This window comes from Dermacentor albipictus, chromosome 1 (genome assembly GCF_038994185.2).
Source record: "Dermacentor albipictus isolate Rhodes 1998 colony chromosome 1, USDA_Dalb.pri_finalv2, whole genome shotgun sequence".
Lineage (NCBI taxonomy): Eukaryota > Metazoa > Arthropoda > Arachnida > Ixodida > Ixodidae > Dermacentor > Dermacentor albipictus.
In genome coordinates this window covers 474381141-474453229 of record NC_091821.1, presented here as the reverse complement: position 1 = coordinate 474453229, position 72089 = coordinate 474381141, and the positions used below count along the sequence as shown (strand labels likewise).

At 45.5% G+C, this 72089-nt stretch overlaps 1 protein-coding gene across 1 annotated transcript; it reads right to left on the bottom strand.

Moving 5' to 3' along the window:
• Positions 1-12284: 12284 nt before the first annotated feature.
• On the bottom strand, positions 12285-62465 carry LOC135908890 (cytochrome P450 4V2-like). Its single transcript, XM_065440729.2, has 11 exons — positions 62163-62465; positions 44311-44420; positions 42897-42985; positions 36024-36223; positions 35103-35172; positions 34611-34737; positions 33684-33872; positions 31996-32169; positions 30057-30123; positions 15302-15481; positions 12285-13182 (listed from the first exon to the last, which is right to left on the bottom strand). Exons 1-11 carry the CDS (start codon positions 62404-62406, stop codon positions 13016-13018), a joined length of 1617 nt encoding a protein of 538 aa, XP_065296801.1. The 5' UTR covers positions 62407-62465; the 3' UTR covers positions 12285-13015.
• Between the last annotated feature and the right edge of the window lie 9624 nt (positions 62466-72089).

Sequence of the window (72089 nt, the reverse complement as noted above, 5' to 3'; positions counted from 1 at the left end):
ATTGACAGGCGCTTGTTCCCGTCCGTCAGATTGTGGTCATTCGTTCGTTAATGAGCTGCGCATCAGTATTACTAAGGCAACTGAGCTGTGTCCTACTAATAGCATCTCTCTCATCGGAGATTTTAATTACCCTTCGATCAACTGGGCTCAACATCATCATCTTGTCATATTTCTACAGAATTCTGTAACTTGACATTTGATTACAACGTGACTCAAGCTATTAACCAACCCATCCGTGAGACCAATATATTAGATCTAGTAATTACGACAGCACCAGAAACGATAAAAGAGATAACACTTGGATGGATTCAGTGATCATTATTTACTCCAGCTAAATTTAGACATTCCAGTTCCATTTATGGGCTGTGTGACAAAGACAATTTACGAATACAATAAAGCTAATCTCACAGATATCAAGACAGAACTTGAAGCCTTCTTTTACCATGAATTCCTACCTTCATTTAATAGCCGAGGCATTGATGAAAACTGGACACTCTTTAAAGATAGGGTTTCATCTTTGGTCAGCCAGTACGTCCCTCTAATCACTATCACTAAAAATAAATCTAACCCTTGGTTTACTAGGAAGCTTAAGCAACTAAGGAACAAAAAAAAAGTGGTTATACCAGACTGCCAAGCGTGCGGGTACCCGTTCAGCTTGGGATAGATACACTGTCTGTCTAAAATCCAATTGCTCTGCCTTATCCGCTACGAAAGATAAACACTTTGCACATGATCCTCCACCCGTTATGAACACTAATCCTAAAAAGTTTTCGAAGCATATATGCCCTGACGTGACACTAATTTCCTTTGCCTACAAGGTAACAACAGCCCCATCCCAGAGAATGAGTGCCCCGAAATATTCGACACCTTCTACTTATCTGTGTTAACCTCAGGGGTTCAATCTAATATTCCAGAAGTTCCTGATCTTGATTACCACTACATGACACTCATTGAAACAAGTGAAGAAGGCATCAAGTGCCTCATAAATAACCTTAACATATCTACTTCAGCCGGTATGGATGGCATTAACTCTGAAATATAAAAAATAGCATTTCAATGTCTAGTAAGTTTTTATTTCACATTTTTTAGCAATAATTAACTACTGGAAGACTACCACCTGACTGGAAGATAGCTAAAGTAATACCCATACTTAAAACCGGAAACTGAACCTGAGCTGAAAATTACCGTCCTATATCTCTTAAGTACATTTACTGTAAAATTCTACTACATATAATCGCACTAATGTTTTCAGTCATCTTGAGCACAATACATTTTTTACCCTAATCAACATGGGTTTAGAAAGAATCATTCCTGCGAAACATAGTTATTCGAATTAACGACTGGCTTGCATTTAAATATTAACGATAACCTACAAACTGATTGTATATTTCGTGACTTCGCCAAAGTTTTCGACCGCGTTGCTCACTGCTGCATGATTTCAAAATTATCATCACCCCGTCTAGACTCATTAACTTTATCATGGCTTCGTAACTTCCTTACACATCGCACAGTTCATATTTGTTTATAATCGGTCCTCTAATCTTTCCCCAGTTACCTCCGGTGTACCGCACGGCAGCATAGGCAGTCCATTATTATTTGTTATTTATATAAACAATTTACCTAATCACATTTCTTCCTGTAATCGAATTTTCGCAGGTGATTGTATCATCTACCGCCCCATTAAACGTCCTAACGACCACCTGGCACTCCAATCCGATCTTCATCTTATCAAAGAGTGGTGCAAAGCATCGTTAATGACCCTTTACGTATCGAAATGTAAAGTCATCTCATTCAGCCGCAAAAAATAAATCCAGTTACACATATCATAGTCAAGATGACTTACTGTCTCACATCTCCCATTACAAGTATCTCTGTGCTAACCTTTCATCAGATCTTTCATGGTCATTTCATATCACATCCATATGCGCCGTCGTCTCTAAGACTTGAGGGTACCTACGCCGTAACCTCAGAAGTTCCCCTGCAAATATTCGCAAACTAGCCTACCTTACCTTTGTTTACCCACAATTTGAGTTTGTTTCATATATTTGGTCTCCTTATCGTAACAACATGGTCACCACTTTAGAATCCATCCAAAATAGGGCCTCACGATTCATCTCAACAAACTATAACTACCAATCAAGCGTCACTCATATTAAAACTGATCTTTTTCTCCACTCTTTAGGCACACGCCGTGACATCACTCTACTAACATTTTTCCGCATGTATATATATATATATATATATATATATATATATATATATATATATATATATATATATATATATATATATATATATATATATATATATATATATATATATATATATATATATATATATATATATATATATAAATATATATATATATATATGCGAAGGTTGTGGGTTCAGTTCCCACCTGCGGCAAGTTGTTTTTTCATACACTTTAATTTCCATTACTTTATCGTTTCTTTATTTCATTTATTAGGCACAAGTAATTTCCCCTATGTTGTCCTTGGTGTCAGTGTTTGTTGGCTTCTTATGATATGACTAAATATATATATATATATATATATATATATATATATATATATATATATATATATATATATATATATATATATATATATATATATATATATATATATATAACACACATCTGCACTCTGTAGAATATAGAATGCACTCTGTACAAGCGTTCTTTGCCTCCATCAAAGATTTTGCGTCTATGTTCTGTCGGTGTCGCTGTAATGCTACGGTCGTCATCATCAACCTATCGTTGTCGCCGCCGTTGTCGCCGTTGTAGTCCTCATGGGGTCCTCCCCTTGCCGTTGTCGTCGCATACGCGCTCACGTCGACAGAGACATTTGTTTCTCCTTGAGAGGAACCTTTTAGGAAGCTTAGGAACCTTGCACAACGAAAAGGCGGCTATGACTAGTACGTCGTCGCATATGCCAGCCGCACTTTAAAGAAAGTAGAAGCCCACTACTCTGTAATAAAAAAGGAGTGCTTGGCCATTATTTGGGTTCTCGTAAAATTTCGTCCATACCTATACGGTCGCCTTTTTGACTGACCACCACGCCCTTTGCTGGCTGTCCTCGTTGAAGGATCCATCAGGTCGCCTAGGCGGATGGGCACTTCGCTTACATGAATATGACATCCGCACTGTCTACCGGTCGGGCAGGAAGCAATCTGACGCCGGTACACTATCCCGATCACTGATACTTTCAGATGTGGCTTCGGTGTCTCTGCCCTTCACATCCATGTCACCCATCAACGTCGCTGATATGCAGGACGAGCAGCGTTGTCCATGCTTTCAACTATGCCTAAATTCCTCCACAATCCATCCGTCACACCCTCTTCTCTAACACTTCGTCGCCAAGCCACTCACTTTGGTGTACGCGACAACGTCCTTTACCGCAGAAGTTATTTGCCTGACAGTCGGAAATGGCTCCTTGTGATACAATGACGCATGCGTTCCGACGTATGCGCTTATTTTCATGCTGGTCTTCATAATGGTCACGCCGGCGTTCTGAATAGGTATACACGGCTAAGGCAGCGTTTCTACTAGCACAGCATGTATCACTTCGTGCGCCAGTACGTACGCGCTAGCAGGGCGTGCCAACGGCGTAAAATCCCCCAGCTACAGGTGATAAGCTATAGCCGCTGCCCTGTCCGTTTCGGCCCATCGATCGCGTCGGCATAGACCTACACGGACCACTTGCCTGCAAGTCCTGGGGTAACCGATGGATAATTGTCGGTGTTGACCACACGACGCACTACGCCGAGACTGCCGCACTCCCGACGGAATCGGCGCGCGAAGTTGCGTTTTTTTATCTTGCGGAACTTTGCTCTTCGACATGGCGCACCACACGAACTGCTCAGCGACAGGGAGCATGTCTTCCTGTTCGAAGTAATCCAAGCCCTTCTCGCTGCACGCAGCATCATTCACCGCAAGTCTACAGCCTACCACCCGCAAACGAATGGTTTGACAGAGAGGTCAAACCGCACACTTGTAACATGTTGACTATGTACTTACGTCGCCTCGGACCACAGTTACTGGGACACTGTTTTGCCATTCGTAACGTATGTCTATTATACGGCCATACAAGCTAGCACTGGCTTTTCCACTTTCTTTATGCTGTATAGACGAGAGCCCTCCTGCACTATGGACACACTGCTCCCATATACTAACACGACGCTTCTCAATGCACACCTGCGTCTGAAGCCGCCAAATACGCAGATGATTGTAGGCAGCGCTTTCAAACCCTTACGACCAGCGCTCAAGGACGTGAAAAGCTGTGACATGACAGTGAAGCGCTTACACGACGTTTTCCGACTGGTTCCCTTGTTTGGTTGTGGGTCCCACCTCACAGCTCTGGCCTTTCACATAAACTTCTTGCACGCTATGACGGCTCTTGCCGCGTCACAAACCGTACCTCCGCTCTCACCGACGTTGTCTAACCTGTGACGCCATCACCCGACTTTAGGCATCGTGGCCGTGACATGGTTCATGTTAACCGACTTAAGCCGTACCCTGATCCCCTGTAGTCCCTAATCCTACCTACGCCGTAAGTCGTCAGGATGGCTCATCTTCTCTCCCAGGTTCTATTGTAGTGAAAACGCTCTTGTGTCTTCAATGCGCCCGATCAGCGTTCGTGTACTGCCGGCGAGACCTCGATTGTGTCCAGTGTCAGAATAAATCGCTATACTACAATAAGATTCTGGTGTCTAGAGGAGTAGGTGTGCCGAAAGACCCATAGCGAAAGACATACATAACCGACCCGTCAGGAGCGCAGTTCGCCACTTCTCCGCATCACGAATCAAAAGTGACGCTGAGCTCAGTACAACAGTTCTCAGCGGCGCATGCCGTCTGGAACTTATGGCAGGCGGCACGCAGTAAATAAAGCGTGCAGTGTCAAGAGTTGTCATCTTTAGCTCAGTTTGTGCAATGCGGAGGTACAGGTCTCTGTTAAGGGGTGTTCGCAAGTTGCTAAAATGTGTTGAAGCTTCCAGGACGAAAAGGTGAGTGGCATGGTTAGTGGAAGCTTATCACCGATGGCGAATAAGCGGAGTCCGCACCAAATAGTGGCGGTATTTTGCTTCAGAGAAGATCAACAAGTACACTCATTGCTTCGCTCTGAAATATAAATCACGGGGGCATTGTTCTCAGCACCGACAAGAGAAGTAGCGGACGCCACTTGTAGGCGAAGGACGCTTTTAGGAATAGTTCCTCAAGCGCGATTTCACCCATGCTGTGGACTAAGAAATGTTTACCAAAGATTCGGTGATATGGCGCTCCCGCTCATGTATATAATATGATCCCCGAAAAATACGACAGAACATTTTTGGCGACAGTGGTCCCATAACTTCATTAAGACTGCAAACCCGGAGAGGTTAGAGCAACAAGGTGCGAATGAACCCTGTGCAAATTACAGCGTCAAGATTTCTGGGCAAACGCTTGCGCAGTTTGTCATCGCGTACGTGTTGCATCCTCCTTGGTCACTGTATCTGGACCACGGCTGCTGCATTTTTTCTTTGAGCGAAATTAGTTTTTAACATCATGCTCCATAGAGCTCCATAAAGCGTTAATGGGGAATACCTTAGTAACTTGCAATTCGCTGATGATAATGCCTTGCTTAGTAACTCAGGAGAGCAATTGCAATGCCTGCTCACTGACCTGGACAGGCAAAGCAGAAGGGTGGGTCTGAAAATCAATGTTTAGAAAACTAAAGTAATGCTTAACAGTCACGGAAGAGAACAGCAGTTTACGATAGGTAGCGAGGCACTGGAACTAGTAAGGAAATACATCTACATAGGGCAGGTAGTGAACACGGATCCGGATCTTGAGACGGAAATAATCGGAAGAATGAGAAAGGTCTGGGGTGCGTTTGGCAGGCATTCTCAGATCATGAACAGCAGGTTGCCATTATCCCTCAAGAGAAAAGTGTATAACATCTGTGTTTTACCAGTACTCACCTACGGGGCAGAAACCTGGAGGCTTACGAAAAGAGTTCTACTTAAATTGAGGACGACGCTACGAGCTATGGAAAGAAGAATGATTGGTGTAACATTAAGGGATAAGAAGAGAGATGATTGGGTGAGGGAACAAACGCGAGTTAATGACATCTTAGTTTAAATCAAGAAAACGAAATGGGCATGGGCAGGGCATGTAATGAGAAGGAAGGATAACCGATGGTCATTAAGGGTTACGGACTGGATTCCAAGAGAAGGGAAGCGTAGCAGGGGGCCGCAGAAAGTTAGGTGGGTGGAGGAGATTAGGAAGTTTGCAGAGACAACATGGCCACAATTAGCACGTGACTGGGGTTGTTGGAGAAGTATGGGAGAGGCCTTTGCCCGGCTGATGACGATGATGATGACGTTAAACTAGAAGTCTTGAAGGGACGCGCACCAAAACGTCCCGCAATGGTTCGTGTGTTTAATGTACTTGGTGCGACAAACGCTATTCCAAAACTGCCTAGACAACAAATATATGGGCACTTTGCTGAGGAAAACTGCGATGGGTGAAAGCCAATCTATGACTTCGTCTGTTGCTGTTGTCTGAACTGTTCTGAGAACGGAAGCCGCGGTGGCCGCGAGCATGGGATGCAAGCGCAGTGCGCGCGCTCTTCGGAGACATTCTACTAACTCGGATATATATTTTTTATTTCTTTTAGTTGCTTTTATTTATTTGTTCTTTCTTTTTCTATTTTGTATTTATCATGACGATCACCCATTGTCCACCTAGGCTCATCCATCAAGCGCTGTGACAGCTGTTACCGGCTGTGATTGATCACCGCTTTCCTGCGTCCTCCACAGACTGTGCACGGACACCCCTGATTCACTGAAGGCTTACGCCTTAATATCTGTGTTCTGTTGGCTGCTTCACAAGAAATGCGAAACGAAACCAAGGCGGAAATGTGAGCCGAGCGGACGCGCGCAGGCGCGTGTCTGGTAAGTTCAAACCGCCATTACTCGCGAGGTGTGGCAACCGCAAGGCCCGCGGGCGTGAGCTTTCACGTGTCGGCATGCATACGTGTTGTATGACCTTACGTTATCGTCTTGGCGCGCGCTGATGACAGAACAGCCTCGTGGGAAACGTCCAAGGAATGCTCATAGCCATATTGAGACGTAACAATGGCCGTGACATTGTGCTGCTTACCACGACGTCACAGGTTCGATTCCCAGACGCTGCGGACGCGTTTCGATGTGGGAGAAATGCAAGCATGCGCACGTAATTGGATCCAGCTGCACGTAGTTAAAAAAGTCCAGGTGGTCAAAATGACTCCGGAGTCCCCTTTGTGCGGCGTGCCTCATAATGAGATGGCGTTTTTTTTTTACTCCAGAATCTGATTTACTTAGATTTACACACACGTTAAAGAAACTGATATCATTTTAAAGCGCTTCGCCATGGCGTCTTTCATAGCCCCAGTATCGCGTTGCAGCCGTAGACCCCCTGAATCATCAGCGGTTCGCAGAAATTGTGAGCTGCCACTAGCTTCAGGCTTGTGGAGCTGCCCGTCTGCTGACGTCAGTGCATGACAACGCCGCCTGAGTGGCTTTATTGTTTCAATACCCTCATTCAGGAACATTGCGATGGAAGTAGTGCTAATATCAGAAATGAAGTTATAGAAGTAACGTCCACAGCCTTTGTTTGACGCTGTTGCCCCAAGTATCTGAAGCGCGCTCCAGCCGATCGTGAAGCGCAGTGGCCAGAGGCACATGGTTTGTTTATGCGCAACTAATTATGCTGATGTCACCGGGGTCGGATTCCACAGAAATGACAAAAACATTTAGCTACAGACTCACACCTGCATTAAAGCTTGTTTTGGACCAATATCTTAAACCCGGTCTATTCCACATGTGCGGTACAAGACATGTGCTCCCACGAGATGGCGTTGCCCAGTCTAGTCAGCCGCGGAATACTGTTGCCGTAGTTTTATTAGACAGTTTTAGTTACACATACGTAGAGGGTTCACGTACGCAAACGTGAAAAGCCTACGTACCTTACGTGCACGCCATCTGAGACGCTTTTAGCTACACGTACGCGACGCACGCCAAAAGGGACCCCGTAGCTCCAATCGGGAAATGTGAACACGGCGGTAGCCAATTCAATCCTGTCGCCGTGTTTCGATGCGAGCCGTCTGCGCACGCGCGGCCCGCTATCGATTGTTCGTGATTTGGTGGAACTCCCCCGCGAAGCTGTCTACGTGCGCAAGAAACGCACGCAAAGAAATGAATCTCACGTACGTCCGTGAGACCAGCACGCAGCCGCTGCGTTTTACGCATGCGCACTGCTGACACGTAGAAGCTTTACGTACGCAAAGCCTCTACGTACGTGTAACTAAAACTGTCTATTATGCTGCTTCTATTGCCTGAGGGACGTGTGAACAGGGGCTCTATAACATAAAACTATTCCGAACTCTTCTATTCCAATTCTGCGATCAGCCCTCCGCGATTGGTCAAAAAAATTTTTGAACCACACCCCCTTCATCTGCCTGTCAAGCGACTTCACTAAAACCGCAATACGTGCCCATCTGATATGACGTGTACACACTGACCGAACAAAAGAAACATATTTATTTCTGATTCGACGCCTTTTCGTCATTAGCCCTCGGCTGTTGGTCAAAAGTTTTCAGGCTGCACCCACTTCACCTGCCTGCCACGCGATGTCACAAAACCGCAAGAACTCACCGCGTCAGAGTGACATGTACGCGTTAAAGAAACATTATTATGCCGAACAAAGCTGAATTTTCTTCTGAATAGCCGCCGGCTGCTCCGTTCCGAAAGGAATAAAAGATGGCTGCGGCCAATTGCTTAGGCACTGGCTACTTGCACCTGCCGAAGAGCATGGTTTCATTTGCCTACAATAAAGCTTTTCCGTGGCATTGTAACGTTTTCGAGCACTTTCTGCACGTTTAAGATTTCGCTCTGCCGACACTTCTTTGCTGAGGATCCGTTTCAGTGACATTCTTAACCTTCTGTTGCATGCCGCAGTGATTTTCGACCAGACCGCAAGCTAGGTAAGGGAAAGCGGACCAATCGCAGACCCCGACATCACCCTCTTCATATACGGTTATCAATTTTCAGTGCACTGGGTCGGCCCCATCGAATCCCTCTCCACTTGAGCGTGCTCCTCACCTCTTGTCAACCAATTAGATGAGACAAGCCGCTCAGTGTAGGCAATGTTATTCGTTTTTCAAGCAAACAAAAGTGACGTCCTATGAACGAGGAGAGCGTTTGATTGGTCTGTTCAGACAACCCTGTGGGTAACCGCCCTATGTTTGTGTCGGCGTTTACGCAAATTTGACGTCAGGGTATTGGAATAAAAACATACTGGAATAGGTTTACGTTATAGCACCCCAGGATAAAAATGTGATCTGATACACTGTCACGCATGAAACGCTGTCAGTCATTTGTCTCTGTTTATTAGCCACTTATACAACTGTTTTTACAGCGAAGCTATATGTGGTTAGCCGATTCGTCCGCCCATCTGCCCGTCCGTCTGTCGATCACCTGTACGGCGAAAACTCCTCCAGCGCAACTCCATGCGCATGCGCGACAAAAAAAAATACATTAGAGAGGGAGCTCGCGATTGGCCTACACCACCTAGGTATAGCACAAGGCCTGTTTACTCCGATCCATAACGTCACGCTACCTGGCCCGAAATTTCGACTGACAAGGCTGGCGTGATGAAAGCGGTGATGTCGAAATCAATGTTGCCTACTCAAGAGCATCCCCACTAGATTCTATAGTAGTCTGGGCGGGTAACATGACGTCATGGAACGGAGTCAGAATGCCTTGTGCTATCTGCGTGGTGTTGGACTAGCTGCGCCAGTATTGACGTCGTTGCTCTCCGTCGCAGCCGCGCGCTCGCGCAACAGTTTCTCTCTGGCTCCGAAATGGGTGGGCCGCGCGTTCTGCATTCTCCTGAGGAGCGGGTAGCTTGCGATCAGCAACGCTGCGACCAGAACCGGGAATGAGCTCGTTTACTCCGTGCCGATGCTGCAGCCCGTGCACAAGAGCAGGTTCGTGCAGCCGAGCGCAAGCAGCAACTGAGTACCGAGTACCAAGCCGTCGTTTAATGAACTGTCGGTATCAACACAGTGATTAACACCGTGACCACACGTTTCAGCTTCGCTGGTAAACCATCTGTAGGGAGTGCTTGGGAGGTGATTTTTTTTTATTGTCGGAATAAACAATATACATCTGAAAACAAGCCGAACCGAAGAGTCTACTAGAATCGAAGAGCATCATTTTATGTTCTCCATGTTTCGATTTTCTACTCAATATCATTGTCAATAAGGCAGCAAGGAAGCACGCTTACTGCTACCTCTGTCCTTTTTTGAAGACCTTTAGCAAATTGCAGCGTCGTGCTAACACATTGCCCAAGTACACTGTGATGAAGGAACAGCTCTTTCCGAAAAAAAAAAGAAAATCCCGGTCCTCGCACGATCGTACCTGCCACCGCACTTCCCAGGCCGACAACATGCGATGTATGCGCGCTCACACATTGAGCGACAGGGCCAGCCACTTGGTGCGCCCTCTCAGCCGTTACCACACTGCAAGCAGAGTCAGCAGCATCGGGTGTAGCTTCCCATTTGGAAGTCAAATTCAGTGAGGGGTCGCTGCCTCCCTAGAAGGGACGAGGGAAAGAGCGCAGCACCGAAATCGCTCCATTCCCGGTGGGCTTCCCTGCAAAGCCGGGAAGCTCATTCATCCTGAGCCACACGCGCATGCTGCTGCGAAGGGAACCGAAGCGGCGAGGAAGCGAGGAGCAGCGGTGGGCCACGCCGGCCCCCCAGTCACCGGTTGTCTTGGTCGGCACTCTTCCCCGCGCACGCACACACAGCCGCCGCTTCTCAGCGGCGACTCGCGCGCTGCTGATGAATCGACCTCATATCGCCGCAGCGTGGGACTAGCCCGAGCTGCGCCCGCAACGGGGCGTTTGGAATTAGCCTGCCCGCATGCCCAGGGGCGGCGTGGCGTGTTTATGCGCGAGACCCGAGAAACGCCGAGCGAGCGAGCGAGCTCTTTCGCGGTGTAGTTGATAGGCGTGCTAGAGCCCGGGACGGTTTTCCGCAGCTCTATAACTGACTTGACAGGAGCGGAAGGAAGGAAGTGGCGGGAGAGAGAGAGAGGAAGGGGTGCAAGCAGGGAGAACGACTTCCGCGACATTTTAGGTGACGGTGGCGGCGGCTGGCTCGCTCACTCAGCCGCTCTTTTCGCGCGGGTACATGGCACATATGCGACGCTCCTCGTCGACCCCCAAGCTTTCTCATTGGGGCCAGCTTTCCCGCACGGCTTCTTATATCATGATAGCCGACAGAGCGAGGCAGCGTCATCGCCGTACGGCTAATCGGCACCCCGGGTGCTTATATCAAGTTTATAAAGACCGGCAAACGAAGAGGGGAAGAAAATGGGGGTGGGAAAGAGACGGAGTTGAGTGTGTGGCTGGCCGGGACGGAAGCAAACCGCTGCTTTGGCGAACAGATTGAGGGCACAGAAGGCCAAGCGTGAGGGAAGCCGGACGGCGAAGCGTTCTGTCGCTATCGCCGCCTGCGGAGCAGCTCAGGGTAGAGAAAACGAGCGGCCGCTCATCGACTCGCCAGCGCTGGCCGCATAAACCACACGCCACTGGAGCTTTCACTTCCTTTGAGCGTCGGCAAGGAAGAACAGCGACCGGGACAGAGAGGGAGAGAGCGTTTACGAGAAAGTGGAGCTAGAAACGGAGGCCGCGGCAAGGCCGTCGGGCGAGAAGCGACGCGCGCGCGAAACCTCATTTCACGCGCGCGCTTCCTCCACGCCGTTAATGTAAGCCCATGAATAACGCCCTGTTGATCCCCTAAAACGAGTAGCGCCCAATAATGCCTTCCTTGTACGCTGCAGATGCTCCCTGCCGCACTGTCTGTCTCTCTCTCTCTATATCTCTCTCTTTCTCTCTCTCTATCTCTCTCTCAATTTCTCGGCCTGCGCGCTTTCGTTTCTCCGTACGAGCATATGTATGTGGATTCTCGAAGATCCCACAAAACAACTTTATATACTTGCGTCTGTTGTGGTTCACCGTTCGACGTTCAGTCGGCGAAGCTGTTTTTTGCGTTTGTAACTGAGTGGCGAATGAAGTACGTTTGCCAAACCTAAATTAAATCGCTGTGTTTTCTTAATGCGTCTCATCACCGTTACATTTTGATTTTGCACCCGTCGGAAACGCGGCTAGCTACCCGGTGCCGGCGTAATTAAAGTTTGGGTCATTATTCGTGGTGGAATGATCCTTTAACCGTTCAGAGAATTTCAAAGTAGTGCCGTTGTTTACCCGTCAGAGCAGGTTGAGATACTTGGCTTTGAATCAACCCGGAAAAGATGGAATATTGCTGCATAAAAAAATTTTCAAAATCATAGTGCATCATAAGATACGCGCAGGACTTAACACTGCGATTTACGGTACGTCCCTTTATTTACTGCTGTAAATAATGGTAGCCAACTTGAACAACCACTAGACCGGTTTCTAGTTCTAAATAGGGTTAAATTCGTGAAATGCACAATTGCATATTTCTAATTGTAAATGCACAAACTTGTATAATTAGGAATAACTTGTAACGATAATTACCGCTTCGTCCTTATACGGGTAAAACTTAGGAGCTATGACTTTCTCTATGAATGAGCTTTCCATTCATCCAAGCACAATTTAATTTTCCATTGTATAAGAAAATGACACCAGGAGTTAAATTTTAATACAGAAGAAAAAAACGACAACAACGATTGATGGTGGTCGGCAATCAGTCCTGCCAGTATAAATAATAGATTTATATGCCGTTCTCTGCGTCTGTGAAGATAAACAAAGATTTTGTCATAGAGAATTTGGAAAACTTAGGGACAAACATAAAAACACATCAGTCCTTGGTATTCTGCATAGCATACCAGTAACGCGATGAGGTGGGGCATAAGGACATCTCTCGCTAGGGAACACATTCCGAGACATGAACACATTTGTTATGCAAAACGCTTTGATTTATGTACAAATATAATGGAAGTACAGCTATAGTTGCTGTCTTCTGCGGAACCACACAGGAAGTCCTCCCTTAGCCTTAAGGACAATCTCAAAGGTCATCTCAACTTCTTCGAGGGGGCGCGTAGACTCGATGGTGAACTTGGTGAGGATCTTCGCCAGCACAACCTTTATTTCCATCATAACAAACTTCTGACCTGCGAGTCGCAAGACATAATTAGAGGGTTAGATCCAGATATTTATTTAAACAAACTCAATAAAAGTAGTTCAATAAAAAAAGGAAGCAAACGTAAATAAAAACATTGCAGATAGAAGGAACATTCTATGTGTAGGTACTCCAAATCAGTTTTCTGTGTGAGGAGATGTATTTTATGCAGCGACACACAGAAGGATATATCTCGCATGGCGATCGGCGACGTTGGCATAGTCAGTGTTTGCATTCTCTCTGTGCAAAAGCGAGATAGGCATGATGACGCTAACTTGTAACACATGGGACAACACAACCGCGCTTAAACCTTCAAAAAGCTATAGTGTGCGAAAACGTTGAGCGAAATAAAATAATAGCAACTCACATACGTGAAGCCAGATGAAGCCGTTACTCGCTCGAGTAAATATTGACGTGATGTGGGACGCACCTGGTGTGCACGTATATACGGGAGGAGGAGGAGGTGGAAATAACTTTATTGTGCGCCCTGCGAGTTGGTGAATACGGGATGATTACTTCTAAGCTCAACTGAATTGTTAAAAATCCCCTGTTGCATATAACATGGTTCTACTCCCTGAACTCGATTAGTCAGAGACGCGGACATTAGAAATTGAACACATGTTCATTCAGAGACCGCATTAGAAATTGAAACACATGTTCATCAAATTAACAAATATTCACAAGTTAACTTCTTAGTTACTGACATTAGGGCACATATCGAAATTTAAGAACTGTAAGGCCTGTCCACTTGGTATGAATTTTCAGAATTACACCAGTTTTGATATATGAGCCACCAAATTTGCCCTAAGAATCCACTGTTGTTCAGCTCACATGTTTAACAAGAGGCTCTTTTATACATTGAATCACAAAGTAACTGCAACGCCCACGTACTTCGTCCCACAATTTGTGGAGTAATTTTTCGAAGCTAGTGTAATCCTGGAAATCAGTCTGAAGTAAATACCTCCTTCAGCCTCAACAGCTACGACTCGTAAATGGTAGTACGTTCCGTAACGTGATTAATCAAAAGTTGATTAATGATATTGTGTTACTTAGTTGAATATTGATTTGAAGTTGATTCCTCGTGCTAGTAATGTCCGCCTTTCTGAATGATCGAGCTCAAGGAGTAAAATTACGTTATCTGGAACAGGTGCTTCTCTTTTTTTTTTTTTGAAAATTCGGTAAAGCTTGAACATTATCCCCACCTTATGGTAGCCCGGCTGCAATAAAGGGGGCTACTTTCCCTTTGGCTTCTGCCCACGAACAAGCGTTCAAAGTGCCGCCGTTCTTGGGAGAAACGTCGCAACGTCCTTGCGTTCTACGCCCTTGCAGTTCACGGATACACCCACCGGATACAGCTGCCGAGTCGGCACGTGCGTCGACTGGACGCAGTGTGAACGACATGTCAGTTCTGCATGTACGCTTCTCGAGACAGAGCTCGTGTGCCTCTTGCGCGGAGCGTTTCGTCCGAGCGATTTTATCGGTGTGCCGCAGGCCTCGAACAAAACCATTGGTCGCGTGTTCTTGGCAGTGGAATTCGAAAAATAAAAAAATAATAAAAAAGCCACTTCATCCGAGAGCCCACGCCCGGGAGATATGATCTTTTGAATGCTTGCGAATAATAATTATAACAAAATCACGTCTATTGCCTGCAGCTTATGTGTGCAACATTCACATAGAATATTAAGGGGTGAAGTACATCCTTAAAACAGTGGTTTAACGCAGAGAAAACTTGAAGGATCATTTGAAGACGAGCGCACACGCACTAACACTCTTTTTCTTGCCTGCAAATACTAGCAAGCTACAACGTCGAGAGCACACTAATCAACTTGCCCAGCGACACGGTTTACGGAAAAATCGCTGCCGCGTCGCACTCCCTCTCAAGAATCGACGCAGTCCGATATATCAGCCGTTGATATGGTGTACGAAAATAGAAAACTGGGGAAAGTTGGTACTGGCTGGTGGTCCTAACCCCGCCGCGTCTTCGCCGCGCATATTTGTAACCATTGACGCGATAGTGATTTGATACTTTTTTATTTCATAGCCAGTGGGCGAATACCTTCGAGAAGATGGCACATTTAGTGCTTAAAAACGCAGATCGTCGCTTTACTTACCTATGCAGTTCTTGGGGCCTGCGGAGAAGGGGATGTAGCTGTACGGATGTCGCCGGCTGTTTTCTTCTGACATGAACCTCTCCGGTATGTACTCTTCTGGTTTGTCGAACTGGTTCGGATTTCTGTGCAGGCTGAATATGTTGAGGAAGCATGCCAGACCTTGCGGCAAGGTATAGCCATCTGCGAGAGGCAGAAAAGGAAGGCTATGCTTTGAGCCCATAGGTGGGCGGAATAAGCATGACACTGAGTCGCACTGACTCATCAATATGTTTTTTTTTTCTTTTTGAGGATACACACTCACGCTCATCGGCACCCACTCAGTCCACTCTCGCTCTTTGTCAATCACAGGTTGTCACACTCGCGATTGAGAAATCAGTGCGAATGAGTACTAGTGAACGCACTCCTGAGAGAGTATGCCGACGTATAGAACTGGTGAGGCGTTGTTCGACGCATGGTTTAGTGTCGAGAATTACACAATGCTAGAAAATGCAAACTGTTGGCGTATGCTCTGGCAAAGACAAAACATTGGGAAAACTCTTTATTACCGTGTCAGTACAACGAGGTGCCTTACTGTGCGAGTAATTGTAGTAGAGTTAACTGAAGCTTCAATTTCACGTTTTAGAAAATGTACAGTAACTAAAATGCTTCCTTTTCCGAAAGCCAGCGAGCATATTCTCCTGACAAGCAGCAGGGGCGGCGAATACAGGATGTCTTTATGAAAACTTCGCAGTACCGAATCTTCTGGCGACAAGCTATTCAGCCTAAGAGCGGCTGAAATCAAGCTGCATTGATGCGGCACAAAACTGCGCTACCAAATGTGCTCATGTAACCCAAGCTAACGCACCCTGCGAGCGTCACATTTTTGCAGCGGTGCGGGTCCTGCGACGACGTTGAGCCTTCCGGCAGTCTTATAGCTTGCCTCATGGTGCCGTCGCCTCGCAACATATAATTTGCATGTATCACGGCTGCTAGTAAACCCACTTTAAGCTGATCTTGTGGTAGAGGATGCTTGCTGCACTGCGTTTTACAACTTCTATCGTATAGCCAAAATTTCAGGCTGGACCTGGTGGGCCCTTCAAAAGAAAGGTTGACCTGAGCAACTGCTGTCTGAATGCATGGGAATGGCAGAACGACGAACGTGTAATGATCCAAACAAGAAAAATTGACCCGAGCGAAGCCCAGTGACAACCCGAGGTTGGAAGGCTCCTTAGTCCAGGAATTCTCCGGCTTCGACTGCTCCCTTGGCCCTGGCGACGAGTTGTCGTTGGTCTTCCAGGTCACCGAAGGCGAGTTTGACCTCCCAGGTTTCGACTGCGTGACCTTCGTTTGCTTGCTGTGCTCGGTTAGCGTCCGTTTCCGGTTACAGTTTGCTGTCTTCATGCCACGGGCATTCCAGCGACAAGTCTGCGAAGGTGTCGGGTATGTTGCAGAGTGGGCAAAGGTAGCCAGCTTCCATTGTCGGCTATGTCGCATTTAATTTCTGAAAATGTGCCTGCTCTAGGAAGTATATATGTATATGTAAATCGGGCCCCTCGGTTAACCCCCTTTGTTTTCGTTCATTACATAACGAGGGTCTCGAATTCAGCAACATTAACGCCTTTAGGTAGCGCGTGTGGGTTTATTGACCAGTTGCCTTCACCCAAAATCATCACGTACTCGTGGAGCTTGCAGCAGAAAGGATGTTGCACATCCGCCGCCAAAGTTAGTGAGTGGTGGCGCTGGCGCACACTCCCAGGGTTAGTTCTTGCAGTGACACATAAATAGCCCAGAATGTGGATGGTAAAACGGCGCCGCGGTCGTTCAATTGGTAAAGCATCGCACGTGTAATGCGAAGACGTGGGATCATTCCCCACCAGCAACAAGTTGTTTTTCTTTTCATGCACTTTCATGTTCATTAATTTACAATTTCTTTGATTCAGTTGTTAAGTACAAGTAATGTCCCTGTGTGGTTTGTGGTGTCTATTTGTTGGCTATATATATATATATATATATATATATATATATATATATATATATATATATATATGTGTGTGTGCCGCTGTGGTTGTTCAGTGGCTATGGTGTTGGGCTGCTGAGGGTCGCGGGATCGAATCCCGGCCACGGCGGCCGCATTTCGATGGGGGCGAAATGCGAAAACACCCGTGTGCTTAGATTTAGGATCACGTTAAAGAACCCCAGGTGGCCAAAATTTCCGGAATCCTCCACTACGGCGTGCCTCATATTCAGAAGGTGGTTTTGGCACGTAAAACCCCAAATATTACTATATATATATATATATATATATATATATATATATATATATATATATATATATATATATATATATATATATATATATATATATATATATATATATATATATATATATATATATATATATATATATATATATATATATATTAAGAGCATTTAAACTGCCATCTTTCTCGCCGAGCAAACGCTGGCTTGCATTCTGTCTACCGTTTGCATAGGCGCTTCACGCAAACAGCCAGGCAGTCAGGACTCGTGAAGAAAGGTGCGCTAGCCAAGATGCCAAGTTTTCCCTGCTTTTAAGCAGAAGCGATTTCTCTTGCGTTACTGGCGCACCAGGCGTCGTGCGCCTTTCCTCGCACAACTTGGAACCTGTGGAGCTGTCCATCCTAAACCGGGGAATGAAGTTCAACTTGGCCTCTGGTCCGAACACAAGAAAGCTGACCTGCGCTGTGGAGCAAGCTGTGCTCCAAGTTGAACCTCATCTTCGGGACGAAGCAAGAGCGCGAGCTATCGGCACGCTCTCGACGCTTTCACGAGTGAAAATGACGGACATCGCACAGCACGAGAAACATGCGGTAAAAAGACTTCAATGGAACGAGAAGATTGTTATCCTAACCGCCGATAAAGCTAGTGCAAAAGTTGTACTGGGCAAGGAAGACTACAGAATGAAAATTTCAATTCTGCTTCACGATACGGCCACCTACGCGAAGTTGAACAGGGACCCGACCAAGAAGGTACAGTCCCAGCTTCAAAAGATGCTTACTAAAGTTTTCGAGTTCATCCCCCCACCCCACCCCCCGAGAAAATGAGACTCTATTTTCACCTCTTGGATGCCACAATGGTTCTTCCCCAGCAATACACAGTGTGTCTAAGATACACATGCCCGACATACATTTACGCCCAATTGTTGACTTTACACGATCAACGCTTCATAAGTTATCAAACTATCTGCATCAGGTGCTGCGACCACTTGTCGGAAACACATCTTGTAATGTTAAAGGCTCGGCACATTTTGTTAACATTCTGAAGAAAAGTAACTTGGATGACGAAGACTGGTTGGTTTCCTTTGACGAGAAATCAATGTTCACATCAGTACCTATAGATTTCTCCGTGGAAAGCTGCAACCAAGTGCTTAGATTCGTCTCTACCCTCAAGAACCCCTTGTACCCCGTTCGAGGTACAAGGTCTCTTTCGCCTTCTACTCTTCTGCCTTAGCAGCACTTCGTGTTTTATAGGAACTACTACAAGCATGTTTTTGGCACAGCCATGGGGGGCTCCATTTCTGTGGCGTGTGAAAACCTGGCCTTGGAAGCCATCGAGAGCAAAGCTTTGGCTACCTTCGCGCGGCCTCCAAGAACGCTCCTTCGTTACGTAGACGACGGTTTCTGCGTGATCCACAAGTCAGAAGTGCAACCGTTTCTGGGCCACTTGAACTCTATTGAACGGTCTATCAAATTCAAGGTTGAATAAGAAAGCAACGGAAGAATTCCCTTCCTGGACGTCCTTGTACAACGCTCTTTCGGTGGCTTCTCTGTACAACTGTACGCAGGTTGTGCCACATCACTTGAGCCAAGAATTTAAAAATGAAGGGCGCATTGTTACATTCGAACGCATACTATTCGCAATAGCCCATAGTAACTCATACATTTGTTTCCCCATAACTCAATAATTAAGTTCAACTACACAAGTTTTTAATTATTGGCTCAGGACCCCACATATGATACGCAGATTTGTAGAACACCTTCAGAAACCACCGATTGAGCTGTTTCCTTTGAGATACATCTCACGTAGTCGTTTCTTCCGGATTGCAAAGAAAGCCCAAGAAATATGGAAAAAGTCACGTGACGGAGCGCTTGCGCAGTGGTACCGTGCTGCTCTCGAGTGTGCGTTCGGTGAACAAGGTCCGCTCCCATCGGATGACGGCGAAAATGCATGCTGCTGGCCGAGCGCTGCCAGTGAGATAAAGAGTGCCCTGCCTATTCCTCGTCGCCCATTATGATGCTCTCAAATTCTTAGGGACCACCAAGATGAGCCGGGGACCATCAGCTGCTTAATTCTTTTGTAGAACAGGCCATCTTGGATCATAAAGCCATTGTTGCGTGTCGGCGAAGCAGTTAGGGTGAAGAGAAAACATTTAAAAATTGCATTCTGGGGTTTTACGCGTCAAAACCACTTTCTGATTATGAGGCACGCCGTAGTGGAGGACTTCGAAAATGTCGACCATCTGGGGTTCTTTAACGAGCACCTAAATCTAAGTACACGGGTGTTTTCGCCCCCATCGAAATGCAGCCACCGTCGCCGGTATTCGATCCCGCGACCTCGTGCTCAGCAGCCCAATGCCATAGCCACTGAGCAACCACGGCGGGTTAAGGTAAAAAGGGAATCCAGGCTGCGGTCGTTGCACTACCCTTCCCGGCACGGTCTGAAACAAGAATATCGTCGATGGCGGCCAGAAACTCATCAAAACTGTCGACGTCACATGCAGTTGGTGGAGGGAACTTCGAAAGACAGTCGGCGTCCGGATGATGGCGGCCACTCTGGTAACGAGCTCTTGTAATGGTCAAATGTCTGCAAACGTTGCGCCCATGGAGCAAGGCGGCCAGATGGGTCGCGGAGACCAGCCAACCAACTTATTGAATGGTGATCAGTAACGACCGTAAAGCGGCGCCCATAGAGATATGGGCGGAACTTGTCAACAACGAGGACGACAGCGAGGTACTCGTGCTCATTGACGGTGTAATTCAGTTCAGTCTTGCTCGATGAACGGCTGGCGTAGGCAATGGCATGCTCGGCGCCACGAAAACACTGGACGAGGACGATTGCACTCGCGTCGATGTGCGATTCTGTCGTGGTAGAGGAGTCAAAATGACTAAGTATGGGTCCCGAAGAGAGCAGAAACTCCAGTTGACAAAACGAGGAATCGAAATCCGCTGTCCAGGTAAAAGGCGCAGCAGTGAAGTCAGAAGGTGGGCAGTAGCGGCAAAGTTGGGTACAAAACGTCGGAAGTACGAGCAAAGACCCAAGAAAGTTCTCAGCCTCTCTTGTGACTGCTGTTGATTAAAGGACCCCTCACCAGGACCCATACCAAATTTTGGTTATACGCTGGAAGTTGTCAGGTGTCCTCTAGGGGGCGTTGTGCGGCAAAAAAAAAAAGATTTCACATCGGCTGATCAATAGCAGAGATAGAAATATTTCAGTGCCTCGAACCCGTGATTTCAGAAGGTGAGCTCCACTGCACAGCCAGACGCTTTCTCCACTTCCCCGTCTAGCATCCGCAAGCGAAATTCCTTCCCTGCCTTCTACGATACCGAACCTCGAGGATCGCGTGACGCATACGTCACAGGCGCCACCTTCATTTTTTTTTCTCCCAACTTTCTTCTTTGCAACCCTGCGATCTTACGCTGACGTCGTTGCGCGAGGGCTGTTGTGATGTCTCGTTTCACGCAGCGCACGATTTTGCGCACTGTGCACAACGACACATGACTAATGGTATAATTCAGTGTCACACGAATACTGAGGCAGAACAAACGAATCGAAGAGCGTGATCCCTCACTGGAACACGGTAGAAAATGACATAGTTTCGGTACCTACGCACGTGACTGCACGACTGTGGGGACAAGCAGATGAAGCGGAAGTACATCTCTCTTGCTTCGGTGCAAAGTAAAACAAGAAACCCGCGCACCTTCCGTTTGTCTGTTTTATTATTTCTCTAAACTTCAATTCGTCCATTCAAGCCACAGATCACACAAATAACAGATGTTGTCTTGAATAATTCTCGAAGTCACGTGTCACCACTAGCGACGTCACACTGCGGACACGGCTACGCAGGCGCAGGGACACGACTGCGTCACCGTCCGGCTTGGAGCGTGGTCGCCGCGAAGGAAAGGGAAAACGGCTTTCGGATTGTAATTTCAGACCTTTCCGCGGCGCGTAGCGATGTAATACTTTGCAGATGCGATCGTTAGCGCGCATTGTATGTTCTGCGTTTGTGAGCTCAAAATGGCAAGACCGGGGGATAAGCCCTTTAGGGTAGCTAACTTCAGCGACCTTATGTGGGTCTGGTCGCGCACCGTGCTTAAATTGTCTACTAGATGTGCAAGCACAAGCGCCTCTCGTTGGCCAAAGTGTTTTTTTGAGTTGAGGGTAAAGGCAGCTGGTTCAAGGCACGGCAAAACAAGGCACAACAACGTCAAGTCAATGATTTTGCTCTGCAAAAGTCCGGCAAGAATTTGCAATGTCGTCAAGATAATATAAACAAATCGCCCATTTCATGCCACGCAGTACCATGTTCAAACACCTTTCAAATTTCGCGAGCGCGTTGCACAAACCGAACGGAATGATATTGAAGTCTGGAGCTACAAAAGCGGTTTCCTATGTGTCGGCTGAATGCATGGGTATCTGCCAGTAGCCCGATCGGAGGTTCACAGATGAAAAGTAGGATGCGGAATGAAGAGCGTTGATAATGTCATCCATCCGGGGAAGTGGATACATATCCTTTTTTGTCACAGAATTGAGATGCTGGTAGTCAACATACGAACTCCAGCATCCGTCTTTCTTTTTCGCGAGGATAACCGGCGCCGCCCAAGGGCCAGGTGAATCATGAATGACGTCATTGGCTCGTATGTCGTCGACCTCTTGAGCGATCAAAAGCGTGGCAGTTTGGGCGAATTGGTATGTCATGACTATTTTAGGCTTGTAGCGCATCTCGGAAAGAGCAAGAAGGAAAGTGGAAGGGATAATGAAAAGGAACGAAGAACAGAGTGAGCGCTAACTTCCAATTGATGGTTTATTTCGTCACACAGCAGGCTACTTATACACTCAGCGAACCATGTGACATGAAGAGATTACACAAAAAACCAAGCAACAAAACCGGAAGTAACCATGTGAAAATACATATTCAGGCAGCCTGTGGTGGCAGTCGGGGATACGCCAATTCATGGTTTGATAACGATAATGAAGGTGAGCTTACACATGCATGGCCCAGACCTATGATATCCTTTGCATCGGTGCTTTCTTTTGTGAGCTGATTATGGCTAAGACCTAGAATGACGCATTCCTCTAAAACAGGTTCGCATCCACACGTTTTGCAGTGCTGTGCGAGAAACCCCCCAGCTGTAATACAACTCTTAGCATTGTAACTGTGTTCGCGCAGCCTATCATTGAGACATAAGCCAGTTTGACCGATAAAACGTTTTCCGCACTTGAGTGAAAAACAATAAACAACACAATGTGTGCAATTAACGAACTTCTTTTTATTATTCTTATCACAGCTAGGAGGAGCCTCCTTATTCGGATTCGTGAGCTTGCAAATCCTCAGCTTGTTAGGGGCAGAAAACAACACACGAATATTCGCTCGCTTGGATATTAAGATTATGTGAGATAGTGTGAATATAAGGAATAATGCTTGTCCTACCCCGAGTAGTTGCAGAATTATCTTCGTGTTGATTGTCTTTTCTGAGCTCTCTTAGAATCCGTTCTGCTACTGACACTTGTAGGGACACGGGATAAGCAGCCTCCGAAAGCCGTTCGCACTGAGAGGCAAAGCTAGGCGAAACACTATGGTGGCCCGACTTTTCGAAAACATTATGTAGGCAAAGGTTAGCAATGCCTCTCTTGACCAACTTAGAATGAGCAGAATGAAACGGAAGAAGTGGTTTATTAGCACGAGGTTCATAGTATTGAAACGTATTGGTGGACGCAGGCTAATAATATAAATCCTGAAATTACTTTCTTCAAATTGCCGAAAATTGGTACAATAAAAAAGTTGAGCATCATATTTACGACTTCCAAGCCATGTGACAAATAGAGACATCAGATTTCACAAAAATGAATTTTTAAGATGATATAATGTGGGCAGAAAATGATGTATTAGTTCAGAGCATATATACGAAGTTATTACATTGTTTATGCGAATCACGCAAAAGTCCTTCTCACAGATTTTTCGTACATTTCAAAGCAATTTATATCAATTTTGCCTGCTTAAAACGTCCCGATAAGTGGAGCTTGCAGACTTTCGTTCCCAAGTAGCAGAGTAGCAATTCGGTGTGCCATTTCTTTTTAACCTTGACAATTTTGGCAATATTCTCGCGAAATAAATCCGAAATAAGCTCGCAGCTGTCCGCAGATTGACTCTATTTAGGAGAACAAAGCTAGTCGAAATTTATTAAGTCGATGCCGAGAATGACGATTCGTCCATTTTCATGTGTTCAAACACAAGCTACATTGGGTAACGTGGTACCATTAAGTGACCCGATCACTACTGACGTTTGAGTCCGGCTTGACATAGCCGACCAACACCTCGGAATCTCTAAACTAAAAGGGGGCCTTCACGTTTTAACCACCAGGAAAACCAACGAAGAGGTTCGGAACGAAGCTTCTTGGAGTTAAGAAGAGGGGGAAATAACATTTAATGCTGCCTATGAGTGAGGCGAGTCTAGCAGTGTTATTGGAGGAATTAGAGGGTAGTAAATGGGATATAATATGGCTCAGTGAGGTTAGGAGGACAAAAGAAGCATATACAGTGCTAAAAAGCGGGCACGTACTGTGCTACCGGGGCTTAGCGGAGAGACGAGAACTAGGAGTCGGATTCCTGATTAATAAGGAAATAGCTGGTAACATACAGGGATTCTATAGCATCAACGAGAGGGTGGCAGGTCTTGTGAAACTTAATAAGAGGTAAAAATTGAAGGTGGTACAAGTCTAGGCCCCTACATGCAGTCATGATGATCAGGAAGTCGAAAGCTTTTATGAAGACGTGGAATCGGCGATGGGTAAAGTCAAAACAAAATACACTATACTGATGGGCGACTTCAATGCCAGGGTAGGCAAGAAGCAGGCTGGAGACAAGTCCGTAGGGGAATATGGCATAGGCTCTAGGAATAGCAGAGGAGAGTTATTAATAGAGTTTGCAGAACAGAATAATATGCGGATTATGAATACCTTTTTTCGCAAGCGGGTTAGCCGAAAGTGGACGTGGAGGAGCCCGAATGGTGAGACTAGAAATTAAATCGACTTCATACTCTGCGCGAACCCTGGCATCATAGAAGATGTAGACGTGCTCGGCAAGGTACGCTGCAGTGACCATAGAATGGTAAGAACTCGAATTAGGCTAGACTTGAGGAAGGAACGGAAGAAACTGATACACAAGAAGCCAATCAATGAGTTAGCGGTAAGAGGGAAACTAGATGAATTCCAGATCAAGCTACAGAACGGGTATTCGGCTTTAACTCAGGAAGAGGACCTTAGTGTTGAAGCAATGAACGACAATCTAATGGGCATCATTAAGGAGTGCGCAATAGAAGTCGGTGGTAACGCCGTTAGACAGGAAACCAGTAAGCTATCGCAGGAGACGAAAGATCTGATGAAGAAACGCCAATGTATGAAAGCCTCTAACCCTACAGCTAGAATAGAACTGGCAGAACTAAGGTAATCAACAAGCGTAAGACAGCGGACATCAGGAGCTATAATATGGATAGAATTGAACAGGCTCTCAGGAACGGAGGAAGCGTAAAAACAGTGAAGAAACTAGGAATAGGCAAGAAGCAGATGTGTGCGTTAAGAGACAAAGCCGGGAATATCGTTACTAATATGGATGAGATAGTTCAAGTGGCTGAGGAGTTCTATAGAGATTTATACAGTACCAGTGGCACCCACGACGATAGTAGAAGAGAGAATAATCTGGAGGAATTCGAAATCCCACAGGTAACGCCACAAGAAGTAAAGAAAGCCTTAGGAGCTATGCAAAGGGGGAAGGCAGCTGGGGAGGATCAGGTAACAGCAGATTTGTTGAAGGATGGTGGTCAGATTGTTCTAGAGAAACTGGCCACCCTGCATACGCAATGCCTCATAACCTCGAGCGTACCGGAATCTTGGAAGAACGCTAACATAATCCTAATCCATAAGAAAGGGGACGCCAAAGACTTGAAAAATCATAGACCGATCAGCTTACTGTCCATTGCCTAAAAAGTATTTACTAAGGTAATCGCAAATACAATCAGGAACACCTTAGACTTCTGTCAACCAAAGGACCAGGCAGGATTCCGTAAAGGCTACTCAACAATAGACCATATTCACACCATCAATCAAGTGATAGAGAAATGTGCAGAATATAACCAACCCTTATATATAGCTTTCATTGACTACGAGAAAGCGTTTGATTTAGTCGAAACCTCAGCAGTCATGGAGGCATTACGGAATCAGGGTGTAGATGAGCCATATGTAAAAATACTGGAAGATATCTATAGCGGCTCCACAGCCACCGTAGTCCTCCACAAAGAAAGCAACAAAATCACAATAAAGAAAGGCGTCAGACAGGGAGATACGATCTCTCCAATGCTATTCACAGCATGTTTACAGGAGGTATTCGGAGACCTGGAGTGGGAAGAATCGGGGATAAAAGTTGATGGAGAATACCTTAGCAACTTGCGATTCGCTGATGATATTGCCTTGCTTAGTAACTCAGCAGACCAATTGCAATGCATGCTTACTGACCTGGAGAGGCAAAGCAGAAGGGTGGGTCTGAAAATTAATCTGCAGAAAACTAAAGTAATGTTTAACAGTCTCGGAAGAGAACAGCAATTTACAATAGGCAGTGAGGCACTGGAAGTCGTAAGAGGATACATCTACTTAGGGCAGGTAATGAGGGCGGATCCGGATCATGAGGCGGAAATAATCAGAAGAGTAAGAATAGGCTGGGGTGCGTTTGGCAGGCATTCTCAAATCATGAAGAGCAGGTTGCCACTATCCCTCAAAAGGAAAGTGTATAACAGCTGTGTGTTACCAGTACTCACCTACGGGGCAGAAGCCTGGAGGCTTACGAAAAGGGTTCTGCTGAAATTGAGGACGACGCAACGAGCTATGGAAAGAAGAATGATGGGTGTGACGTTAAGGAATAAGAAAAGAGCAGATTGGGTGAGGCAACAAACGCGGGTAAATGACATCTTAGTTGAAATGAAGAAAAAGAAATGGGCATGGGCCGGACATGTAATGAGGAGGGAAGATAACCGATGGTCATTAAGGGTTACGGACTGGATTCCAAGGAAAGGGAAGCGTAGCAGGGGGCGGCAGAAAGTTAGGTGGGCGGATGACATTAAGACGTTTGCAGGGACAACATCGCCACAATTAGTACATGACAGGGGTAGTTGGAGAAGTATGGGAGAGCCCTTTGGCCCATACGTGCGTTTAAAAATTTGATGTTCCCTTTTATAGTGTTGACGACTGTGCAGTCTTTTTTACAGCGAGACAGGCACCACACAAAGAAAACACATAGAAACCAGGCACCACACAAAGAACACGACACACGATCCGTTATTATCGGGTTCTCTTTGTGGTGTCTATTTTCGCCCCATTAGAAATATTGTGGAGTAAGCCGCACCAATATCAGCCCTGCAACAAGTCATTTTAGTCGTTTTGTATAATTGAGGCTTTCTGTCTTGAATGCGTGAAGGATGTTGTCTAGAGTAGCGAGGTTGCTGCCTGTGAGACATGAAACTTTGTTCTCAGAGCACACAATGGACATCTGTGTCGCGTACCCAGTCACTATATTGCTATTTCGCCGGCCCATGGACATCAAGCCAAATTTTTTAAAACTTGTTGCAACTCATCAAGGCTGTGTTCCGTCGGGCTTTAGACCAGTTGCAAGACCACTGTTACCTCTGTCGGGCCTGCAACAGCCACAAGTACACCTCACAATTCCGAGAACAAGGAAGAAGTACCGCCATTCGGCAGTTACGCACGCTACAAACAGAACGCACATAACACCGAGAAATCGGTTTCAGCCAGCAGCTCCACAGGTGCTGTTATCATCCGGCCTTACCAGTCACAATGAAGTTTAATGTGTCTCACATAACAGCCTCTGCGGCAACACAACCTCAACAGAAAGTAAAACCTCGAAAGGGGGTCGTTTTTTGAAATTCCAAGAAAGCCCTTCAGAGCTTGCAGTCAGACTTACGGCGTAAGTCCCAAGAGCAACTGGTGTTTGAGACCAGAGATGCTCGCCATTAAGTCCTCCTAACCGGACATGACATCATCTTCGAATGCCTTCTAGGAAACTGTGGCATCGTCGGTACTGACCTTGCTGGTGATGCCACCCGATCAGCCCATAAAGTGCGCATTTCAGCCAACTAGCCCAACTATCTGCTTTCCTAGCCATAAAGAAACCCTGACAGTTCCTATACCCATATCAGAAGCGGACAATGCGAGGGGTGTTTGTTTACTTGTTTACTTGCTCAAACCAAGACTGAAACTTCGTGGGACACCCCGATTTTCTCGAACTGTCGTCTCCCCAGCTGAATCCTACACTGCAGCTGCAGACTGCATCGCACCTTTTCCGTCATGATTTAACTTTACTGTGCTACCTCGGGTTAGGGCTGGCTTTTGCGAAAGCCTACTCATTCCTTATTGGAATGTCTGATGCACCTGTTTGCGACTCATGCAACTGTGAAGAGAAGATCGAGCACGTGCTGTGTTTTTGTTATCTCTATGACATCGAACGCGACGTTCTTAGGAGTGTGTTAAACCGACTAGACAGCAGGCCATCTTCAGGTACAAACATTCTTGGACCATGCCCCCACGCGTCGCAGGCTTACAAAGCGACGCCGGCATTGCTACGATTCATGGAATCGACTGGCCTCAGTGACAGATTGTAGACGCGAAATGATGGATAACGGCACGAGTTTACACTGACAGTACCTTTTCTCCCCCTGTCGTTCTTTTTTTCCATCCCTTAAACCCCTTCTCCCGTGTACGGTAACAAACCGAATATGCGTCTGGTTGACCTCCCTGTAGACCTTTCTTTCCTTCTTTTCCTCCTGCCTCCTCTTGTCTCACGAAAGAATGCGCATGTTAATCCTGCTTTGGTTGCAGTTACAAAAAATATAATAAGTGTTTGAGGAGGCTGCATACTTGCTCTGGTCACAAAAAATGTTCTAAACGGAAACTAAAATCGCATAGTGCCTGGTTTCTGCGTCATCGACTAGACATAGTCTTATTAACGTTTTCAGTTTAGTTTACTAACGTTAACAAGCTTAGCACGCCACAAAAGACGCGATGACAAAAGGCTGGTCGCGCTGCTGTGCTAACATTCCAGCAATAAATCCTCGTGGGGCCTTGGATATAGGTAGGGCCTGTCCGGAACGAGTTAATTGTGACGTTGCATTCAAACGCAAATGTGATGGAAGCAAATTTCGGAAAGTTTCTGTGCACTGAAATGGTCTGAAGAGGCGAAAATACCGCAAAATATTGACCTCGTGCGTGCGGGCATCCTTGACAAAGCGGGTTAGGCACAGACCCAAAAAATTGCAGTTATCACAAGACTTTCTTTCATTATCAGGGAACGCTATTACGCGTTCATATTCTCCACCAATATTTGACTCTATGACGCCAAGGAGGTCAGTGTAATGTTTAGAAATAAAATTCCATCAGACTAAAGTGATCTATTGTTCCTGTTCAAAGAGCCCCTTTAATGCTGCCTTCACAAAGACGCGATAGCAACGAAATGCTGACAGTATTTTGGCCGGCCGTTTCCTGCTGGCCTTAATTGAAGGTCTTTTCAAACAAACCGGCGTAGGCTGTGCATACCAGGTCAAGTGCGTTCTCTGCGCAATGTCTGCCGTCTCTCAAGACACCTTATCCCATTCACGCGTTATGCCTGCTTGTCACTCACGCGGTGCGCACGTCATCTGCCGTAAGTGAGCAGCTCGAGTACAGAGGAACACTGGTCCTTGAGCTTATTTCAGTCTCGAAGACGCCGGCATGTGGAAAGGGGAAGTGCGCCGGCCCGCTCGGTTGCTCCCTCGTCACGTCAAAAAGCTGCTGTGAGAGGCGTACGCATCGGCCACAGCTGCCACTAATCTGCAACATCTGTGGCATTTGAGCTTCTCTAACTGCTTCGTGCTAGAGAACTTACGGCGGAAGGAAGTATAGCGAAAAATACGTCGACGAGGAACGCTGTCACATAACCGTCTGCATTTGTCGCGTGGCTGTAGTCACTTACGCTAGCACACGCTTCAAAACAGCACATACCACAACTGCTTTGGTTGTGATTCCGGCTACACTCACTCGTAACAATTCCTTCAAACATATTAGGCATGAGTAAACTTCTTTCCGCTTAAATCCCTCCTCTACTTCGACACACTTCTTTTCCTTTCCGTTTTCCTATGTAAGAATACATTTCCTATTATATCGTAGCTTATTTAAAGACATGTCTTGAATTATAGCCGCGACCTATATCTCGTTCTGTGCTACTTACCGAAAATACTGGATGACAGAAATATAAAACGCAGAGCCATGGCATACCCGCCCAGGAGACCAGCATGGATCTATCTACCTATAGCGACGTTTGCTGTTATCATAATGGGCTAAGATTTCTTAGTGCAATAGTGTCATACGTAAACCGTAATATGTGAGCAGTTATACAATTGCTATCAGGGGCTGCGCTGACGAGAAGAAATGGTTACGTCGGCTTTCAACTGGAGTGTGCGCGGGTAAAGAATAAAGGGCTTACCAATGACTAGGTCTTCATCAAGAACTTTTCCGATGAAGGGGAACGGCGGGCACAGGCGTAGTGTCTCCTGTAATTCGCAGAAATCACTATTAAGGTCTTTTCGTAGCATACCAAAGGTCACTAAAGTTTTTTTTTTTTTATATTTGGACACTTGCTGCGCATGACTTTTAAGCAACCTCCTGACTTTTTCAGTCTTAGCGGCGCTCACTAAAATGAATATTCGTAATGCTTTAGGCACCATAGTTCAACGAAGTATTTGTCACTGAACATTCATCTCGCAAAATTAGCAACACAACCATCAGCACTTATCTGCAAGTAGAAAGTAAATCAGGAACAATGATCAATATGCGCCCCAAATAAAAGTGATTCATTCATTTGTTGCCCGTTATTCGATGGGTTAGCAAGTTTGCATACGCAAGTTGAAATCAGCTAGTGTAAGCCAAGGGTACTTGTAGGTCGCTGGAAGAGGCCTTCCTCTTGCCGGGGACACAAAGATAACTAGATGATGATGATGATCTAACGCATATAGTGCTCTCAAGCACCAAGTTCAGTCTGGCCTCTTTAAGCACCTGGTGCCTAACATACTGAGTAATGTGAAAACAATATGTTCGGGACCAATTTACAGCTACAATTCGCATGAAAACCATGCATTTCGAGTTCTTAACTTAACCCTTTACTGCACAATTTTTCTTTACTCAAAATATTATTCATGGCGTTGTAGGGAAGCATAATAGTACCTGTACTCCCATGGAAACTTACTTTAGCGAATGTCTGTGGTTTCAATTTGCAGAAAAAGGGTATGTTGCATATTTGCAACAATGTGCAAATAAAGAAGAAGTTGAAAGTAAAAGATAGATTTAGTGCGATTCATACTCAGATGCTTATTTGCACAAGACAATCATTGGTGCACCTATGATTTAGTGTGGAACAAAAAGAAGCACTTGTACATGTTTGTGCAGCACAGGTGGTTCCCACACTTCATGCAGTACGTCATGCAGATCCCCGTCCAGCGAGGAAACAATGCAGTGTTTACGGGTTATTGACAAAATGTAGAACATCGAAGCACAGACGTAAAGCTGTGCCCGTGACGACGTGACACGGCAACGTGCGGAGGCACAGCGTACTTTTGAAAAGAAAAAAGAAAATTTGACCAGAGGACATCTTGTCCACATATTGAATCGAAACGGACTTACACTCGTGGCTGTCGTGACTAATTGAATAGTCACTGCCTTCACTATCAGGAGGAATTGCTGGGCCATACCAGCGTTTCGGAGCAATTTCACTTTTCCGAAGAAAATAAACCATGTACACGTTGTTGCATTTGTGCAACATAGCAACGTTCTGTCGCCAGGAGCAAACTATTCCGAAATTACAATGTTTTTTTTGAACCTACAGAGTGAGAAGGATGTGGAGCATAGCGTAACAATTTTTTTTGCTCTTTGTCTTTTATACATTTACAATTTGTAAAACTTACCTATATCACTGCTCCTGGGCGCGCGCAGCCTCCGCCACGTTTGTTTTGGTAGAAGATGCAAAGAATCAGCACAGATTCCAGCACAAGGTGCCGCATTTTACAGACCAATGTTGCGGATATGCAACAACATGTACAGGAAGCTCGAAACTGACTTTGCTTCAGTTTTTAACACCGTTCATCAGAATGTTGCGTAAATGCAACAAGGTGCAGTAAAGGGTTAAGCTAGTCTTGCACTTTCTGTACTGCTTATGAGTGTCTAGACTTTTCCTGAAATCGCTTCATCTTAGCACCCTGCATGTCGGGAAAGCAACGCGAAAGACATGTGCACGCTCTAGTGGCCGCTGATGAAATCTAGTAAATCTAGATGGCGTTCTTTTTATAGCAGTTCCTTGGCAAGTGAAAATTCATTCACCGGCAATTCTCACAGCATGTGGCGAAATGAGCTAGATGAAGAGCGGCTACTACCTTTACACAGCACTCCATGTATTCCAAGCGCTTCAGGTCATCCATCGTGTAGAACCTGTTCGTGTCGTGGCCCAGGACATCGTCCAATTCCTGTTGCACTTTCCGCTGCTTCTCCGGGTGCAGACCGAGAAGGTAGAGGCTCCAGCTAATGGCACACGAACTGGAGTCACTGCCCTGCAATTATTTCAGTACGGAATAATTGCAGAAACAGAATACAAACAAACAGCAAAAACAACAACTACTGTGACAAATGCAAAAACCCTAACCAGGCTAATAAGTGCTGCCTATCGTTCCAAACGCAATCCTAAGTAGACGCTGAAGTCTCCAGAGTGACCAAGCTCGTTCACAATAGGCTTCACGTCAATGGCGATGTCCGCACGTGGGATTGAATTTCGAGATCTACAGGATAAAACTGCGCGGTCGTTCAGACGCTGATTCTCGTCATAATGATTGACATGATAGCAGCTGCGAAATTCGACTACTAAATGTGAACGGCCGAAGCGTTGTAAACAAGTGGGAACAGTTGGGAGTTCTATCTTTACTACGTTATCCGCACATAACTGCTATTACTGAAACATACTTGCACCAAGAAATTACAGATGACGAAATTTTTCTTGGCTCGTAATCTGGATCTCGGGAGCGACGGACTGACGGCAGGCGGTGGTGTGGCATCGTTAAGGAAAAAAGTATTGGCCCCTGCGTCTTTGAGTAGATAGGAAAATGGGTGGTATAATTTGTTTTTTGCCAGCACGATAATACTAATCGAAGTTGTACATCGCCCTCCGAGCAGTCCGGTCCAGTTTGTGGAAGATGTCGACGCTTACTTCGCAGCCGTTGCCAACGACCGAAGTAGAATCATAATCACCGGAGATTTCAACTTACCTTGTGCAGGTTGTAAGCCACGAATACCGGGCCTAGTGGACAAACTGAACGAAGAATGTTCGAAACAATGATAAAACATGGTCTGATACAAGTGGTTAACGAACCGACATAATTAGAGTGATCAGTCCACGCGGTTCTCGATTTGTTGTTTCTATGTCGAAGCGCGATTATTTGCCGAGGACAGCCTGCTGTTCTGTCGTGTGCAAAGCGTCAGCAATAAAGTTTTAATTAATTAATCCTCGCAGATAATATTTGTTTGGTGCTCCAGATGGGACATGAAGAACAACTTTGATAGGTTCATTTACATGACGTTCTCAAATAATACGTTTTACTTAAATTTTAGATACGGTGTAAGCGGCAAAGAAATTAAACACTAAAGAAAACAAAAGACACGCACCTCGGTGTGAAAATCGCAGGCAAGCTAAATTGGAAAAACCACATCTATAGTATCTGCGGAGTGGCCCAACGCGAACTAGGCTTTCTGAAAACTATCACCTGCTACCCCAAGCGTGGAACTTAAAGCATGTAAGACTATGATACGCCTAGCCTTCAAATACGCTAATGTAATTTGGCATCCTCACTAGCAATACATACCCAATCAATAAACTTGAACGTGTTCAGTAATTGGCAGAAAAATTTGTTTACCAGAAGAACTGTATAGTAACTACAAGGAAAAAAAAGTCCTTGTATGCAGCCCGCAATAAAGCATATCGCATGAAATTATGCGGGCTCGACTGTATGCGTTTTGTGTTTACAAAGTAAGGCGCCCTTGTAAAGTGTTGTATGAAAGCCAAAGGCTGACTCACTGCGAACATCATGAAGTCTGCGTCTTTTCTGGCTTCATCCAGTGTGTACGACGGGTTCTTTATGTGGGCCAGCAGAAGACTGTCTAGGAACAAAGAACTGTCGCCGTCGCTGTTCGGCAAAGCTTGTTCTTCGTGGTCCTGTGTCTCATCATGGAGCTTTTGGAGCACGTTCTTGCGGTTCTTCATTACCTTTATTAAAAAGAAAAGAAAAATAGAGATGCACATAAATAAAAAGAGCAAAGTTTATTGGAATAGTTAGGCATGGGTGGGAAATGTTTGTAACATTGCATTTATTTTCTTGTCATGATTTCATTCTTCTTGTTGCCTTTTATTTTTTGTTATTCTACAAAGGACTCAACGTACCATGAAATGGCTGGCCGCGTGTGGGGGCTGCGCTAGGCCCGTGGCCATAGCCTTCTGCTTTAGCCAAACAAAGCCTTACACTTATTTCTGCCCATGTAGAATACCATTGGTATGCAAAAGCGCAGCGAAATGATAATCGAGTAAACATTTATTAACGACCAAATGCTTATTTAGTATTCGATTTGCTGAACTATCCATAACTGTAAATTCCTTCCCGTCTATCAAAAACGCTGGTAGGGGCTTTATATTAGGTTTCCAGCACTTAGATCAGAGCCTTTAGGCTTGAAATTCAGCGCATCAAAAGTGATAGGCTAGGCTTTGTGGAGTTAAATATCTTCATTGTTGCACTTTTCGTGTTGTCGCTCTACAGTGTGATGACAGATAATGTAACACTAATTTCAGTTTATGCCAGCTCGTTATGCGATTTACAGTGCTTTATGACTTGCATTCGTTGTAAGCGCTGTTGCGTCTAAGCCAGCTACGACGGTCCAACTTAGTGCTGCGAAATGCAGTGCCTAACGGACGTGCCATGCAGCTTTATGTGGCAAGTAAGCGATTTCTTACGCCTGTGACGATTGCTTCTATTCTTCGCAGTGTTTCCTGGAAGAGTCTTCCACTGGGGGTAATGTTGTAGACTGTGTCCAGCCAGTTCCAGGGTTGAAATGTCCGTGAGCTTATGAGCACTGTCAACCTGTACGTAAAGAGAAAAAAAAACAAAGAATATAATCACGTTTGAAGCTTGACACTGCGCATTCAGGTTCAAGGCCAAACACGCGTCATGGGACAAATGTATACACTTGTTTTGTCAAGGAAATAAATCAGACAAGCATGCAAGAGTAATCAGCTTAGGGAAGAAGCTAGAATTTACTTTACCTTCGCGGAATTTCACAAAATATGCACAAGAAACATCTTGCCACCAATAACCTTCGCTATAATTTACTTACTACCAACTTTATTGTTGACTATTTAAGGTTTCTATGCATGTACTGAATAGGCGAAAAGCGTAAAATATGAAAAAAAGATTAGCAAGGCTTGTGAATTCATCACGCTACCCACATGTGAAAGTAGGTGCCATAGTTTCCATGTTTCTCCCTTTGAACACCGAGCTCTTCACCCAAGGCAAAGCCTGAAATGAAAATGTAAAATGGGTTGATGGCGCCCCGTTTGGTAGCATACGGTTTCATGCATGTGAGCCGCTCAAAGGTGTATTATGAAGTGTCTAGTTCTTACATTAATTTTTATTTACTGAATTGACAAGAGCAATTGGTACAGCGTTCATTGGTTACTCACTACCTCTCTGCCTATAGCGCAGACCATAATTATATGCGACAGGTCTATACAACACGCCGTATATGTGCTGTTCACGTATGAATTTGTTAAAATTACGTTTCTCGGAAGTTGAACCACAATAAGTATAGTACTAATGTTTATAGCTCGTAAATGTACTTCGGTATAGGAGCTCATCACTTGACCAGGAAATACGTCAGTAGGACACGTATCTCACTGAACTGATGGCACTGGTGGCATATTGCCGTCCCAATACGGACAGAAACACCGTTCACGGCCTAGACGGGATCGTACAGGGTTCCTGTCTACATACGGAGCAGCAGTCCTGTAAAAGCTGCTTCTTTTCGACTCCATCAAAGTTTCTATTTCTGTTTCAACGTCTTTGTGGACATAAAGATGCTGACTAACAAGGAGGTGCAACCGCAATAAGCCAGCAAAGTAGCAGTTGACAGCTGATCAGCAGGCATAATCATCGTGACATTTAATCATCCTTTGATCAGCGTTAGTTGTATCCCCATTGTTACCGACAGGAAATAATGCCTGCCTGATAGTCCTTGGACGAACTCAAAATTTGAATGAGATTAAAAAGGAACCATAAAACAAAAGCGTGTCTGCAGTCAGTCTATCTAGCAGGTCATGCAATTCTTGGGCGATTACGATACCTCTGCAGCCAGCAGCACACGCACTCACGTCCGATTATGTCCAGGGCGCACTTCTGCACGTTTGGGAGACACGCGACGGGCTCGCCCGGCGATTCCTTCAGAAGCTGGTCGACCCTCGCCACGAGGCACTCGGCGTTTTCCTGCATGAAGCCCAAGTAGCCGTCCATGGCGCTTGCGTGGAAGGCCTGCATGAAGATCCTCCGCTTGGTCTTCCACGCGTCGCCCCCGCTGCACGGCAAGAGACTGGTCAAACACTGGATGAATCAAGTGAAGAGGCAGAATTTTAACCAGAGAGAGGGAAAGCAATGATAGGAGAGGCAGGGAGGCGAACTAGACGAGCGTCCGGCTTGCTACCCTACTCTGGGAGTAAGCAAAAGGGGGAAGAGAAAGAGGAGAAGAGAGAGAGCTCTGCGCGCACACAGTACGACGAAAAGCAGTCCTACAGCGGGCTTAAATTTTGCGCCGAAGCTTGAGGGCCGTTAACCCATAGGGACGTCAAGGATTTCAGAAATGCACTATGTTGGTATGCGCATGTCGCGATCGAAACAGAATATGACATTTATGATACTTATGAAAATCACTTCAAGATCATACTACAGCCACTTCAAAATCGTTTAACACAGAACTCAGCTTACCAAAAGTGCACGGAATCCGCAAGAAATTAAAGTGTCCAGAACTGTCGCAATTTTTTTTGTCGGAAGTGTCCAGAACTGTCGTGTGGATCGGCCTTAAACGCCGATCCACACGACGGACCAAGTCCGCGGGCCAATTGGTCACGTGATGCGACATCACGGCCCGCCGAGGTCCGCTCCGGCACAGAGCTCATCCACACGGCGGCCCGCCATAGCAGACGGCAGAGCAGACAACACTCTCGGCCAGAGTGTTATCATTGTTATCATTCCGCCTCGAGTCCCACAAAGCCGGAAACTGCTCAACGAGGGATACAAAATAAAAGACCTCCTCGTCACTGCATGAGGACACGGTGTTTAAAAAAAATGGCTGTGGCTTAGGTAAGGTTAAGTCCAGGATGCGAAGCATACTAGCCTTTATTTTAGTTGTTGAACCACTGTTTAGCCTGGTGAACTGCTGTTGCTTGGCTATATTTGGTTCGGCTAGACGAAGAAACAACTCATGCATTACTGCTTCGCCTTCAAGAGTGGAACGCGACAGCGTTCCCGTCGACCCGCCAAGGGGTGTAAGACAGTGGGCTACAGGGCAGCGACTACGCGCCCCGCATTGGACGCGGTGAGCGTCGAGCAAAGCAGCGTTCGGCGCGGCAACGAAATGTGCGCCTGAGCAAGAGACGCACGCCTTAGAAACAGCTCGTTTCCAAGGCAACACCGCATTCACTAGAGGCGCTTTTGTACCGCTTTGAAGCATCGTACTCGTGGCTCAGTGGTAGCGTCTCCGTCCCACACTCCGGAGACCCTGGTTCGATTCCCACCCAGCCCGTCTTGCAAGAGTTGAGCCAAAGCCACTTCTCCTCTGTCGTGACGTCACGGTGTCACGTGGTTTCAAGGCGACACCGCCGCGCCTGAGGAGGTGGGTTGAGCTCTCGTAATATGCTTCGCATAAAAATATATCTGCTGCGCGCACGTGTAGGCGGAACGGCGGACATGGAATGACTGGCTTGACTGGGTTTTGCTGAGCCAAAAACTAGATTGGATTTGGCTGAAGACACTCTGTTGCCGGACAACATTCGCTGGCTACGCCAAAATCGCTGCGGTTTGCATGCGGTCCGCAGTCAAAACTGAAGCGGGAAAAGCCTCGACGATTTCTTGGACCGCAAGGGCCGCTGTCTTGCGCGGGCCAACGGCGGTACGCACGAACTGGTGACGTCCTATCACATGATGCGCGGACCGCGGTCCAAAAGAGCAATTCGGTCCGTCGTGTGAATCGGCCTTAAGCGACAGGCTCGGCGCACGGTTGAGAGCGCTGCAATACAAAAGCGCATGAGCGCAGTCGCGCAGCTTTAATTGATATTTCGCGGGCTTTGTTTAAACGAAAGAAAGATCGCCACGCAGCATGTCCGTTAGCACAAAAATTAGATCGGTCGTTTCTGAATACCCCCTACAACGCAGCAGAACACATCTGGCCCTAGAGGGAATATTAAATATTTTGCATAATTGGTCTTAGTTGATTGACTAATTAGGCAGGATATTAAAGAAATACTGTAAGGAGCACCACATGACAGCAAACCATATGCTTTTAAATTCTTGGTTCAAGTTAGGTGAAACACCCTGTATATGGCAATTTTCGCGCAAGGGACGCCAACGTCGGCAGCGGGGCCGACGCCGACACCGAATTTTCTGCGACACTGGGCCCATAGCGTTATCGCATTAAAAATTGGGGCGACGCCTACTGCGCCTGTCTCTCACGCGAATTCACTAAAACTGCAAAAACACCCCATCTGATACGGAGCATGCACACTGATTATGCATGATCAGGCAAAACAAATGTGAAGTTAATATTTCATATTCTAACGCCTGTCTAAGATTAGCTCATCGACACTGGTAAAAATTTTGCAGGCTGCGCCCAATTCCCCTGTCAATCACTGGATGTCAGAAAACCGCGAAAGCTTGCCAAGTCAAAGTGACATGTGCTCACTAAAGACGCATTAATAGGATGAGCAAAAGTAATGTTTCCGGAGTAGCCGCAGACTGCTGGTTCCGAAAGAAACAGAAGTCTGCCCGCCGGTCACTCTGTCACTGGCTACTCGGAGCTGCCGGGGAGAGTGGATTTCTTTGCGTATAATTAAAATTCTTGCGTGGCAGTGAAGCGTCATCACGGCCTTTCGGGAAAAATACGACGTTGCTCTGCCAACTATTCTTCGCTGATGATCCGTTCTAGCGGCATTTTTCCCTCACCGTTGCAGGCCGCCGCGATTTTCGACTCACCACCACAAGCTAAGCAAGGGCAAGCGGACCATTCGTGACGCCCCAACAGCACTCTCCTCTCCCGATTATCTACTTTCACTGCGCTAGCTTGGCCCCAGTCCACTTATGCAAAGATTTTCCAAGGCTCAGGTATTCATTCATTCATTCATTTTCAATTCCGCATGGGAAGTTGAGTGCGGATGATCCATGGTGTCGTCAAGGATTTCAGATTAGTTTTCGTAGGTAGCCCCTTTTCAAGAAAACTTTTCTTAAAGCTTACTGTGTTTAGTTTCCCATTCCGTTAGAATACAATGTAGTGCATTTTTAGTGATAAGCAATTCACTACACCAAAAACAGGGGGCTGCCAAAATTCATGGCCTCATGGCGAACTGTTGCACGAAAAAATTTGAGGACGAATACCCTCACACCCGTTAAGCCCCCCCCCCCCCCCCCCCGCCTTCTGGTTGTTCGATTTTTGGTCATTTCCTATATTAACGAACCACGTCTCACAAAAATAGAAGCTATATTTTATTTTTACTGTTGCAAAAACGCATTTTATTATTGCACGGTACCTTACTAAATATAGTCAAGTGTTCGACGAAAACGCGTATGGCGAGGAAACATATTGGTGCCAAAAAACGTGCACTCACCAAGAATAAGAGAAAGAAAAGAAAAGAAGATTCTTATTTTTATTTCATTCTTGGCGAGAGCTCGTTTCTTGGCACCACCTTACTAAATAGCGCTCCTTCAAAGCGAGACAATCCGTTAACGACTTCGGAGACCATGCTCTCTGGAGGTACGCGAATCTTAACGTGGCCAACGTGCCACCTCTCGTGGGCCGAGTTGGCACCTAGTTTCGCATGCACGCACAGCACCTTTCCCGGTGCGCGTTTCACCGCAGCGACATACGGGCCACGCGAGTGTGCGCTAGATGATCGTGCCGGACGGCGCGTCCCGGTGTTTGCAGATGCCAGCGATGCACGCGCTGAGTCGCTAAAGATGTCGCCGCACGTTTCTCCACTCACACTTCGTCCACAAAGGCTAGAATTCGCTGACCTGTTTGATCGGAAAGCTCTGTGCGCGGTAACAACTCCGTGAACAAAGAGAAGACCATAACTCATAGAGAAGTCTCATCGCATATTCTCCCCGCCCTTTCCAATGCCCTGGCTGCAGCTGGGAGTGGCATTTGCGAACGCTGACCGTTGCCGTATTGAAGCGACCGATAAGCCAAACGTGTGGCCGAGGTGGACCTGGATAGCGCGTGCGCACACCGCATCTTTTTATGGACCGCCACTAAGCAGGCCAGACTACAGAACATTTTTTGAGACGAAACTCCTTGGACCGTGACCGCATCCTTCGCCGGCGCAGAAAGCTATTCGTGCGCTAGTGCAGTTTTTGGGGGCGCACTGGACTCGGTGGCCGTTTCTGGTCGTGTGCATAGTACTGCGTGCACACGACGTTCACTTCTCTGCCATTGTTTTCTATCCCCCTTTCCCACACTTGCCGCACGCTGCTTTTTAGGAGGAAAAAAATGTATTCTTCATCACGCAAGCACACATGACGCTGGGGGCTCGGGAAAAAATATAGGCAATGCTTATCTTGACAATGACCGCCCCCCTTCATCAGTCATCAGTTGCAGAGTGTGAATGCAGAAATGCACGTGATTCATTCGTAAAGGTTAAACATGCATCCGCATAATGCAAATACAAATGTGTAGAATATACACACTCGATCACTTACATATTAAATATTTATCCGTGAAATAGAGCTAATAGCGCTCAGGAAAGGAACCGAGGATGTATTAGTTCATTTCTTCTATGTATCCCTCTTCTCATTGAACCCACCTATCAACTACTAGCGCTTTGTAAGTGTCTGCTTTGCGCTGTCGTTCGAGCATGGCCCCATAGGATTGCGCGGTTTTCAACGTTCTTGGCAACACACGTACAAGGACAGATGTCAGAAATAAAGGCGCTTGCTACACGTGGGTCAAGGCTCTTTCGCCACCTTCAGTTTGCATTAATCTTTCAACCGCTCCCTCTCAGAGTGAGGTAGTCTAAAAACATGGCAGTTTTGTTAAAGAGAGTATGGCCAGTGTCCAGAGATGAGCCTGTTAGGCTAGCCTTACCTATTCGTTTTACTCCATTAAAAAGTGAAAACAATAGAAAAGCCAAAAAAGATGAAGTACGTGAAGCGACGCGTAATTCAGTTTCTTGACATTTCCTTGATCTTCGAACAAAATCATGTTTGTTGGCAGTACTCCCCAAGATCTTCGAAGCCGTTGCTAAACTTTCAATCCAAGCATTCTAAATTAGTAAAAAACGGAATCGCCATGTCGTGCCTTAAGTCTTCCCTCACAAGATCCTGCATGCACCAAATGAGCGCCAGTTTTAATGCGCAGGTCCGGCGCCTATTAGAAGCAGGTTATCCTAATGTAGCGGTGGCCACTGTAGCTGAGCGCCTAAAGAAGTCGGTTTCCAGGGGGACGGACGTAATCACAGAAAGCAGTAATCGCAAAAAAAGAGTAGTGGCTATTCCGTATATTCATTCAGTGTCACACAGGCTTAAAAAAGTTGCTAGTAGATATGATGTTAATGTTGCTTTCACTGCTCCCAATAAGCTAGGTAAGATATGCGCTGCCGTAAAGAATAAAAAGGAGCGGGTTAAAGGCAAAAAACGAACAGATATTTGTCCAGTGAAGCACAATAAGAACAACAGTTTTACAGAATGTCGTATGGGTGTGGTATATCAAATTCCCCTTAGCTGTGGCCAGTTCTACGTAGGGCAAACGGGACGGTGTATCAATCAGAGGCTAATGGAGCATAAAAGGTCGTTAACCGGTGGATCGCCTTCTAATCTTTCGATACATTGCCGAGATTGTAACTGCAAGCCAAAGTTAGATGAATGCGCGATACTGTACAGGCATAAGAATGAAGATACGCGTCTTATGGTAGAGGCATGGCATATCTATAATGGTGGAAGTGCGTGCGTGAGTCAGCCTTCGATTACTTTACATAAGGAAGAGATTAAGTGTCTTAACAGTTATCTCTCACGTAGACCAGCACGTGTACCCGATTGACACGTGGTGTTACCATTCCTGAGCATGCGCAGATGAGTTTTGTGTCTTCTTTCATTTTTCGCCTCAGTGCTCCCTTCAGTTGATAGTCGGCGTTCGTGTTGTCCACTTCTCTACTCTTGTGTCCTGTCTGCACGCCTCACTTCTAGTTTGCATAATGAATACGTATACAGACAGGGTTGCAACGAACCGCTTGTGTATATTTGAAAGGCAAAAATATCCAATAAACGTACACAATGAAGTAAAAAAAATGGTCAGGACGTTCAGTGTATTGCAGAATATCTTTGGTAAAAGGGTATTCGCCTATGCATTCTCGCATCTAATGGAATAAATACCTACTCAGTAAATTAAAACGCGGTTGGTGTTTCTTTCATACTGAAGTGATAAAATGTTCGCAATTCTGTATAAGGTGCCATAGCTAACTCTATCCAAGCTGTACAACGAAAAAAAAAAATTAAGAAAACACGATGCAAGATACGATCTTAAAACCTGCGATGTTTTGTCGTCATACCTCTGGCAACCGAATACCGTAGGTTTTATAAGTGGATCTGGAACAGTGTCTTTGTTCATCTTTCTTCGTTTTTCGTTGAACAGTTCGACTAATGTAAGCTGGGAAACATGTTATACATGTGGCGACAAGGACAAGGACTTAACTGAAGTGCGCGATCACGTGATTTGTGTGTAAAGACGCTAATGATGCCTATGAGCCGGTTGGTCGAGGAAATCTAGCCCTATTGTTCACGCCGTCGTGCGTGTCATCAGCACGCTCGTTCTCAGTCAATGTAAGCTGCTGACGTGGACAGGCACTGTAAAGTTGCGCATGATATCGCGGTTTGTAAGGTCTGCAGTTTACAAAATCGCGTATGTTCGACGCGATGCATTATTCGCTATATTTGAATACGTCCGAATGTATTTTTACTGTGCATGAAAAAAGGAGGCGTGATTCACTCACATCATCAAAAGGCTTTTGTGCCCGAGCCATGGTTTCAGGAACCTGTAGAGAACAGGCTTGTCCGACTTCACTTTGCCCATGAGGAGTGCCTGGAGGATGCAGGAACATTCCGCACGTTAATGAGGCGCAATCAAGGAGCCTTCATTTATTGCACGGGCTGTCTCAACTAAATGTATCCAAAAAAAAGGGGGTAACACAAGGCTTTAGACGAATGGTTTACGGAACGAAATGGTTTACGTTTCAGACCACTGATATTGCTACCGCGCGGACGCGTAAGGAAGTGGTAATACTCACGCTTCAGGTGATTTCTCTTTCTTTTAGCAAAGAGATGCAAACGCACACACACACACACACGCGCACGCACATGCACGCACAAAAGATATAGATTGTTTTAAACGCTGTTATCCGTCATTTCTCGATATTTTTGCATTGATAGCATATCGAGTGGGTAAGTTAACTGAATATTGGCTAATAAATTCAAATAAACAATTGTATGCACACAAGGGAAAAAAACACGAATACTAATGATCGGCATAAACGATGAACAACGCCCATGAATCTACAGTGGGCGCTGTTCGTGTAAAGCCCTCCGTTACTTTGATTCCTTAGCGACATTTAGGTGGAATAGCAGGTATAGAAGCGTGCACAGGAGCCATACATCGATATTTCCTGACGTGTGTCACTGAGATATCTACGTAACTTTTCTTCTTGCTTTTTTCATACACTGCAGAGAGAGAAAGAGAGAGAGTGCTCGGTGCATTTTACCGGTGATATAAATATATATTTTCTGTTTCACCTGTACATTCCTTTCTCCCTCACTTCAATGTAGGATAGCAAACAAGACGTTAGCCTGTTTGACTTTAGCGCCTGTCCTCCGTTTGCTGCTTTCTCTCGCAATCTTCGATCTATCACAATATAACAGGATGTGCAGTCGATCTACAATCGGGCTTAACCTTCCTTTAGAATAAACTTGAGATAGTATTAGAACACTTAAACAAATTAGTCATTTGATGTGCGTTATCGCAAGACTTTTTTTCTGGGATAGCCGTTCTATCCCGAACATTAGGCACGAATCACTGTGGTCTTTCTTTCATTTTCATTTTTTTTTATCTCAAGCTAATCAGTGAAAAAAGAAAAATATGAACCATCCTACCATACTGATTCCTAACGGCGCTTAATGCATAGTTCATAGTGCTGTTCAATCGTGCTAGGCAGATTTTTCAGAACACTTTCTGTTAATGGACATGATTGGCGATAATTCTCGGTGACTCTACGACGAAGATGGAACACTGTTGTATATTCCGCTAGAACTCTGCATTGTGGAATTGTGCGATTTACGCTTTGTGTTCCCACATTGCACATCCAGTCATGCAACAAGCTCCTGGGAGCAGCGTAAGATTGCAATGGAAGTCACCTGTGCCGCTTCAGGCGTGTGAATGCCCACGATGGGCGTCAGGAACAGGTATCCCTTCAATGACTTCCCTTCGTACGCCTTGCACAGTTCGCGAACGGCGCTGAACACGGCTACGGAGAAAGGAGGGACGCCACAGGTTACAACGTACACTTCTGCGCGTTTGCAATCTATACGAACTTCAATATTTGTACCAATTCGTGTTGTCATGATATAGCACGCATTGCTGTGTCCAGCACTAGAATTCCCGACGACTCGTTGCGTGATGTTTGTCTAAGCCAACAAGGAAAAAGGGAGAGTCCTCAACTGAAGGTGGACATCACGGCCGTAGGTATAGCGCAGAACTGAGGGAAACACCCTGGCGGTGCCGTCTGTTTTCCGCTCTACCCACGGCCGTCGATTTCACCATTCGTTCAAGTCTTTCTTACTGCTCGCTCACAATCAGAATCTGTTCCAACTCGATGTAGAGCCCTTTGCCTGGCTCTGCACGTATTGGATGCTAGTCCAAATGAGAAGGGGGACGCTGTCGAACAGCTGTGTAACGAGGTGTTTCGGGCCTACGAAATTACTCGTTACACCTGTCAATTCGTTGTAACGTTCGTGCGCCGCACAGCTCACAATAGAACCGGGACAGAATTATTCATTCGTTATACAGGTGATTTCGTTGGGGAAGCGCTCGGCATTACATTAAATGAATCGTTCAGACAAAGTATACATGCGCACGCAGCGTACAGAAGCGCACACTGTAACAGGTAATTAAATTGACAAGCTCACAGCCAGTGTTCCGTAACAAGGCTAAGATCACCTTCGCCGTGCAAGTACTTCTAGTGCTGCTGCAAGGCCCAAGTATAGGTGGCGCAGTTCAAAGGAGCTACCGCGAAACTTAATAGCCGCCTTACAAATTACGTTAAGACGACGCGAAGCACGTGTAAACGCATAAAACATAATGTTATCCGTACAAAACCATTTAAAATATATTTACGAAGAGCGAAAGTTCGCGGAGACGGAACAGAGCCCACCCATGCTGTGTCCACTTTTCATCGTCTTCAGAAGCGTCGTCGTTCTCTTCGCCTCTTCGTAACAATATTGTACAATTGCGCAACTTGTAATTTTGGAACATGTCGCAAGTGTCTGGCTCCTGCGTCTACGACAAACATTTATCATCTTCTGTGGTTGTGCTCTGGTACACCGGATATCCGGCACAAGATTAGGCGCAAGAAACAGTAGTTCGTGCCTGTAATTTTGATATTGAAATGTATGCTGTCTTGTTTTTAACGCGTCTTGTGCTCACATTATGTTTGAAATGTTAGGAGTATCACTGGTTTATCCTACTGTTTGACTTGTAAAGGGGGTCCGAACCTCTGTCAAGTGAATTAACTTTCACTTTTTAGTTCAGACATTCCTCCATTCAGTATCGAAAAAAACTCAATTCAATTCAAAGATCCTCAGGTAGGCTAAACATAGCTCTGATGCTCCAGAGGACTATACCCAGGGGATAATAGAAAAATGCTCAAAGTCTTTACTGCAGTATCTGCATCCCCATGCCAAGGAGAATTTGACGTTGTCCCTTCAGCAGTCTGTTGAGCTTCCTGATAATACATCAGCGTAGCCGAAAGAGCAGCATCTAAAAAAAGAAGCCAATAATGAAGCGAATTTCGACAATCGTCAAATAGCAACGTCGATAGTGGCACCTCCTTTTAGTAACATGTGCATTTATGGTACCTCGTCGGCACTTAGTGGAGCGTTATGTCATGTGTTTTGACGCTGAATAAAATACAGCAATAACGCAGCACCAAGTGTCGACTAAGTGTTGTAAATGCGTGTGGTAATAGAAATAAGCACCCTCTTGACGATTCTAACACAGATTTGTTAAAACTGGAGCGATCTACCGAACTGTAATATTTAAACACTCTCAATTGACTTAGGCTCGTTTATAACGGTGAAGCTCAAGAAATTGCCAAAGGGACAATGTTCTAAATTCCTGGTCTTGATAGGGCTGCATGCGTCTATTTAATGTTGGTTTTCTTTGATGTTTTATTATGGACGCCTCGTGGCAATTCTCCTCAATTAAAGCAACAGGTAATCACGCATACTTCATAACGGTGGTCGTATCAATACGACGTAAAGACCGCCTGACTGTCACACCTTGCAAGGCTACTCGACATGTGAAGACTTCCTGCAACACTAATGTGAACTGCTGAAAACCTCACCAAATATTTTTTTTGTGGCCTAATAACAGTTAGAAATTTTGGTACTGTGCTTTCAAAGTACAGTATTTTGCCTAACTGAGGAAATTGTTGTCGCCTTTGGCAATGAATCGTCCAACTTTGTCTATGCAATATACTAACGAAGTACTGAGTAATATTACCAGAGTACTGACGCATATTTTTCAAGTTATAGAAACTCTACTACACGTTTCTCGCCCGTTACTTAGCTAATATGAATGAAGGAAAACACGTAAAAGATGTTTCGCTTTAATTTTGAATTCGATATTAAAGTAAGTCTCAAAGCACTTGAGATGGTGTAATCGGCATTATCATCAAGTCGTGGCACATAGCAGCATTTTCTGGTGTCTTGTAGAAAGGTAACGTCAGTGACGACGTTGCACATAAAAAGAGAGAGAGAGAGAGAACAGCTTGCGTTTCTTCTTGGGGCGTCTCCGAGTGGGAACAGCAGCTATCGCAGGAATGGAAGCCAGACAATATATCATGACGTCATGACGGTCTGCATCTCGTGGTGCAATTCTGAAGGATAGCACCATTGCCATCGTGTCCAAAGCAATATTTAGTACGCTGCTTGAAAAAAACGCCAATTAACCGATATTATGAAATATGTTTGCGCCATTTAGCAAGGCCGCAAACCAGGCAATACACGTAAATATGTTACGTCGATTGAAGAAGGACTTCAAAAAATTGACTGTCACGTTTCCGTTTGCTAGCAACACCTGCAGCGCAACCCGCTTAAATCCTTGGACTGCGGAAATCGCGAAGGAAGAAAATATGGTCGCAGGCTGAGCTCCTCACAAACAATTGAGATTCCAGATCGCGTGCACACCGGACATTTACGCGTTTTCGACATACGCGGTTCATTTATTAATATCAGACAGCGCGTCCAGATGCTTGAATGATTTGACGTGCTTTGAGGCATTCCTCGAGCTGAACTTTATGCCTGTGTGTACGTGGTAATCAACTTATATAGGCAAGGCTTTCAGTGGCATTTAGGTCCGTACAATTTGAACATATCTGTTTGTGTTGAAGATTGACCGATACAGCTTTTCCAACAGATTTCTGTCTATTAGAGGTTGGTCTGTGGGCTATCCTATTTATTTTGAGCTCTAGTTAGTGCTTGAATAATAATAATGAAGGGTTTTTCTCAGCTGCAAAAAACCTTGGACAAGCCCTGCCACAAAAAGGTCTGAATATTGCTTGCAAAATGGGCCTCTGGACCATGCCAGGCTAATGTTACCCTGTTGATCATTATTCCAATAAGCCACTTCTATTCAAAAATAAAGAAATTCTGCCATGAAGGTTAAATTAAGCCGTGACCTGTGAGCTGTGCTACATAACTTCAAGTGCATGAAATTGTGCGAAGGCCTCTTAATGACTGCTTCCTGTATAATGTCTTTTGTAGTTATGTCAGTTCTAGTTCAAGTATTCACGTCTGCTTCTGTGCATTTCCTTATGAATACAGGGTGTACCAGCTAAAGGTATCCAAGGTTTTATGATAAAGAGAAAGATTTGAGAAACACGCTGCGAGGTACGATTTTAGGACTTACGCTCTTCGGTTGTCAGAGCTTTTACGAGAGAACATCGTAGGTCTTAGAGTCGTGTCTTGCACCGTGATTGTTTATTCCTTCTCTTTCTTAAATAGATTGGCTAACGTTAACTGACACACGCGGTATGTATTTCGCCATGGAAATCCGTCCATGCCGCAGTCAAATATGCAACGTCAGCCCTTGTGAAACAACCGATGGTTTGTTCTTTCAGATCAAGTCATATGACTAGTTCTATCTTGGAATAGGCGTTACGCCTAACCAAGCGAAATCGTTCGCTTCATACAGCTCTGATATAATTGCCGCTGCCTTCTATATTATGTGCGATTGATTGATTGATCGATTGATTGATTGATTGATTGATTGATTGATTGATTGATTGATTGATTGATTGATTGATTGATTGATTGATTGATTGATTGATTGATTGATTGATTGATTGATTGATTGATTGATTGATTTAATGTATGGTATTGTAAATAGTGGCAGTAAATATTTCATTCCGTTCTCTACAATTTTGTGTCTTCTCAAGCAAAGAACTATGTGAGGTCAATTGAATGCTTACATCTATCCAACAGCTAGCTACTACATTCTGAGCAATGATTTGCAATATTTAGACGTTTCAGTGACGGCGAGCAACACAGTAGCAATACTGGGAATCACGAAACTAGTTCCTTCTTAGGCGAACCTGTGCACCAAAAACTGGTTACACTCAAAGTTCAATGATAGCGGCGAGCATAGTCGGATATCATCGAAATCTGATCTGTGGGTCAAGCGCATCGGATTTTATACAGGACTCGTCGAAGGTTTCGGCGCAATCGCTGGCGTCCGCGTGCCTTCCAGAAGGGAGTACAGAATCAGTGTCGCGCATACAATCAGACTAAACAAAATTCGGTGAGAACAGGCAACGAATAGGACCATCGGTAACCTTCCAGAAACTTCCGATTCATGCAGGCGCGTCCTGCGCCGAACGAGAGCGTATAATATTTGTTAACCGGTGAAACGTGGTCACCGGTGAAAGATAAACAAGTACAGGTGTCCATATTATTTTAACGAAGAAGAAAAACAAGAACTAATAATTACACTCTTTGGAAGGGCTCTTAGGTGTCTATCTATGTTTGAGTTTTGTTCGTGTATTATCTTGCAGGTTGTTCTTTCTACGTCATTATATATCCGAATTTGTGTGCGCATTTGACTTTGGTGATGCTTCAGGCCTGTTTGTACGATGTCGCAGTACCGTACGGAGCCATTTTCCCCCTTCCTTTTATGGCTGAAAATGACCGTCTGTGACTGCAAAAATGTCAATACCGCTTTCTTAGATCATTATGTCACATACTGTGCGGTAAGTATTATATTTATGGACGGAAAAAAAAGAAAAAAAGGCAGAAGAGAGGAAAGTTGTGAAGACTGAGAGCGGGGTCAACAGCAGTGCAAACAAACGGTACGCAGAAAGTCACGCAATGACGGGAGGAGCGCTGAACACCCAAGAGGCACTTTATTCGAAGAACTCGAGAATCTATGTGTGCGTCATCTCTTTTCGCCACCGACCAGCGTCCACGACGAATCAGCGCGCCGACTTCAACAAGAAGCATCGCTGCGAAAAGGACAACCACGATTGCGGTTGCTTTTCGCGAGGATATGGTAAAACCCACACCAAGAAGGAAGGCACTAAGCTTGCTTCTTTATGTATTTTCTCTACAGCAAACTGCCGGCCCACACGAGAAAACCACAGCGCGATAAGAGATGGTCAAGAAAGCACGGTATCCTGTCACTTCGGCAATGATTTGCTTTATGGCGCGCATATGCTGCATACATGCATGCGGGTATACGCACGCGCGTACTTGCGGGAATAGATAGATAGATAGATAGATAGATAGATAGATAGATAGATAGATAGATAGATAGATAGATAGATAGATAGATAGATAGATAGATAGATAGATAGATAGATAGATAGATAGATAGATAGATAGATAGATAGATAGATAGATAGATAGATAGATAGATAGATAGATAGATAGATAGATAGATAGATAGATAGATAGATAGATAGATAGATAGATAGATAGATAGATAGATAGATAGATAGATAGATAGATAGATAGATAGATAGATAGATAGATAGATAGATAGATAGATAGATAGATAGATAGATAGATAGATAGATAGATAGATAGATAGATAGATAGATAGATAGATAGATAGATAGATAGATAGATAGATAGATAGATAGATAGATAGATAGATAGATAGATAGATAGATAGATGCTCCAACGCAACACTGGCACTATGATAGGCGCCGTAGTGAAGGGCTGCACAACAATTTCAACCACTTGCAGCACCTTAATGCGCAACTAAATCTAAGTACAGGATGTCTTTTGCAATTTGCGGCCATGGAAATGCGGCAATCGAGCCCCTGACCTTGTGCTCAGCGGCTGTACACTATGGCCGCGGAGCCGTGGCTACACGCGTCGCTCACACGGGTTTATGAGACCGCTTATAGTGTCCCTGTGCATACTCCCACGTGCACTCAGTGCTCACTGTCTCCTTCTTTTCCTCTCCATATTCCTTTTTCCCTTACCTCCAGTGGAGGGTAGCAAACAGGGCCCTCGATCGTCTGGTGGTTGGAAAGCGCTTCACCAACCTTGAAGTGGCCACAAAGGAAAAGCAGGAACGCAGGGGTCAATGTCTCTTGTCAAGTCCAAATCACGCGGAATAGGGTGACAAAGGGAAGCAGGGAGAGGTCTCGGCAGTAGGAGCGAGTGAAAAGTAGATTATTGCCGGCGTCTCAAACCTGGATAGGTGCTCAGAGGCAATTGCGGAGAGGGTGAAAAGGGAGAAAGGAGTGGCAGTAGGAACATATCAAGGGCGGACATTAGGCGCTGTCATGGAGCGGGCAAAAGAAAAGCTCGCGGAAAATAGCCGAGGACGCAACCTTGTAGTAGTAGCAGGCGGGCTAGATAACGTGTTAAACAGAAAAGTGGCAGGGCTAGCACAGCGTTTAGCGAAAGGGGTAAACTTCTTGCGCGAGATGCCCCTAAGGTGCGGATTGTGGTATGCCCAGTGCCGGAGGTAGCTTTACGTAACATTAACGTACAAAGAGCTGTTATGGCTGCAAATGAAGCTATATGGATCTCGAGCCGAGAGAAACGTTTCGTGGTTGTAGAAGTAAACAGGGAACTGAGAAAGTACGGGGGTTCTCAACGAGACAGGATCCACTTCAATCACAGGCTTGGACAAGAAGTAGGCTAGCGACTTGCTGGTCGCGCAGTTGCTCATTTGGGGGGCGCATGGGTGCTCAGGAGGCCAGGGTAGGTAATAATGAAGAAGGTCCCCTATGGGAAGCTCAGAACAGTTGTCGTCAATATGAGAAAAAGGAGGAAAATAACAAAGAGAGTTCGCCATGCAATAGGCTACATAAACATGCATGGCAGCAGAAGAAAGGAAAGGTGGGTAAAGGTTGAGGAGCAGCTAAATATAGAACAAATAGGGGCGTATGCGGCTACAGAAACATACCTTAGAGACTAAGAAGAGCCGCCTGGGATTGAGAATTATGTTCGGGAATGGCGCAACAGAAGAAATTCGGAAAGAAGGGGGGGGGGGGGGGGGAGGCGAGTCAGAATGCTTATCCATCAGGGAGCCAAATGGAAAAGAGTAAATTCGAAATGTCAAGAGCATGTTTGGTTATTATGTACAATGAGTGGAAATAAATTTTGGCTAGACGTAACGTATTTCTAGGCCTGACATAACTACAGGCAGAAGAATCAAGAGTAAGTGGAAGGCGTATAAGCGCTGATATTAGGGGTTTCGAGAATGACGCCAAAATTATCCTGTTAGGTGACATGTATGCCCAAATACAGGTTCTAGATAATTATACCGGCAACAAAGGGAAGTCAATGCTAGAGCTTTGTGAGCAACATAACCTCGTTGTCGTGAATACAGGGCCTAACTGTGACGGGCAGACGACGTTGGTAGAGGGATACCGGCAAACGACCATTGATTACTGTCTGATGACAGAAGAAATTTATGATAACTTGAGAGAAATGGTCATTGACAAGGAAGGTTATAGCAGCGTAGGGAGCTACCACAAAGGCGTCATTTTGAATATGGGATATGTAGTAGGGAAAGAAAATAAAGAGTGAAGAATGTCCAGTCCAAATTTTAACGCTGAATAAATAACAAATACAATTACAAGACTCGAGGAGGAGCCCGGCAAATAGCAATGCAACGAGTAGAAATAGAAAACGACAGAAATAGAAAAAAGAAGCGACATGCCTTTTGGCAAGGAACAAAGAAACCGAAAATCTGGTGGAATAGGGAGATACGAGAAGCGATCGCCGAATGACTGAAAGCATCACGAGAGCACCGGCAGACAAAAAAAGAAAGCGCAGTTGCCACAGGAGGAAGTAGTCAGAAAGTGGGAAATATACCAGGAGAAAAAATCTATGGCTGATGGGACCCGTCATTTGAAGTTTCTTAGCACCGTCGTAGCAAAAGCCAAACTTGCAAATGTGTTTCACACGCCGGAAAGTCTATGCAAGCGATCACGTCTCCCCTTTGGCTTGCACATGCGTACGGTAATTGCTGCCGACCTTGATGCGAGTGATATACAGCTGCGCCCAAACAGGAAAAAAAATGACACATGTAACGAATACACGCAGAAGCCAACAGCCAAGACGGCTCCTGAACTTGCTATTTTGTGTTTTTTTTCTTTGTTATTTATATTTTATGATTATTTGTCGGTGCGCATTTTCATTTATTTGACGTCTTCGCATTTCTGAGAAAGAATACCACAGGTGACAATTTGCTAATGGTAATTCACGCGAACCAATGGCTCAACCTGCATAATGCAGCGCTCACTTACATGTAAACTCTGTGAACGACCATTTGGTGCTGAGTGCGACAATGGCTAACCGCCAACGTGCTTTTCAATGTGACTCCCTTGTCAAAATTGAAATGCAACTCTCTGCTTCATAGTCTTTCGTAGTTTAAGTCAACCTCTTGGTTGGAAAGCTTCGTTATTCGGTAATCACCTAGCAGAACAGAAAGTCTGGCCAGTTGGTATCGAATGAACGTGCTGTGCTGCACCGCGACAGACATGAAACAAAGTGAAGGTGAAAGAAATTCGAAGCGCTTCGTCTCTTGCGTGTCGTGCTCCAGCGCACTGAGTTCAATAATCCTCGATTACTCGGTCGATATGATAGGGACAGAGAAAGGGGGGGAAGGGGGGGGAAGGACACAATACAGGACTACGTATTGTTTCGTAATCAAATATTAATTGACCAGGCATTGTTCGTTAGTGGTAAGAAAAGAGAGAGAGAGAAAATGGAAGAAAGAAAGGCAGGGAGGTTAACCAGACTGGTAAGAAAAATTTTCTATAGGTGAATGTGCTGATATCAGCTACAAGCGTCCAGTTGTCCCGCAATGAGACCTAGAGTGAACACGTTCACGCACAGGAACGGCGCCACGCAGTCAAGGGTGTCTGAACCAGCGAGTTGTTATCGAGAATCACAGAAATATTTCCAGTGCCTTGTGCGCCGGTGATTGTCGATGTCAGTGTTTGAGTATCTCTTGAAAGGATACTACTCTTTCGTCTAGTCGCCCCAATACTTCGGAAGTGTATGGTCACTGATTTATTCGTGAGATTTAACGTCTCTATGCAATACTGGGGTGATGAGTTAGGCCGTAACGAAGGGCTCTGTCATAATCTTGATCGCCTGGGGTGCCTTAACACGCATCTGAATGTAAGCAAGTACGCGAGAGTCTTCGCATTTCTTTCACGTAGGATTGGAACCGATGTTACGGAAACACAGCTTCGAACTCGACCTCAGCCGTAGCCATTCGGCAATCGTGGCTGGTCGGTCTGAAAAATAAAATGGGGACGGTGGTACAACACGTGGGGAATGTTCTTTTTGAGGTCGAGGACATCACATGGAGCACTGTCAGCCATTCGTGTGAGTGATAACGTGATTTCGAGATGACCACTACCAGCAACGACTTACCGAGAAAAATTGGCCCCCACGAAGTATTACTAGCGGAGGTCGAATATTTAGAAAACTCTTCTACGCGCAACGTTTCGTTGTTGTACCGCACTTTCTCATCAACTGCGGAGTTTACAACAGCGGGGAATCAACGGCGCTGATACGAATCGTGCGCTGGTGAGGTTATTCTGAAAAAATAAGCGAGTGATATCTCAAAGCCGAAGTGGCTTAAAGGCGGGATGCGTTGGCCTCTCCACCGGGCCCTCCTCGAAGAGGCTGTTTTCACAGCCAACTGGTCCTGTTATTATTAATCATATAAACACTTATAAACACCAGACACGCACACAGAGAAAGAGAAGCAAACTATCAATTGCCTATTAAAGAAGACACCCGCCCTGCCCTTTGAAAATTAGAGAGAGAAAATAGAGAGGCTAGCGCTCATTGAAGTCAACGAAAGCATTATTAAGGCGAAAGCCTTAAAGGCTTTATGGGTCGAAAAATCCATTGCCCGGCGTTATCGAAACATTGGCCGTTCGGAGTTATGGTACTCAAATTCAATGAGACCAAAATTGATGGTGCCGCCAACGACCTTTTGATGGGAGTCGAACCCTCGACCTTTGGCTTTAGTTAAGTCAAAGTTAATTAAGGCACTCGAACTCACCACCTTTTGCCGGGAGTCGAAATCTCGGATTTTGGTGGGACCAAACTTGAATGGCATGAAAATTTATGGTGCCACCATCGATGATCGAACCCGCGATCATTGGTGGGAGTCGAACCCACAAGCATTGTTGTTAATTAAAGCAAAGTAATTAAGATATAGCTAGTTAAAGAATTCGAAGCCGCGACCTTTTGGTGGGACCAAAATTGCATGGCATGAAAATGTATGGTGCCACCATACATTTTCAATGGTCATGGGTCAAACCCATGACCATTGGTGGGACTCGAACCTACAACCTTTGCTATTAATTAAGGCGACGTTAATTAATATATAGTTAAATAAAGCAATCGAACCCATGACCTATCGGCGGGAGTCGAAACCTCGGCCTTTGGTGGGACCAAAATTGAATGGCATGAAAATTTATGTTGCCACCACTGATAGTCAAACCCATTATCATTGGTGGGAGTCGAACTCACAACCTTTGGTATTAATTAAGGCAACGTTAATTAATATATAGTTAATTAAAGAACTCGAACCCGCGACCTTTTGGTGGGAGTGAGAACCTCGGCCTGTGGTGGGACCAATATTGAATGGCATGCGAATTGATGGTGCCACCATTGATGGTCAAACCCATGATCATTGGTGGAAGTCGAACCCACAACCTTCGGTGTTATTTAAGGCGGCGTTAATTACGACATAGTTAATTAAAGAACTCGAACACACGACCTTTGACAGGCGTGCAGTCATAAACCTTTGGTGGGACCGAAATTCAATGGTACCAAAATTGATGGTGCCACCATTGATAAATGAACCCACGACATTTTGTGGCAGTTACAACGAAGTTAATGAAGGTATATTTACGTAAATTACAGTTATTGAAGGAACTCGTACCCACGACTTTTTTGTTGACAGAAAGCAATAGAAAGTAACAGCGCATTTGAATTAGAATGTCAAGTAGTTTTGTTAATGTCTTGTGAGCACGCAGGCTTTTGCCTTCATCCTTTTTTGTGTAAGCTAAAGGGACTGTCAACTTTTTTTTTCATTGAACTACGTAGACATTTATAAATGATACCTAGTGAAATTTACTACAAACACCTCATATTCTAAATAACAGAAAATAGAAATGAAAATGGAGGAATAGGTAACTTTGCCTCGGGTGGGAGTTGAACCCAGAATGTTCATGTGACGTGTGCGCGGCTTTATCGTCTGTCGGTTTCATGCGCCTTACGAAAATCGGTATCAGCGGTTCCTCGCACTCTTTATTTTTATTTTCTATTTAATTGAGTTTCAGGCCTTCACGTATACTTTCTCGTGACCAGGCTTTTAAATTGCTTCATATTCGAGCAGCAGGAGTCATAAATGCGATTAATTTCCATAAAACAAAATTTGCTAGAGAAACTGGGAAGGCACATAAATAACATTTCAAAGTACAAGCGTAGAAGTCTAGGTTTATCAAGGAGACCCTTACGTATAAAGCGATTTCTTAAGCTATCTCGGAACATACGCACATCATGATAGATCTGCTATTATGACGTGCGTAACAGGGGTTTCAAATGTATGTAAAAATGTGAGGCAAAAACTGTCTAAGTGATGCAGCTGTACATATTTTTTTTTTAGAATAATGGTTACTAAAGTATCAGTGCAGTTGTGCGAACGTTACTATCGTACGATTCCAGGAATGAAAATGAACCTATCAGTATTATTTTATCACAGGAGACTTCCTATAATATAATCAATGGCTCAATCAGCCTGGTAGGCGAATATGGTTGAATTAAAACGCAACCACACAGCGCTACAAAGGCATCAAACATGCACGTGCACTAGAGCGGATGCTTGGACTTGTTGGTATCGCATTGTTAAAATCAAGAGCGCGATAAACGCTGACACCTAGACAGAGATGGACATCACAGCTTGTGTCTGTGTTTTTTTAATCATGGGTTTTTAGGGACGCCGTGGTTTTTTTTTTTTTTAATTAGGGACGCCGTGGTGGAAAACTCCGGAAATTTCGACCACCTGGGGTTTTTTAACGTGCACCTAAATCTAAGTACACGGGTGTTTTCGCATTTCGCCCCCATCAAAATGCTGTGCCGCCGTGGACGGTATTCGATCCCGTGACCTCGTGCTCAGCAGCCCAACACCATAGCCACTGAGCAACCACGGCGGGTATGTGTTTTTCACCCCTTTGGTGTGAACGAACACTAGAGTCTGAGGGTGTAACCACTTTTCTTATGCTTTGTGCTCGGGCTATAATTTCACCATATAGGTTTCACGCATGCCGATTACTGTGAACTTCTCAATCCAGAGCTAGCGGACGCCGCACTCCATATTGTAGATATTGTCTTGCCGTCTTCTTTGTTTATTAATATCAGTCAATTTACAAAAAGAAACGGAGGAGGGCGAGGAAAGAGCTGCTATGGCGAAGATTGGAGGGCCCTCAACTCCTGCAAAGGCAGCACGGTGTATAGAGTTGAGCAAACATTAGTAGTCTAATGAAGATCACAGAGCTATTAAAACAAGGAAGAAAGTGATAAGGTCCACAGATACATAATTCCTAATCGCAGTGGGAAGCACCAGGTATGATGGTTAACGAAGCGTTTAACAAGAAGAGGAGCTCCGCTGGGGATCGGCATCTACACATCGAGACCAAAGTCAAGGTATGAGTTTAGTAACCTAGGCACGCTGTTTACGATGGCTTGGTCTCCATAGCCAGCTCTAAAGAACGAGGTGTGTGCCAACGCTTAGGGTGCTTATGTTGTATACAGGGTGTACAGGCTAGCTTTAGCCGAGCGCTAAAATAATGCCGACGTGCTCTAGGAGGATGCGACGAAGTACATCTTGTCAACTGGTGTATGGGACAAGTCACGCTTAATTATGCATTCAGCTTATTTGCATAATTACGCCCGTCGTGGTGGCGTAGTGGCTAGGGCGTGGCGCTGCTAAGCCCGACGACGACAGTGGCATTCCGACCACGACGGCGCGATTTCTGTTGCGGAGGAATGCGAAAAACTCCGGTGCACTTTACATTGGGTGCACGTTTAAAGGACCCCAAGTGGTCAAAATTAATCCGGAGTCCGCCACCACGTCGTGTTGCATAATCACGTAGTGGTATTAGCACGCGAAACACCAGAATTTATTGTGTTAATTGCAGGATTAGTCAAGATTATTTCACCAACTTCGCCAATGATAAATTTAGGGCAACGTTTCAAATAAGAAAGTTGTAGAGCGTTTTGGAGAAAACACCTATTTCAGCAGCATCGAATTTCCTACTTGTACATAATTTTTTCTACGCCCTTAAAAAAGCCCGCGAAATACGAAAAGAAAAACCGAGCACGTTACATGCTCGCGTAAAACCACCTGAACACCGCGTTAAAAAAAATATGGGGTTTTACGTGCCAAAACCACTTTCTCATTATGAGGCACGCTGTAGTGGAGGACTCCGGAAATTTCGACCACCTGGGGTTCTTTAACGTGCACCCAAATCTAAGTACCACGGGTGTTTTCGCATTTCGCCCCCATCGAAATGTGGCCGCCGTGGCCAAGATTCAATTCCGCGACCTCGTGCTCAGGAGCCCGACACCTAGCCACTGAGCAACCACGGCGGATGTGAACAGCGTATTTAGCCTGACCTACTGCCTGGTGCGCTTTATCTTTTTTTTTATTGAAATGTAAATAAAAGAAAGTGACGTAGTCACCTTATAATCGTGACGGCTATTCCTTTTCTCATAGCGGAAACAACAATATAAATAATATGTAGGAAAATGAAAATAAATCACTTCATACGGTCAGAAATCCACAGCACAGTCATATACGCCCATGAACATAACAGTATAAAAGTCAAATGCAAGTTGCACCACAATGAGTTCGTAAACAAAGTCACAAACACACACAAACAGCCGTGATGTAGACTTCAATGGGCATATGAACAGATGAGAAATAACACAGTGTTCAAATAATTCACGCACAAAAAAAGAAAATAAATAAAGTATGTCTAACACGTAATATACGAGCACTAATAATTACAAATAATCGAATAACGTTATAGCAACATCGTGTGATTATTCAGTGCAATAACTAGTATTTGTTAAGGATGCCTGTTTCTTCATAAAAATGTTCAAACGCATTCAATGCTTTTCGCTATGCTATTTTCTACGGCCATAGGCCCAGCATATTTGCGAGTGAGAAAGGCCGGTGAGGATCAATGAAGTGTAGCTCCTATTTTAGCTGCCGTCTTTGCACCTCGTTTATGGGGAATTCGTGTAGTAGATGGCGAGCATCCTCACATTCGTGGCCACAGGAGCAAGCCGGGGAAGGAGCCCGTTTTATGCGATATAGCAAACGTTTGGTGTATGCTATGTCAAGGAGCAGTCGATGAATTAGTGTCTCGGTACTTTTAAAAAGTTGTACAACCAGCTGGTATTTGAGTTGAGGGTGCACTTCGTAAAGGATGGATTCCTTAGTGTTTTCATTAAACCATATTGACATACACAAGTCTTTCTTTGGTACTCCCAATATCCGTTTTGTGTCCATTGGTGATAAAGGGATGAGTTGAATTTCTGCATCATTATGGGCCGATTTCGCCAATGAGTCCGCTAGTTCGTTGCCTGATATACAAGCATGGCCCGGGACCCACTATAATATCACTTCATGTTTCCTTTCATTAGCCTGAGTAAAACTGTTCAGTACAGCGTATGTTATTCGTGCGTCTGGTTATCTGTCATCAATATTTTCAAGCCATACTAAAGCCGATAAGGAGTCCGTGCAAATTACCCACTTTGTTGGTGTCTCATATCTTATGATAAAATGAGTTGCTTGGAGAATTGCCGCTAATTACGCTATTGTTGGTGACGACGTGTGTCCCAGTCGACAAGCGTACTCTACCTCTAAGGATGGTATAACAAAAGCTGCGGTCACACTTTCTTTGATTACAAAGCCGTCCGTGTAGACGTGAATAGATTCATGGTACTTGTCAAATAGGTGATGCAACGCTAATTGTTTTGCTGCTAATGTGGAATTTTCGCTTTCATTTTTAAGCCCTTCGATCGACGCTTCTATTTTCGGCACTTGCAGATGCCATGGTAGGTAGCAGAGGTCTGAGTGCCAAAAATGTGACCGTGGGAGTCGTGATTTATGCTCTTTCCAGGCTGTGAATCACCGTGAAATGCGTTTTCCGCGCATCTGCATCAGTGAGGTGACTGAACGTAGCTTGAGGGACTCCTGGGCACACTCGTAAACTCCCAGCCTGCAACAGCTGCAGCCGATGGAGTAACGTTGCAGATAATTTGTGCAATATAGGGGCGGAGTAACCAATTCTCTGACGCACAACTGCTGAGTGGACGTGAAGCAGGGATGCAGTTGTTCCATCCCACTTCGTGCCGGCGATTCACCGGAGAACGTTTATAACTAGGGGTGTGCGAATATTGAAATTTTCGAATACGAATCGAATACGAATAAGGCGAAAAACTGTCTTCGAATATCGAATCGATTATCGAATATATGTGTAGTATTAAAAAATTGCAAAACGAGGTAACAATAGCTTTATTACCCTCTTAAAAATAACATTGCATTTTACGAGGTTGCTTCAGATTAAAGAGGCACTCGTTATTGGTAATGCACTCAGGTAATGTCAGGTTTAGTCAGGTAAACACTTAAACGCTTGTTACAGATTATGGCGAAGGAAAATTGACTGCTCAACATGTTCACAAAGTAAGGGCTCTCTATGCACTGTGACAACATTTGTCCAGGTAACATTTTCTATGTGCATTTCTTATTGCGCATACTTACAAAGCCCGAAAGTACATCATATATTGTTATGAAAGAGCCCTGGAATAAAGCTTGGTAAAAAAATCGAAACTGATCATGTCTCACGAGCCTGACGCAGATAGACTGGAACAGAGCGTACACATCCATAGTAAGGTTCGTTACAACACTCAAGATCACAGTGCTGTAACACTGTGTCATCGTTTGGTACCTTATTTTGTACTTGTTTTGTGTTGCGCTGTAACGAACCTTACTATGAATCCCAACCAAACCAACTGGCCCAATTTGCCATCTCGATGCAGAGCATACAGATAATGAGCGGATCATGTGAAACTCTCAGTGAATAAACATGTTCTTAGGAGAATGTGGAGCAAGCATATAATTCGTTAATTGATAAATTATTCACAGTCTGTCCGAATATTCGCTGTTTCGACCATTATTCGGCCATCCTCGAATATTCAGGAATTTACGAATATGCATTTCTCGAATCGAATACGCTTCGAATAAGGCAAATATTCGATTCGTATTCAAAATTTCGAATATTCGCACATCCCTATTTATAACACAACAAATTCGGTCCTCCAGGGCGGTCAAATGACGAGTCCATCGAATCTGGCGGTCTAAAAACACACCGAGAAAATGATGTTTCCGAACCAGCTCGATCTCATAGCCGTCTGTTGAAAGACTGAAATTTCTAACTTTTTTTTTGTGTGTGTGAAAGGCAGAACTGCTGATTTGGCGTAAGATATCTTCATGCCCCCTTTTCTTAAATAATCACCCATTGCGTTCAAAGCTTCCTGCAGCCGATGCTTGAAAACTTCCAGAGACTTGTTCGATGTCCATATGCAAATGTCATCAGTATACATAGATATGTTTATGTCTACTGGAAGTACTGCTGGTAAAGCTGCTATTGCTGCATTGAAGAGAAGTGGACTTGATACACTTCCTTGCGGATCTCCTTTGTTCATGGTGTATGTGTCGCTTTGCCCGTCATTTGTATTTATCGCTATCAGGAACTGCCGCGAGGAAATCGCAGCAGTGGCGCGAATGGCGCAGCCAACCACTGCTTCGCTGCCCTCTCATTTTTTAGACGGCAGCACGCCACCATAAATGCGCTGTCCGTTCATACGTGGCATTGTTGGGAGTACTGCTGTCGTGGCGCGCAAGCAGGAATGTCACGTGCTTTCTTTTTCGCAGGCTTTCTTCAGGACTCGAACAAAATAATTACATAGCAATTAGGTTGTTCGAAGCTGCTAAATTAGATACTTCCTAGAACGCTCCAAAACTTTCTTATCGCAAGTTCGGCCCCAAAGCTACTACTACTTGCGAAGCTCGTTAATTTTGACTAATTACGCAATTAAGCAGAATACTAAAACAGTGTAAATTATGCAATAGCCAACAACATGCATTTCGTTGTGTACTAGAGTGCTACGGCGTGTTTTCAAACCCTTAGTTAAAGTCAGCTGGCAATCCCTGTACAGCTTTTTTTTTTTGTCGTAAGTTGAAGATTTCGGTTAGTGCAGTATCCATTCCTTTAAGACAGTGGTAACAGGCTGCGCAGCAGTTCGGACTCGCAGCATGTCCCGCTTCTCAGAGGATCAAATATTACACACCCTTTAAGTGCCTCGCCGGTGTGATCATTGGCTGCGTCAGCTTCGAGCACTCCAGCTTGCAACGCAACGCTCACCTGCCGTGAAACTATCCGCGTTCAGCTGCTTCCTCCTCGCCCAGTACACGGAGGCGAGGTACCAGAACGGTATCCAATCCCACGGTCCGGGCACTGGCTTCAACGCCAGCCACATCTTGAGCCAGGGCAAGTAGTAGCTCTTCGCGAACCACACGGCGAAGAGCGCGGCCACTGTCCACGCGAGCGCCGGCCAAGCGGCCAGCTGGGGGAGCGCAATCGAAGCGAGCAGCGGCTGTTGGGACATCTCTGCGTGCGCGAGCTGTCACTCGTGCCGGCGCCGCTCGAAGAAAAATATTCCGTCTCTGCGGCGGGACGCCTGGCCGCCTCTTTATAACGTCGGGGCCTGACGGGCACCGACCACCCCTTGCCCTTTCCGTTTCTTCGTTTTTCGATCCCCTCTGTTTTACCGTCTTTCGACTTGTCTGCCATAATGTAAACAAGACGGGAGAGAGCGAGAGAGTAGGAAAGGTCGCCAACCCTGTCTTGGTGAATAAGTAACAAGTAGAGCTCCCCGGCTCGGCTAGCAATGTATGGCGTCCAGTTGTGCTTCCAGGTGGCGGTGAACGGAACTTTACGCTTGGCACGGGACTTAGCGCGCGAGAAGCTCTCCTTGAAATTCGAATCACGGTAGCTTCCTTCTCCCTTTGGCGCCTCTTCGCCATTTGACACGAAAGAGCAATACGCAAATTGCTTCCGTCGTCAGGAGAAACAACTTGTTTATCTGACGTCTCGCCTTCTGCTGGGCACCCTTGTGCATTTAAGGGGAGGGGGAGCGGGGGGGGGGGTATATCTGCTGCATCGCAGGCTGCTGCAGAGGTCATCCTGAGGAAATACAGAAAAGACGTCATCAGCTCAGAGGTGGCCTTTTACGCGCACTGATTGATTTTCTTTTTCTTTTTCCTCCTTTTGGCAAATGCGCACCTCCTTCTTATCGCGCGCGTCGAATTAGATACATAGAACGCCCCGTAGAAACTTCCTGTTCAGCCGCCGCTTCACCACAGGAAGGTCGCGCGGCCGACCCCGGAAAGCGTCAGAACCATTTTCCGGTTTCGGCGCATGCCGTGTTTTGAGCAGCTGTTACACGCTGATTACTGTTAACCAATAAGTCCGAATTTCAATTGTTCTGCTGGAGTCCAAGCTGCCTACATAGAATTCCCAAGGTGGGATGCTTGCCGGACAGACGACGCAACAGCGGGATACCCGTTGTAGCGGCGCACTACAGCTGTGGCGCTCGCTCGGCGCTGCGCGCGGCTGCGGCTTCCATATCGGGCCTCGGAGGCTGCTGCATTATGGTGTCAGTAGAATGCAAAATAAACAAATAAACAAATATATAAACAAAAAGGGAGATGGTCGTCGGCAATAATACGAAGCCCTCCACTACAGCCTCTAGCATGTAGTCCGTGTGCTGCGTTGAGACTTTAAACCAAATAATTTGATTTGACAAAACAGCACCGTGACTCGCTCGCTGGAATGCCCTGGCCCTCGTAAGTTTGATATTGAGGTAAAATTCTAAAGGATGGGCTTATACATATAGGATGGAAATAAACAACAACAAAAAATCCTTGTTTCTTTTTTACGCCGATCTGTATTAGACGAAAGAACACATACACACACAGCCGTTCGTGCTGTTGTTCAACGCACGACTTTCTTTTGTACACATATATAACGGCAGGGAGACGAAATGATGTCGCGCGCATCAGCAGAAGTGACGATCGATTAGCAAAGCTCCAACATCGAAATTTTAATTCCCTCGTCTTTGTCCGCTTAATTTAGCCACCCGATTCATGGCTAATCCCCCACTGCGGGCATGCGCCACAGCCACTCAGATCAACAACAACAACAACAAATCGCGTGTGGTCTTGCTTTCTCCGGAATGCGCAGACAGCGACCCCGCTTTTTTTTTCTTTTTAGATGTAGAATAATGAGAAGGCAGGCGTTGCTATAACCGGCTATGTCAAAATGATGGATTGATTGAAGAGCCTTTGACAAACCATTTGCAGATTTTAGTGGAGTTTTTTACGAAAATGAGCATTGTCTTGACGAGCTGCCAAGTCGGTACCAATATTTCTCGCGCTACGTGCCAAAGTACGTGTTTGTTGAGCTGGCTAACAAAACAAACTTGTATTTTGTGTTCAAAGAAGGAAAACCGGTCCAAACGAATGAAGAAGAAATAATGAAACTTATTTACACTTGCTAATGGGAATCGGTAAATACCCCCGTCTGCGCTTATACTGGAAGCCATCCCTGAAAATGGTATATTGCCAGTAGCTCAAGTATTGGGAAATAGAGATGCCAAACGAAACAACGGAAAATTGACGTCAGCAAGGAAGAAGTGCCAGCAGCGCATCTGGCTACACGCGCACGCATCGCGTGAACTCAGCAGCTGTTTGTCTTCATTGACGGGTCGGCTTCTTTGGCTTCTAAAACATCCCAGAATAGGCAGGCGACACTGCAGCCTCAAGATTAGGAACATTTACGGCATCGAAGTATGTTTGTAACATGGAAAATAATCTGTTACAAAAGATCCACTTTTGTCTCTTCTACACCCACTAGGCCCTCATGTCCTCATTTGAGGACATGATCCCAGACATTACATGAGACTCAAAACAAACATTTTTTTCATAAATTTCGGGTTCTTATGCGGCAATGAACCGAAGTAACATGGTAGAAAAAAATATCAGTGTGATAAAAAAATTTCAGTGCCAAAAGGGATATATGGCTATGATCGATAAAAGTTACACAAGAAATTCTAAGTAGCGTGGAAAAATTAAAAACGACGAAATAGTAGGTGACGTGATGTCACATCCAAGCGCAAAATTCAACGAAAAGAAACGTATTGAGTTAAGTTGGAACGCACGCACACTCACAGCGAACGGGAAAGCAACTATTAATAATAATAAAAATAACATTCAGGACTTTGTTCAAACGCTGACTCCAGGAGACATCTGGAACGTGAGTTTGCATGAACTGGAAACTGATTATTTAACCAATGATCTTTAAGCTGTTACACGTTTTTGTGTCAGGGTATGTATTTCATGTGTTTTTTTCCAAATAAACCGTCTTTTCCAGTCTTCGTCCCCTTCGTGTTTCTCTATATCGTCCCTGTTCGTCATCACCATTCTTCATTGAGTATGGATTACCAACACGCCAAACAGTCAGCTCTTCTCGATGTGAGGCCACATTCTCAAAGCTTTTCATTCGTAAGTTCACTTTGCCCTTTGCGGGCCGCATTCGCCATAATATTTCCAGCGTCAGGATTGGCTAGAATTTGCTCTTACCAACATGTGTAGCGCAAGTGAATACTAGCATAGGGCCCCGTTGCTCAACCCCGATTCGACCAGCGTACTAACACAAACTTCTACGGCCATAATTACGGACTTCGAGAAAGGAAAAAAATGGCTGTGGCTTAGCTAAGGTTAAGCCCAGGATGCGAAGCATACTAGCCTTTATTTTAACGCGACAGCGTTACGGAGCTCGTGTCGCAGAAAAGCCGGTGTCTTCGGCGTCGGCTCAGGCGTGCGGCGCTTGCTCAGGCGCGCATTTCGTTGTCGCGCCGAACGCTGCGTTGCTCGACGCTCACCGCGTCCTATGCGGGGCGCGTAGTCGCTGCGCTGTAGCAAAGCCACCTAGAAACAGTCTCTGTAGCGCGCCGCAACCTTCGCTTCTCATTCCAACGAGCAGCTCTGTCTCCAGGAGGCATCTCACCTCGTGAGTGTCTAGCAGAGGCAACGCCGCGACGCCGCGAGTAACGGCGCGAGTTGGAGCCCCGTTTCTCCTCTGTCGTGACATCACGGTGTCACGTGGTCAGCCTTGAAGGCGACGCCGCGAGCGACGGCGCGAGTTGGAGCCCCGTTTCTCCTCTGTCGTGACGTCACGGTGTCACGTGGTATTGAAGGCGACACCGCCGCGCCTGAGGAGCTGGGTTGAGCTCTAGTAAAATGCTTCGCATAAAACACGGTAACAGAGTGGTTTTCCAGCCTACGCTAACTTCCCGCGTACTCCGTTTGCGAGTGACTTAATGAGCTGTTGTCGCCTGAATGTATCTAAGAACATCGCACGGATAGCCGCGCCGGCCTTTTACTATCATAGAGTTACGATAAAAAAAATTACTAGAGGGAACTTTGGTGCCGCAATGGTTCGGACACCATATAGGAGTGATACTTAGTATAAAGATTTGTCTTATCTTCGTGCTTATGGCTTCAGACGTTCTTGTCACTTTCCTTGCTACGTTTGTCTGCCTTTGTTGGACTAAATTTCAAATCAATCTATACTATTCTCAATGCAAAAGGGAATAAGATTCTGCTAGCATGCATAACCGCGATTAACGGCAGTGGGAAATTCTTCTGGGCCTTCTATGCCGCTCGTCGACGCATGCACCCGTGACGTAAGGGTTTCGATATCGGGGTTCTAGGCTATAGATATCCTCTGTTTGAATCCTGCTTTCCGACAATAGTATTTATGCTTATTTCTTTATCTTCATTTGCAACACCGTACTGTGTTGAAAATGATCAGTGGGAAAATTTACGAAGCCGTTTAAACGCCAGAAGGTCGAAGTTTAGCCGAGCCCATGCACTTTCCATCATTCCCACGTTGGCCGACCTGACATGCTTTGCAGCTCCCAAAAAATACTAGCGGCGCAGTTTCCTCAAGTAATGTTTGTCGCAAACACGGTGTTTACAATGGTCCACATTGAGACCACCAGTGAAGCGATCACCAAGATGTCGGCGAAACAAGGAACCTCATTTACGGTAACGAAGCTTTTCCTCTCTCGGCCCACTGGTCAAGTTCGCGACACTTTTCCGTCCGTAAGGACAGTTTGCATCGTTTTCTGCGGTGTGACGGGCTTTGTTACGAGTATAACTTAAAGTGCTGACTTCCAACGTCAGGTTTGCTTATCCTACGGCGAATATATATACGGAATGTGTTTTCCTTCTTATTATTATTATTATAATTTTGTAAAAACAGTATAGAAAAAGATCGCCTTGCGCATATAGCACAGTTTCGCATCTGCAGGCGGATTATATCGGAAGCGATGGGCATTATTTGTACGAGAAGTCGGATCAAATTGTGGTGTTCAAGCGGAGAAAAGAAAGGGCAAGGCGTTTATGTTAACTAGAAAGATTGGCTATACTTAACATCGAAAAGCAGTACACGTGTTGTCAGTACACGTGTTGTGACGTGTTGTCAACACGTGTAAGAGTACACGTGTTGTCTGTGAAGCAGGGCTCCGAATTGCTTTGACCACCTGTATTTCATTAAAGTGCACTTCAATCGAATAGCGAATTTCACTGGTCGATCTATAGAGCGGTGTGTCTAATCCATGCGAGAGCAACAAAATCCGGCACGTGGCGAGCCAATCCAGATTGAAGATCGAAAAATAAACATGTTCCGGGAGGGAGCGCCGCGGAAGTTGGCCGCGCATCCGCCGGCAATATGTGAGAACGCCTCAAGAAGAGCCGAAAACAGCCAAGCCACGGAGCCAATCCGGAAGTGACGGCGTCGCGTGGTTGGAGTTCCGGTGAGATCCGTCCCTGCCCAGCGTATCAACGAGGAGCGCTCCATCGAGCCGGTATTTGATGCGGATCACCCAGTGAAACGCAAACGTGCTCTGCATCGACCACTGGAATTCACCACAAGTAGACGAGCGTTTCTGCATGTCAAGTCGATCAAGATGAGGCCGCCGTGGCTGGGAGTCGAACCTGTGACCTGGTGCTCAGCAGCAGGAACGACATGGCTGCTCAATCACTGCTGTAGGAGCGACAAGTCGCACTGTCCAGGTCGCTAATTAAAAATCGCTGTTAACTTTGAGATGTCTCCCTTTAGGTTGGTACAGAAATTGCCAAATTGAATTCTATAACTGTAGGGAAGTATAATGTCTGCCTAGTAGAAATCTTGAGACTAATGCCATTCCCAAGACATTTGTCCTTAAAAGTGTGCTACGGAATTGGTAGGACTCCAAGTTAAGTTTATCAAAAGCCTCACTTTAGCAGTTCAGAACGATACTGACTGCGGGGCCAATTGAATTTCAGCGGGTTTAGAGGGTGAATACCTCGGAACTGCTACTAGCCTTGGGGTGTCGAATATGCACAGATGGCTGCACTCCTGCTCCATTTTGATTTCGCAGCTTCGACACGTGTCCTAAGGTGAATAATTAAAAGATTAATAATAAATAGACTTAATCAACAACCTGTGCGTCGCAGTCTCGCAAGCAGGCGATTTTTGTCTCCTGCTGAAATCCTCCTGGAAATGCGGAGCAGTGCTATCTTGCACAGGCTGTTAAAATAAGGTGTTTGAACTTAAAGAGAGAAAATGCGGTATACAACACATGGGAACGCAATCAAAGCATACAAGCGACACGAAAGTAATCAACTACATCTGGAAATCAACCACTGTAAACATGTGCCAGCTACACCTTTAAGGTGCATCGATTCTTTATCAGAATATGCCAGCGGAGCGCAGCTGACGCATCCTTCGTTGCGCCATTTATGTGAAGAGCCTAAATGACTGGACTCACTCACTCATTAATGTACCCATGGATTGATTGATTGATTGATTGATTGATTGATTGATTGATTGATTGATTGATTGATTGATTGATTGATTGATTGATTTTAACTTGCCAAAGCAGCTCTGAGGCTGTGGGGGACACGTGGAGCAGATCTTAGGATTACCTTTCACCATCAAACACTTTTTCAACATGCCCCTATATATAAATGTATGAGCGTTATTGCATTTCACTCGTATAAAAGCGGCCACCACGGCAGGGAAACGAACCCACGACATCGCGTTGAGCCGCAGAAAGCCGTATATCCACTGAGTCACCGCGGCGTGTTTGCGCTCTTCGAAGCACGGCAAACACACCTACACTGCTTACAAAGTAACTCAAGAAAGCCTTCCTATGCCACGGGTGAGTGGGAAGTGCACAGTAAGCGCTGCGTTGTTTAAAACTGCATTGCAAGAGCAGTTCTACCTGTGTAAATATTCCCGCATGTCAAGGGTATGCGTTACGAGCCACGCTTTCTCCCTGACAGGTGGACCGCGGTGGTTGATTTCACAAAGACACTTCGCTTATTCGATGTTCCCACTGTATGTTCCCACACGCGCACAGCATGTGCAACAGTTTATTCATGAAGACATGAAGGAATAAATATACAAGGTGCTACTATGCGCAACATGTGAATAACCGGCAAAAACCTTGAGCATCATTTCCAATCCAGATAATGATAGCCACGTGCCGACAGTGCACACTGAATGTTTGCCATTGAAACCTTGTTAAGATATGCTATATGGAGATATAAAACGAGGTCGTGAAGGCTATGAGCTAGCGCATCTTTCTTCCTGTCTTTCTTTGTTTCTTTCCTTCTTTCTTTCTATTTACTTCGTTGCTCCTTTCATAGTGAATGTGCCTGCTCGGTTCACAAATCGACTTCTGGTCTTGGCAGTGCGGCTGATTGAGCAGCTCCCTTTGCAACGTACGATGTCATCACCGTTTAGAAGGTATTGCGCTTTAGCTACTGCTACTAGCTGTTGCGAATGAAATATTTTATGCTTGCTCCAGACACACACCTACCCTGGCCCCGCTATCTGACACCACTGCTATCCGCGTTTATATCCAACAGACGCGTGTAAAACATGCGGACAGAGAGCAACGCTGCGACACATGCTCTGGGAATGTGCCGACGACAACGGTAATCAAACCAGCTCCGTTCGCGACGCGTCCATCCATAATCGCGGCCGTTGCCAGAGCAGGAGAAGGCTCGAGCTCGCTTCTTCCCGACGCCGCCCCAGATGCGGGAGTCGCCGGGGACCTTCTCCGTAGGCGTCGCCGCCGCTGGGAGGCGGCTATCAGAAGTTCAGAGCTGGCAGACCAGCTCTGGGCCGTCCGGCAAGCCGAAGATGCCACTCGAGTCCAAGGACTTCGAGCCGTCACCTGAGGCCACCACAGCAAGAACTGCCACACTATTCTTTAATAAAGTTTCTTCTTTTTCTTGCCATGGGTGGAATGACAGATATGTAATCTAACGATTATATCAAAACACACGGAAGCAGGGGATACGGCTTGCGTCTTCTTACTGCGAATTTACTCTTACTATGGAAAATAATATAGTTCAAGAAACACAAGAACTACTCGCGAGCGAATGAAAACGCGGATGCAAGAAAGTCAACGTGGCATGAAAATACCGAATTGCAAATGCAACGAAGTGAGATCATTATCTGCTGCATATATTTGTGTGACAACGACCATTTCACTGGGCTATAAGGACGTCACACGTGATATACAGGCACATCGGAAAGTTGGAGGATAATTTTTAACTACCAGTAGTTCTTTAATCACGCCGAATAGGTTCGCTTATCTTTGACCATCCGTGTGAAAGCCTTGCGGACAAAATGGCTCATCTTCAAAGTCGAGCGCCACGTTCGCAGGTTTGACAACTCCAGGACGTCATCGTCCTTCAAACAAAGACTCGCTAATGGAAAACGAGTCAGCCATTTCTTTATATATTGCTTTCTTTCGCACTATACTGCGCAGTTTATCATACATGTTCATGACCTATTGAGGCTCCGCGAGAAGGCGTCGCTAAAGCTCGTTGTTGAGACAGTCAAATCCCAGCGCCTTTAGATAATGTAAATTTGAAAAGCCGGAACGCCTTTCTTCCGCGCAGCTTGCAACATAGCAGTACACAAACGTGTGCTACCTCTGCCCCCCCCCCCCCGCCACCTTCCCTTCAGGTGTTTGCAATAAACCGAAACTTAACAGCTTCCTCGTGGCGTTAAGCCGAAAGCCTTCCAATTGGCGCCACTCGGACTTCCCGCAGCGAAGAAGGCCGCGCAGCGCGACAACTGTCTCGATGCTTTCACGGTATTTGACGGATACGCAGGATGCCGGTAGCGCAGACGCGCACTTTGCTCGACGTCGACGAACCGCGGCGCGACCTTCGCCTGGCGATCCGATGTAGAAAAACAGCCTCGACATCGGGCAGGACTCGCTACGTGCGACGCCGACAAGGTCGCCGAAGCGTCCCGCGCGCTCGCGTCGGCGTTGTCCGTCATTGACGGTCCGGCGAGGCGCCCGGAATACCCGCGAGTTCTCTCAACGCGGTCCCTCGCCGCCCCCTTGGGTCACGGCGTTTGCGAGCCGCCGGTCCTTGGACTTCTGATGGCAGTTTGCACGTGCGTGCTACGAGTGGGTGGAACCGTGAGGATTTTGACGACTACCGCAAAAAAAAAGGGGGAAAGCTCGCACGCCTTTTCGCGGAATCGGTGGTCTGTTTGCTTTTCGCTGCAGTTGCCTCATGTCCTCTGAATACGTACTAATCCTTTCTCTGCAATATTTGTGACTCATTTTGTATGGTACCTATGTTTTTGCTCAAATATTAGTTTCTGCTTTCTTTTGTTTCTAGTAGGATTTACAAGTACAACCTGTGACCAGAGGCTGTGCGCCTCCCTCTCCCTCCCTCCGTGTTATACCTTCGTAGGGAAGGCCTTTGGGCGTACATTGAAATGGTTAGTTAGTGACCTAATTAGATTTTTAATTATTTATTGATCAGCAAACCAACTGTTTTATCAATTATTTATATTAATTAATAATTAATGAGTGTGTAATTTATTAAACAACAATTAATTCTTTGGTTTTTTACCTGCAGGTATTTTTGCGACATTCAGTGATTCTACTTACATATGTCCGCGAGAAGAAAGTTTTGCGACGTGACGATTTCTGCGGATGTCGTTTTATTTGCATTCCCTCAGGCCACAGTGGCCATCATATGAAGTAAGGTGACGAATATTCTAGAACTTGTCGCTAGCACTGAGACTGGCTTTCCATTAGCCGGTGCTGGCAAAACTAGACTGGCAGCTTTCGGCCGAAGATACATGCAACCGACGAACCAACTTTCATTGCACATTTTAAACGCGTTAACATTAGGCGTA

Bases quoted from the DNA above. Each gene is read 5' to 3' on its own strand.
- LOC135908890 (XM_065440729.2), bottom strand. From the start codon at position 62,406: ATGTCCCAACAGCCGCTGCTCGCTTCGATTGCGCTCCCCCAGCTGGCC. The intron at 36,224-42,896 runs GTGAGTGAATCA...CTTGCCGTGCAG, and splicing joins CACAAAAGCCTTTTGATGAT to CGGGGGCGACGCGTGGAAGA. The intron at 32,170-33,683 runs GTGAGTCAGCCT...AAATAATTGCAG, and splicing joins CAGACTTCATGATGTTCGCA to GGCAGTGACTCCAGTTCGTG.